Below are 65,956 nucleotides of genomic sequence, written 5' to 3' on the forward strand. Positions count from 1 at the left end.
CTACTGTTCTTATGAATAATTTTTTGCGAATCGGACTGCATGATTTTGATTCACAAAAAAGAACCGCTTTAGTTCAGGATTTGGACTTCACTTGTTGCGTGTGTTTCCTGCTTCGTAATTGGTTAAAAAATGGACTCCGTTATGAAAACCATTCAACTAAACTTTTATTTGTAATGTAAATCCTATATGGCCACTGAGGAATTGAATTAGGCCTATTGATAAATTACAGCATAGCTACTAGGCTACATGAATAATTTGACGTTTAGCCTACACCAAAAACACACAGTTCACGTCACGCTCACGTGCATAACTTGGTACTTGGTACTCGTACTATGCAATTTTACACACTCATCAAAAGTGTGCTTTGTAAGCGAAAGGCAAGCAATTGTTTTTTGTCCCTCAAGGCCGCGAGCACAAGCAGATTGACCTCCAACAGCCGCGTGTCTTTGAAGTCTTCCGCCCATCGACGTGGAGTGAGATCAATTACACAAGAACAACAGTGACAAAGAATACACTGCTTTACGTGGAGAGCCTTTCCCACGATCTGACCAAGAATGGCACAGTCCTCCCAACCCTCTCCAAATGAATACAATTGTGTCAGAGATGGGCTTTATAACCGAGAGCTGGAGGATCTTGAACTCCAAGAGCTGCACAAAGGACAACAAAGATGGAAGAAGGACAGAAAGAAAATTAAAAAGTGCATCACGAAATATTTCAGATGCATGTTTTATGGGTCACTGACTGATGCAATTTTTTTTTTGTCAGCATCTATTATGGTTACTCTATGATAATTGTTAAAAGTAATTTTGGTGTATTTTTTAAGTTGAGGAGGTGTAGAAATACAGATTATAGAAAATTATGAGCAATTAATGAACATTGTAAAAAAAAAATGCTGGGTTGTTTCAACCCAACGTTGGGTCAAATATGGACTAACCCAGCTGTTTGGGTTACATTTTTGAATTAAAGTTTTAACCCAAAAGTTGGGTTAGTCCATATTTGACCCAAAGTTGGGTTGAAACAACCCAGCATTTTTTTTAGAGTGAATGATTGCGTGTTTTGCATTAATGCACTTTTATAGGTTTATATATTAGGCCTATGCTTATTGCTTATTATGAGAATTTGACATTTTTCTAGTACTTGCGACATTACTCTTTGTATCTGCGTAATATGCTAAAATCAGGGTGGTTATTTTTACTGCACTTTTATATTATTGCTCGCTGCATGCTCTTCGTTATTATTCGGAAACCATGCATGTTTGTAGAACTGGCTGCAGAAGGAGTGCTTTTCTTGTGAAAGAGACTGGTTCATTTGTTGTTGGTATTCAGTTCATTCATAAAAAACAGCTCTCAGACCCCCAAAGAAGGTGGAGAAGAGGAATTTCAGACCACTCCCCTGCAGACAGAGCGGCGTCAGGACCGCCAGCGAATGAAACGAATACGATCAATAGCCCCAGCCGCAAATTACTGCCCAAAGTACTACCAAGATCGATTACAGCCAACTTAAAACTTTTGTCAGAACATGGAGACATTTGACTTGAATGTATACATATTGTGCTAAATGCGCTTGCAAGCTCTCCTTTTACAAAATTCAAGAATGGTTAAAAGCTTTTCAATGCTAAAAAAATTCATTAACAATATATATTTTATTAAAAAAAATAAAAAATCCGGAAAAAAATCTGTGGTTATATTGTCCATGTTTAGTATTGTTCATATATAGGGGTTAAAGGTGACGTGGGGCCATAAAGACAAATTATCAGTCTGAGTTGCATCTCCCATCCCCTCCCTTTTGAAGTGACATAGACGTCTGGCCAGCTCCCAGGTCACCTTGGAGAGACAGGGAGGCAATGTGTGTGTGCAAGCTCACACAAACTCCCACCTCACTGAACCTGAGTTCCCTATGAATAGCAGGGTCCACTGGTGTATTCAGTCTCCAGGCTCTCGTATTCTTAATGTAGTCAGATGGAAAAGGAAAGGGTGGCCTGTCTATATGGAAAAGGTCCTCTGTGAACTCATGCTCTAGTTTGGGAAGCAGGTACAATGTGGCGTCACAGGTCAACAGAAGGTGCTGATCCAGGAGAACACTTGGTTCCAGGAGCATGACGTCTGAGTTCAGTGTGGCGCATGCGCCGGTGAGTCTCGTGAAAACCAACGTTTGTTTACAGGATCAAAGGAAGCAAAGTTTACTTACTTTAGCAAAGGAAAACCAGTCTTCTCTTATATCGAAAGGAGTCTCCTCTTATATCGAAATCCTCTGACATTCTTCTTTACAAATCCTCGTTTTGTACTTCTAATTCTTGACCATTGTTTTGTTTTGATCTCTCCCCTGCGCTTCTGCATGCGTCACTTCTGAGCCGCGCATGCGCAAAGCTGACCTCATACGTCATTCCCCCGGAACTGCTTCTGTTACAACAGTGAGCGCAAGCTAGATTCAAGTGATTATTACGTTTTGAATATGGATATTTTTCTTACAAAAACACATTGATTCGCTACAGAAGGCCTTTGTTCACCCCCCGCAGCCGTGTAAGACACTTTTTTTTATGGATGGGCGATTTTTATTTAAGTTCTTTTGGACTGAAGCAATGCAACACCCTCTGAGTGGCATTAAACAGCTTGAAAGATCAAAGACAATTTTTTATATAACTCCAACTGGATTCGTCTGAAAGAAGAAAGTCATATACACCTAGGATGCCTCAGGGGTGAGTAAAACGCAGCCTAATTTTAATTTTTGGGTGAACTAACCCTTTAAATGTGACGCATGCATATTTGTCAGACATAAATAAAAAGTGAAAATGCAGATAAGATTTTTGCACTCAAAAATCGTGGCATAGCATCTATTTGATTTTATACATAAATAAAATCACTCACACATACACACACACACACACAGACAAAGACACACACACACACACACACATGATTTGTTCATCAATCAAGTATTGAACTCATATGAATGTGATAAGGAAAGCTGGGGAGTGAATAATGAACTACCGTACACTTACAAAAAAAAAACATTTTGGGTTCCCAAATGAACCTTTCAGTGAACAGTTCTTAAAAGAACCATGTTTTTTTCTTAGCGTGAAAAATATTTTCATAATCAAAAGAGCCTTTTTCCATTATAAAGTACCTACTGTGTAATGGAAAGTTGAAACCATAGATGCTAATAAAGAACATTTATTTTTAGGAGCGTATGGCTCCAGAACATGTCAAATATAGCCCACAATTTTTGTCAGTTTGAGCTTGAGTTTTGGGTGAACAATTCCTTTAACAAATGACTTGACATATTACCAGTTCAGGCAACAGGTGGAATCAGCCATGACACACTCCCACTGTTCCCGGGACCCTGAGGGCCTGACCCAGACCACCTCCATTTACATGAGAAGTTGTGTTTGTGCACAAACATACCATACAATAGACTGATCTGCACACAAAGGGCCACTCCAGCAGGTGAAAGAACCTCAGGTAAAGCTGATCTGCCATCAGTTAGACATCAGACCATTAGTTCATCTTATCTCCCGATAGCTAGTATCTGCTAAGGCTGTTAACATAACCAAAGTCATGCACAAATAAACGTAGCAAACATTCTAATCACGTTAGCAATCCAGAAATAGACCTTGTGAGCCCATTCAAAACAAATAAGATGGTACATATTGGATATTCTTATAAAAACCTTACCTTAATATGGTTACTGGTTCAACTAATCATGATTGTCCTGTCAAGGAAAAATCTTTATATTAACTGACCAACATGTGTTGTCCTAAAATCTTCGGTCTTGCCACATCTCTGCAAATTTAGCATCATGATCTAATTGAGTGCCATAAAGCGGCCTGTAGTCTGATGGCCCAGAGCAATTGCACTGTGGCTCTTGACCCGGTGGAAAGGTCAGATGTGAATTCTGTATGCGAGACATTCTTCAGTAAAGCAGCCATAAGGGGAGTGCGTGTCATGCTGGTTTGTTGATAAGATAATAAGAGTAGGGTGTTTGAGGACTTTCTATAGGGATGTATCACTATAAACATCTTGAGTTGTTTTGGATGATGATGAGTGAACAATAAGGCTTCATTAATACCAAATAGTACAAATTAATAATTTGGTCTAGAAAAGAATATATATAAAAAATATATGCTATTAAGAAATGGCCAGCCTAAACTATCTGTTATAATAGGAAATTCAAGCATTTTCAAGAGGTTTTTAAACTGTATTTTAAATAAAAAAAAAAAATTAAAAATCGATCAAATGTGTGGAGAATGGATGGATGAAAACAATTAATAAAATGATTTTTTTTTTATTTAAAAATGTTTTCCCAATATTTAAAAAAGCATATTTTTCATTGCACTCAATTAATATTTTATTGCTAAAATAGCAGTAAAGAGAATGTTAACATAAAAAATATATATAATTTTTTAAACATTATTTTTCCTTTCCTAAATCATTCATATTTTTATGTACTCTGACAATGTCATTTTTTTATGTATACACTAAGCAAACTTTAAGAACTTCCATTGCCGTAAAAGCACAGCATGTTGACTTCCTGTGATGGAGGCATTCAGGAAACCAAGTGCAGAAAAACCCACTGACCATCCTACGTATTAAATTTAAAAAAATTTAAAAATCGATCAAATGTATGGAGAATGGATGGATGAAAACAATTAATAAAATGATTTTTTTAAAATTTTAAAATGTTTTCCCAATATTTAAAAAAGCATATTTTTCATTGCACTCAATTAATATTTTATTGCTAAAATAGCAGTAAAGAGAATGTTAACATAAAAAAATATATATAATTTTTTTAACATTATTTTTCCTTTCCTAAATCATTCATATTTTTATGTACTCTGACAATGTCATTTTTTTATGTATACACTAAGCAAACTTTAAGAACTTCCATTGCCGGAAAAGCACAGCATGTTGACTTCCTGTGATGGAGGCATTCAGGAAACCAAGTGCAGAAAAACCCACTGACCATCCTACGTCAGACTTTTACCTCCACATTTTGTTAAGGTCAAAGTGTAACCAACACAAAGGATGTACCTCCCAGGCTGAGATGAAGTGTGAAAACTTTGTTCACTGGTTTTTCTCCACCTTCCTTGCTCTCTCACGACTAGATTAACTAATTAGCTGACTAGTTAAAGAATGTGTACAATCCCAAGATTTTCACCAGTGACTACTGAGCTGAAGTCAAAAGCAGCAGACAGGGAACAATCCATTTCATGCTATTAAGAGCCCTCATCACCGTAAAAACAATCGTTCACCATCTATTATAAAATAATGAAATATTAGCAATGGAAAAAGATGTGGGGGAGGGGGTCCTGCTCCAGTCAAGCAATAGACATGCTAACTTGAGCTTTCTCCTGGTTGCCATCAGAAGGTAGCACCTGAGCTGTCTGTTCCTCTCAATGCCAGCTTTAAATGTGTGTGCTGCAGACAACAGCTGGCAGGCCAAAGGCTCCATCTGCCGGCACAGACGAGAGAAGTTGACAACTAACACTGCCCATTCACTCATTCACTAAAGTTCAGAGGACGCCAAATGAGCACATTCCACTAAAAGCCTCCAGCTCTGCAAAATCCATCCTGACGCTTTATCTCTCAGTGCACCTCACTGTCAAGAGAGACACACAGCAGTCACTGCTTTGTCTCTGAGACATGTTCAGATTTACAGCACACTTTATTACAACTAGTTTTTCTTCAAGAAAATGGGAAATGTTTGACCTTGGGGTTCAAAGGTCTGAGACCAGAGTTTTGCTTTATTACTTATTTAATGCATTTTTTCCATTAAAAATTAAATAATAAATAAATAACACACACACACACACACACACACACACACACACACACACACACACACACACACACACACACACACACACACACACACACACACACACACAGGGGAAGTCGTGGCCTAATGGTTAGAGAGTCACCCAAAGGTTGCAGGTTCGAGTCTGTAGGTGGGGGGAGTGAATGTACAGCGCTCTCTCCCACCTTCAATACCACGACTGAGGTGCCCTTGAGCAAGGCACCGAACCCCCAACTGCTCCCCAGGCGCTGCAACATTTTGGCTGCCCACTGCTCCGGGTGTGTGTTCACGGTGTGTGTGTGTGTGTGTTCACTGCTGTGTGTGTGCACTTTGGATGGGATAAATGCAGAGCACTAATTCCGAGTATGGGTCACCATACTTGGCCACATGTCACGTCAATTTCACTTTCACACACACACACACCACACGTCACAGTAATAAAGAATTTTAACATTTAAATGTTATTTCTATTGCAGTTTACAAAATATTAATATATATATATATAATTGCATATGTGTGTATTTAAATGTGTTTTTAATATATGTTTAATGCAGATCATATATAATAAAATATATTACTTGCATGAATTATACACTTATACACACACACACGGTTATTTAAATCGATTTGTTATAATCTGAAGTCAGTTTTTTTTTTAAACTGAGAAGTCTAAATTGGTGCTGCTGTTGGACTTTGCATATAAAAAAAGTTTAGTACGTTTGAATGTGAACTATTGGAAACTGAAGTAGTTGAGAGTGACCGTTATCGATGGTTGTAAATCAGTGAGTAAATTTCTGTGTTCAACTGTTTATTTACTTCCACACAGTTGTTGTAAAAGAAATTCCTTTTCTCCACACGCTCTTCCGTCATATGGCGACAGCAAATCCCAACTATGTTCTACAGGGGGTTTTGCCAAGTGGAGACACACGTAAAGTTTATGAATAGACCAACTTTTGATCAGTATAGAATCTCTGTTCTTCTATTGGCTGAACACAGTCTAACAGGGTGCAGCAAACCACAACTTTGTGAGATTTTCCTCGAAGGCAAATGTTTTTCCAGCAGAGGAAATATTTTCGGAGACACAACGTCTCTCTGTCACACACACACACATCTATCTATGTACAAATACAAACATGCACGCACAACACACATTCATACACAGTCTCAGTGTAGCCCTGTAAATTCAGCTCTGTTCTTCAGTTAACTCGTTTTCATTAACAAATTTATGGAATGCTGGCCTCTGAGACATGAAGTCTTCAAAAGAGAGCGAATGGCCCACTGCACATTCCTGATCTCCCCAAAAAACAGCTCAAGTGCGGCTTGTCTCACTGAGCAGAACACGTCTGGCCAAGCTTTTGTATAATTATTATACATGCAGTTTTATGACCTGCATTAAGTGAGATCCAACCTGGAACTCTTTTATCACAGCACAAACCAATTAGTTAACTGAATACTCAGATTCAGTACCACTTAAGTTGAACTGATAGCACTTCTAGCATTAATGATGATTACTATAACAAAACAATTTTTGACTTGTCCTTCGTTTTCAAGGTTACCGTGAGGCACTTACAGTGGAACTGAAGGATTTTTTCCTCAATTCTTTGAGGATTTAAAAGCAGAAATGTGAAGCTTGTTATATTATAAAAGTAACCAAGTTAATTAATCTGGTCAAATTTGTGTATAACTTGAGCTTTAAAGCTGTTTAATTCATCAGTTTTAGTAATTTTAGACTTTACGGCCTTATATTGTCATGGCAACAAAGTTGTAAAATTGGATACAACTAAACTAAAAAGGTTAGTAAATGATTTTATCATACTAAAATCATGTTAACATGTAAAATCATGTCATTTGTGTGTCTTTAATATTGAAACAGTGAGTATTTTAATGGTTCTGGATTGGCACTATTCACGTCCATTGTAAGTGCTTCAGTGAAACCCAAATTTTGGCTCTTTTTTATATAAATAAATTGATATATGTATTTATAAAAAATACATTTTTAATATTTTTTTAATAAATAAATCCATTGAAGATTGTTGCATTGTGGGATAGATAAATAACTTTTGTTTAATAACTGGAAAATAAAGTGGATTTTTCTTTTGTAAACATTTTGCCACAAATAATGTCAATTGAGCTGAACTTGTAATGAAACTAGATATTCATTTAAATGAATAAATGAAATATATAAGGGATTTTAAGCATTTAATAATGATCATAAACCTAGAAAATAGTGCTGGATCATCGAAAATATATGTATACTTTTCCTAAACTCTTTATCTAAAATCGTGCGTAACCTGAATTCTTCATTGATCCATTCGAGGGTGCTTTCACACCTGTAGATCGATTGCTTTGTTCCGAAACAGTGATTCAAATTATTACAATGTTGATTTTTAAAATGCACCTACTTGGGAGAAGAGCAATAAATAAAATTCATTATAAAATGAAAAAGTGTGCTTGCAGTGTTCACATGCCCAAACGAACCGAGCTAAGGGGGGAAATGCGCAACCAATGCATAGTTGACAAGGTTTTTCAGGAAGAGTGCTTTCATCATGTCTATTTTCATATAAAAATATGGCATGGAGTTGCTTCAAACAATGGTATAAATCTATTCAAAACATCATTCAATGTTGTGATCAAATTGTGATAATCGTAATTAATAATTGCAATTACAATTTCAAGGGAATAACCGAATGACATTATTCAATTATGAATTTTGTCATAATTGTGCAGTCCTAATAGTTTTGTTACTAAGTGGAAGCAACTGAGCAGCAGTGACATCCTAAAGATTTGGCGTTCGCTCAATGCTCCCCACCGCCCAGGGAGCCAGAGGCAAGTTTACTTGCTTTGGAGAGGAAGAAAAAAAAAAGAGTGAGTAAAAAGCGTGAATGAGGAAAAAAAAGTTTTTGTGAGCTGACAAGTGTTTACATGGTGCTCCTTAGAAACTGAATGTGTGTCGGGACCTGTGTTTGATTTGACAATTTTCTGTTTTAGTCATAGGTTTTGGCTTTTGACAACAATGTATTTTAAATTTAGATAATATTATGTCATGTTATATGCATTAATTTTAATAAATTTTACTATGATGTTTATATACGTTTAAAAATATATTAATATGTGGTTAATTTGAACATGCATAAACACGCACAGCAAGTTACATACCAAGCAACAAGCATAGAGAACAAAACAAAGCTTGATCCTTTGGCTTCTTTTGAATCTATTTTTGTTGCCGTAAAAAAAAACTAAATTAAATAACCAGACAAATTTGATTGGAAACCACAAGAGTCAGCACCCAAATCATGTCATATTGCATGTTATATGGCTTAGACAAGGTATCCAAGCTAACAAAAAGTCTTTTGTTTGCAATTCCATGGACATAAACCAAAGCACTTGAATATGATTTTAAACCCATCATGGTCATCTCACCTGGCATCTTAAGAAGAATTTCATCATATTGCACGGAAATCAATATGTCTCGTCTTTCTGCTTGACTGTTTTTCAATGAAATTGCTTGGTTGAAGGCATGGATTTACTTTTTTAATTCGGAGTTTAAATCAAAGAGCAGTTGTTCTGAGCAGCTTAATTCTCCAGAAGATTTTCCACATTTCTGGGCTGCAGCGCGGAGGGAAATTCCCATGGCTTCCTCCGCAGTTTGGCTAAGTTGTTCCAGTACAGAACCATTTTATTCTCAGGTATGCAAATCGTGAGTGCTTTGTAACCATTCTATATTTAACTCTGGGCTCAAAGATACTGCCTTTCCTCCCGTGGGCTATGGGAGAGAGGGGGCCAGCTAAGAACCTTAATCTTGTCTTTTCCTCCAGATGCAAGTCCTGCACAGGCTAAAACTACAAAGGCACAAATGCCCTCTGTCAGTTTTATGGTGTCAGCTCTTGAATATGCTCTTATAAAAGCTAATTTTTGCTTGACGGCATGAACTGCAGAACTCGGCAAAGAAACAAGAGGCCCAGTGGCCACAATTTCACTCCACTTTCTCCTCAACATAATTGATCCCAGAACCTTCGGATGCCATACTGAACTTCCTTTCTCATAAACACACACCTCTACCTGTTAATTAATCATATGGCTAGCATGTTGCATACATCCTCTACTTAAAGAATAAATTAACTTTAACCACATTTCCCTGTGTCAATATGGTATGGCTCAGTTCCGTCCACTGCAAAACAAAGGCACCTACTGGTTGTTCTCCCAAAAGCCTAAAATGGAGACATCGGATTCATTATTAAACCTCGCTCTCCTACACTACATAATAGCCCGATCCCAAGCTTGTCCGTAAAAGTTACGCTTCTGCATTCATCATCTATTAAAGCTCTCCCAAAGCATTCGCTCAACCCTCGGACAGCTGCGGGGTCATGCACAGGACACATTCACTGGGTTCATCAGGATGTGTGCTCGAGATGCAAACTTAGGCAGTCAAAACAACCTGGCAGATTCAAAACAAACAGGGATAGAAATTACGTTTTCCTGGCTCAAGAGATGCCGGACTTGACTCTTCATTCCAATACAGATGGACACACACATCCCCAATAACAGCACGTACTCCTAAACCAAACACAGGGGTCGTGGTGAGCCTCATCCCCTTGACCAACTTCAAAACACAGAGCTGCTTTTTAGTTTCTTGTCCTGGGAAAAGAATGTCTTACCGAGGCTGGAAATGAACTATTTGAATAGTATAGATCACCGCCGGACACTTCCTGATAGTAATGCTAGGAATAACAAGGCGGCTAGATCCTGGGGTTAATTTATGTTCGGCATGCTGGAGAGGTGGTGTGGTGATTGCCTGGTGGCATTCCAAAGCTGTGATGTCTCACTTGCAGACGCCCAACTCCAGTTGAGCAAAATAGTGCAAGACGACAGTAGAGGGAAACAACCTGCACAATATTCCCAAACAACTTAAAAGATAAACCATTTAGTTTAGTATCAAAATGAGTGCCAATTTGTTTTTGGCTCACTGCAAATGCCTTTTTATTTTCTGACCAAATTATTATTTTTGTGATTGGTACAACCAAGGGCAAAATATATCTGAGCGCATTTGGAACCAATCAGATGAAAGGCGCACTTGGAACAAGCAGGGCCTGGTAGATGCTGAGTGTTGCATTCAAGCTCGAGACGCTGGCCATACTGCATACCCTTGGCCCTTCATGTGGTTTTTGTCAAATTGCATCATTTGGACTGAGGCCACAGGCAGACTCTGTCCCTCAGCCCCCACACTGTTCATTGAAAAAAGTAAATACTTGGCAGAAGTTAACAGAGCTGAAATGAGATCATTGACTTTTCTCCAGGAAAGGAGTCACAACACATCCATCAGACGAATGCCTGATAGAGCTGGCAGAGCTACACTATTCCACAAGTTATTTTTTGACTCTCACTTTAGTGCTTGTCCTCCCTTTATTCTAGGATTCTGCAGTTGGCCTGATTATGACATCCGAAGCATCCCAAATGCAGGGGGAAGGTGATTCTGACTTTAACAAGTCTGAGAGAGCTTGGGATGAAGCAATTCTTTCAGGACAATCAGGAAGTGCCTTCAGGAATCTGATTAGTTGGAAAGGACCTCCAAAGGCATCTCCTAATTCACTCTTGGTCCTTGAGGTGTGTCCAACTGTGGTAAAGGAATGGTGAATTTCAAGGTGAAAACATTTGTATCGAATTGATTCCGGACTTAAAGAAATAGTTCAACCAAAAATGAAAATTCTGTCATCATTTACCCTTAATTTGTTCCAAACACATTTGACCTTTTTCTGTGGAACACAAAAGGAGGTTGCTCATTTCATGCAGTTATAGTTAACTGGAATGAAAGATTTCTATGTTCAAAAAGGATGCAAGTAGACTTGGAATATGGACTTTTAAAATACGTTTATGGTAATTTTGAAAGGTGAAAACTTTAGTCCCCATTATTGCATGGAAACGAGCCATATGGGGGGAACTTTTTCAATGTGTGATTTGTGTGGATATAGAACTTCTTTGCACAGATTGCAGTGGTACTTGGATAGCTAAACATAAACCACTTCCACTGCTTTCCAAGCACATAATTTCACTTTGGTTTGCACAAACGTTCCACAATTTTTGAATATGAAAGTGACTACATGGGTTAAAGGGCCTGAACGTATGATTGGTAAAGGGGCCTGATTTATTATCAAGTTAATTTTTTAAGTCCTCCACAGATTGAAGGAAGTAAGTAAGGAGAAAACTAACATTAATAATTGATAAAGCCTGGTAAATTCAAGGTTTCCTGTGCCTGCAACAATGCTGCGGTCTTAAACAAGCAAGCATTTTCAGGTAAACACAGAGGCAGGTCTGTGCAAAGCCCCTGTAATCCCTCAAAGTCAGCACAGTGCTACAGTTAATGGCAGGCTATGAAGCAACGAAACTGTGAACGAGTGTGTTCAGTCTATATGGAGAGTCTAGTGTTTGTCCCAGGGTTCGAGGGAGGTGTTTATGTGTTGGATGACTTTGTGGATCATGGGTTGTGTGTTTGGGTTGTACGGCTGCTGCCAGGGGATCTTTTGTTTGGTTTAGTGCTTTCATAGAGCAAACTAATGGGGCCAGTGGGACAAGATATAGTATGACTTGCTCGGGGTGACACTTCAGTGGTAGGAAGTGAGGCGGACAGTCTGAACATGAAAGCAGACTAACGGACAAGCTTTATAGTCTGTGCATTAAAGCATTAATGTCTGGGCCAGAAACGAGATGCTTTGGAATTCCAGCTACAAAAGAAAGGCTGAGTAGTCACGCTACCTAACGAGAGTGTCCTGCATGTTCATTTTTGCTCCATAAATTACAAAATTGTTTGACTTGATGATATGGGGTTGAAAGCTGGTTTGAGACACTCCAGCTGCCAGTCCCCCCAAAACCTCAATTTTCCGTAGAAAGCCCCCCTACCACCAGCGTTCCTCAGTCTAAACACACCTGACTTGTAAATATACTTTATTGCACCGGTAACATAAACTCTCTCAGCGACAGGCCCGTTGGACAATTTTTCCCACACTCTCAAGAGTAAGGCCAACCACTCTGTTCTCTAAACAACAGCACTCCAAAGAGGATGGCGAGGCTGACGTAACCTCTCTCAGGCTTGAAGGACTTTCAGCAGCTCACCAGGCAGACCTCTGCAGTTAACCTAAAGAGGACATACAGGGTGTTTAAAATCTTTTCTTTAATCACACTGGTCAATATGAATTAAATTCTATCAAAGTCAATCCATATCTCAGGGGGGAAAAAATCAACTCAGGACAAAAATAGGCACTGCAAGCAGGGAGACACTCCAGCTGCCAGTCCCCCCAAAACCTCAATTTTCCGTAGAAAGCCCCCCTACCACCAGCGTTCCTCAGTCTAAACACACCTGACTTGTAAATATACTTTATTGCACCGGTAACATAAACTCTCTCAGCGACAGGCCCGTTGGACAATTTTTCCCACACTCTCAAGAGTAAGGCCAACCACTCTGTTCTCTAAACAACAGCACTCCAAAGAGGATGGCGAGGCTGACGTAACCTCTCTCAGGCTTGAAGGACTTTCAGCAGCTCACCAGGCAGACCTCTGCAGTTAACCTAAAGAGGACATACAGGGTGTTTAAAATTCCTCCTATGTGGTGATCTGCTGCAACAAAAATGTTGTTAAGATGAGCAAAAAGTTCAGGAAATAGTAAATTTGCTAGATATGCTAATGTAAAATAACATGACAATCTCTATTAATTTTGCATTAAAATGGACTTACCCTCATTTTGTTTCAAACCCGTAGGACTTTCTCCCGTGGAATGCAAAAGGTGAAATTTAGTAGATTTCCAAGATGTCCAAGCAGCTCTTTTGCATACAAAGTTTACACTTTATTTTGAAAGTCTGCTTTAGACATTCTACTAACTATAATAGAAACTTTGAAACTATGTGTAAACTAACTCTCGTTAGAGCATTAGTAGACTGTTAGGTTAGGGTTGGGGTTAGTAGAATAAGTTGAAGTACTTGCAAAGTTACTTACAGTCTATTAGCAGACCATCAAAATAAAGTGTTAGCAGATCTTAAGCAGACAGTCTACTAATACTCTAATGACTGGTAGTTGATATGTAGCTGCAAAGTTACTTATAGTCAGCACAATGTCTAAAGTGGACTATCAAAATAAAGTAATACCTAATCAAAACATAGAGTGACCAGGAGCTGTCAAGCTTGAAGGACAAAGGCAAGGCACCATACACACAAATAGCACACTATATGAATGTCGTCTGAAGCTTTACGATAGCTTTGACTGAGAAACAGACCTAATGTCATTAATTCTTGTGCATCTTGTGACCGACTACAACGTCACAAGTTTGAAGCACATAAATAAATCAATGGATCATTTATAAATATTTAATATAAATCAAATGAAGCAATTAAACTAATTCATATAAAGAAAAAAATACATGTAAAATATGTGAACAAAATTCACAAAGACACATTATTCCTAATATCGCTTTTCTTTAATCACACTGGTCAATATGAATTAAATTCTATCAAAGTCAATCCATATCTCAGAGGGGAAAAAATCAACTCAGGACAAAAATAGGCACTGCAAGCAGGGAGACCAAAAAAGCACCCTTAAAAGTCAGGCTACATTTGTGTTCAGACTAAACATTTGTCATCTGTTCCATTTTATTTCAAAGAATGCTTTGTTCTCCACTCGGTGCTTATTTTACTGCTCACAGGAGCACTTGCATAGAATTTTCCTCAAACTTCTTGACCTCCCTGTATCACATGTCACTTCAAAAAACAACACAGCACTCTGAGAAAGTATACATATATAATTAATTTCCAATCATTGGACAATGGGGTCCAAAAAGTCAGAGACGACTAGTGAAAATGCATATTTCTTTTTTCCATTACAAATTATATGATCAGAAAAAAAACAATCCGAGTTAAAATCTGAATTGAAAAAATCAACAAGAATATGAAAAATATTTGTATTTGGTTTGTCCTTGTTTTGTTTTAATGACACCACGCACTCTGAGAAAGTATACATATATAATTAATTTCCAATCATTGGACAATGGGGTCCAAAAAGTCAGAGACGACTAGTGAAAATGCATATTTCTTTTTTCCATTACAAATTATATGATCAGAAAAAAACAATCCGAGTTAAAATCTGAATTGAAAAAATCAACAAGAATATGAAAAATATTTGTATTTGGTTTGTCCTTGTTTTGTTTTAATGACACCAGGAAGTTTGTGACATGATAATCATGTTCTCCAGTATGATTCAAAAATCACCTTGAGCTTCAATGTAAGAATATCTGACTCTCTGTACAAAGACTGATGTCTGAAATTTACTTGATTAGTTACCTAGTCTTATACATTTTCCCACTACATTGTTTCCTTGTTTTAAAGTTGTTTAAAATTCTGAATCAAAATTTTTTTTTAATTGTTTAAATGAAAAGAAAGAAAAATCCCAGATTTCCAATGTAGTCTCAGACTTTAGTACCTAATTGAAAATGACCACCAAGTGTTCAAAAACAGTTTAGCAGAGCAAATCTCTGAAGCGATGTGAGGTCTTCAAATGACACAAAATTCAAGTGAAGAAGTTGAGGAGCAAACATAAGGCCATTCTAATCTGTTATCTGGACATTGATTTTGCATATTGTGATCCTGAAGGACCCATCATTCAGACGAATGTTGATAAGCATATATTTGTCTGATTGCACGGCTCACTTGATTTGGAATTGATAGTTCAGGAGTGACTTTGGAGTAGCGTGACATCTGACTGGTCTATTTCAAGTCCTATTAAAGTTCTTCATTCTTACTAGAAGGTGGTGATTGACCTGCTCCTCCGGACGCTTCCACCTCCTCAGAAGGACTGTTTTTTGCCCGGAAATTGAGAGAAGCAGAGTTTATGCAGTAGCGTTTCTTTGTTGGTCGAGGTCCATCATCAAAAAAGTGGCCCAGGTGAGCACCACACTACAAATAGAAAAATAATAATAAATAAAATTCAAGACATTGTCTTCATAGCAGGGTATAAAAAGGGTGTAAATCTGGTTTTGTACCTGACTGCAGGTTGTCTCCACTCTGTGCATCCCGTACGAAAAGTCATCAGTTAGTGTTATAGAGTCCTTATTGATCAAATCAAAAAAGGACGGCCATCCTGCAAAAGCAGTACAACATTGAGGGTTAAGTGAATCTACCTGTGATCCACAAGCCTACAAACCCTTCATTCTGGTGTGTGTTTCCATCTCGTGCTGTGCAAGTTTAAGGGGTTTGTTCTCTTCCTGGCCTGTCCTGGTGTTGAAGCTCATTCTGAGTGAAACCCTCACATTTTCTTGCTGCTCTATCCTTGTCTTTCACTCCAGAGCAATGTAATCTAATCAATCGAACCTTAATACAACACATTGCATTTGCTTACAATGCAAAGCACATTGAGTTTGTTAGGATTATTTGGAAAAGAACAACAGAGAATGTAAGAAAAGCTTGGTCCTTTGGTTTGCTAAATGGTGAGAAAATAAGTTTAGAGTTTGCTGATGCAAAATTCACCACCATGATTTTTGGGTGTTTGGTTTCTGGCAAAACCTGATATATGGGGTCATCCATACCCTACTGCATGGCTGGCACGTGAGATCATGAAGTGAAACAAACCTCACTGAAAATGGTCAGCGTTATCGACAGAGTTACAGGCTGTCTCACAATCCCGTTTCTTTCACCTGGAAAATTTCTACCCAGTAACAGGGGTGCAAGTGGAAAGAATGGCTGCTCTGGCTCATGGGTGGTCCTGCTCATGGCTCTCTGGGTAGGTGGAACGTCTGGAGGAGAGGAACCTTGGGAGCTTACTACTACACAGCCTCTGCTGACATATTTGTTTAGGTTTTTGACAAAAACCCAGACTAACTTTAAAGTACTACCTCCTGATTACTGGTAGAGGGATATATATTAAAGTAGATGCTGCAAAGCAAAATTAATGAGTAGTACAAGACTATTGGCAGTGCAGGGTACAACACATCCAATTATTATTATAAACATTACAGATGAAGTTCTGCAACACCAGAACTGCAATGCTAATTCTACATTTTTAAATCTAGAAAAAAAAAAAGAAAAAAAAAAAAGATTTCTAGAGCATTTAGAGAATATTATAAAATATTTCTGAATATATTACTTATGGAAAAACACTACAGTTTAAAAGTTTGGGGTCAGAATTTTTTTCAGCACATTACATTGATCAAAGCTTTTTACAAACTTTCTATTCATCACAGAATGCTGAAAAACAATATATAATATTTTCCATAAAAACAACCAGCTGCACAACAGTTTTCAACGTTTATAATAAGAAATGCATCAATTCAGCATATTAGAAAATGTTCTAATGGAGCATGTGATTTCTGGAGTAATTATGCTGAAAATTTTGCTTTCCCACCAAAGGAATTAATTACATTTTTAAATAAATAAATGGTTATTTTAAATTATAATAGTATTTCACAATATCACAGTTTTTTAATGATTATTTAAATGCAGTCTTAGAGAGTATAAAATACTTCTTTTTTTTAATCTCAAGAACTTTTTACCAGTACAAAGCAAATGATCTGTATTGAATGGTAGATTATGCGTGTTAAAATATAATAAAAACCTAATTATGTCATTTTACTTTGTCCATCAATTTAAGATTTTTTAAGGACCCGCAAATACCCTGTTCTAAATAATAATGGAAAATTAACGGAAAGAGTTGTTTGAGGGCCAGTGTGGGAGATTTGGCAACCAAGGTTCCTGGTTACCAACTATCTTGGGAACTCTATCTGATTTTACATTTCATAATGACATCAGATCATGCCTCAGGAAGCAGGAGTCGGTTCACTGCTGTGATACTACTACTGTGTGGTGAGAAACAGAAGTCAGTCAATCAATCGTCCACCTGCTCATTCTATACTTTCTCTCCACAACCCCTCAAACACCCAGAGCCGATCCTCCCTATACGCAAAGTTAAAAACACACTGACCTGCGGAGGAGACACTATTCCCCAAGCGCTTTCTGTGTGTGCGATTCGAGGCGATGTGAAACAGACAAATATAGGCTACTTTGGGCTTTGGGTGTGCACCTAAACGGGCAAATACACACAAAATATGTCAAAATGTCTGTCTTGGTGAATTTTCATTTAAACACAGTCAGTTATGTCTTAAGTGAACATAAACAGTTTGAATTGTAATCAGTGCTGCTGTCTGTCATTAATATTAATCAAACAACAAAAGAAAAAGATAATTATTCACTGCTCTTCAATGAATATTGTTCATCATAACTTTGTTATGAATCAATTTATATTTGATTTATATGGTGAAGTCTATGCAGTGCTTTATTTTTTACATTTGATTACTTTAATCAATTTCTGAATAGTAGGCTATTATAGGCTAAATTGTTAATTTTATTTGTATATTTTTTATTCTATTGTATTTGTCCTATCATTTGTCATTTTCTTCATATTTTTGTATTATTGACTGTTTCAACTCACTGTTGTTTGTTGACATTGAAACTGCTCTGAAAGAACAGGTTAAGGGGTTGGGATTTTTATTAATGCACAGACAGGCGCCCCCTGACAAAGTTTTGCTTAGGGCCCCTAGAAGTCTAGGATCGGCACTGCGAACACCCCTAAATCGCCATCTATACTGACCCCCTCTCTCTTAGGGAGGAGATGCTTGGCCGCAACTACAAAGCCACGAAATTCCACTCAGACACAGGAAGCTCTTGGGGGAATACAGAAATCCTATGACTCAGACCAGGAGAATCCTGGCGGATCGCCGCGGAGCTTATCTAATGGAGCTTTATCGCCAGGGCGAGCGGCCCAGTGAATGGAGCAGTGTAGCGTCATTCTAACAGGCTGCAGCGTTGCCTGCATGCAATGCAGCCCATTTGGCTCCCATCTCTATGTCAAAGACAAAAAAGATTTTTCAACACGGGCCCAGATGTTTCTCATTTCGGCCTGATTTCTGTAAAGAATTCTTGCATACACATTATACTGTGTTCGGAGAGCGAATAAAAATAGCACGAGTAACACTGCAGAAGTATGTGATTTGGAGCTCAGATCTGTAAGGGATTAACAATCCGTTGCTGAGATATATTATAATTACATTGTATACACTCAGCACCAACTCAACATTCACTTAGTTGGAGCTGATGAGAGTCTTTTTATGCTTGAAACAAAACATTGAATATACATCTTAAAAGTATACCATTGCAACTACAAAAGCCATATTAGAAGCCAGATGGGAAGCACTTTCAGGAAACTTCCAATTCATAACACCTATGATCTGCATTTAATGCTTATTTGCACACCTGCATTAAAATCAAAGTGACTATACTTTATTAATAACACATTCTTGCATTCAAAAACTGATAGATGAATTGCAAGATGCATTTAAAAAAAGCTGAACTATGTATAAATGCAACATTTATTGTTAAAGACACTGAAAAACAGTGAGGAGCAACACAAAAACAACTTTGTCATGTCTAGTCAGTTGTTGTTGGCCAATATAACGTATCTTCATTTGACTTTTCTCAGCAAATATTGTTTTAAGGGATTATTTGTGATTGTCATTTTTTGTAAGCCATTAAAACAACATTAATTCAAACAAAAAAACTCTGCATACTGTTTCTCTGTGAGAAATACATTAATTCTACAGAGTTGTTCTCTAATTGTGAAGGAAGAACGTTTGATGTGCACAAATTAAGAACTGTGGTGTTGTAACTCATATATAAAGGAGCATGTGAGCTTTCATGCCCCACACTAGCAGCCTATTAGACGGCTGACTGGATTCACATTCATCCTTGCAATCAACCATAAAGGAGGTTGAGAAGGTCAAACTCTCCCTTATTGAGCTGGACAAGAGAAGAATAAGGAGCAATGAGCCTTATCTATATATTTTTTTCTCTCTTTGAGAAAAAATTAGGCTCAAGCCCCGTTCACACCAAGAACGATAACTATAAAGATAACGATATTAGTGTATCGTCTGTTTATTCTAATGCTTCTGGCGCTTAAATTCTTGAGCTCGTTACAGCAGGATGGATTCTGATTGGCTGTCAGTGTTTTATCATTCATCAGCTGGAAAAAAAATCGTTTTGAAAGTGATCACAATGATATCGTTCCTCTGTATCGTTATCGTTGTGGTGTGGACTATGCTGTTCTTTAATATTGAGAACGATTTATAGAACTATATCTTTATCGTTATCTTTATAGTTATCGTGCTTGGTGTGAACGGACCTTTAGTCTTGTAACATTATGTACACCATTGTCAAAAGGAAATCAAGCATTTTTACAAAAATAAACTCATTTGTCTCATTATCTCATTATCTATTTTGATTTGTATTATATGTGAGTGCAGAACCATACCTGATCCAGAGTCAAACTTCTTATCAGACCTGCAAGGACAGTAAGGCGTCAATAACAAAATGTTGACTATCAAATGAAGATGTATCACAAAAAACCCTTTGATTTCTAAATCAAAAATAAAGATTAAATACAGTAGGCATGGTAAAGATGGCTCATTATGGACACTCACGTGAAAAGAGGGGCACCGCAAACGACACATTGGTAGGTTCCTTCCCCTTTATTATCTGTATATTTTCCCGTGAAAGCACTAGGGATGAAAACACCACAAACTGTGACTTTATACCTTAAAATGATCAACTATGTATACTGTTAGCTTAATAAAAGATAATGGTCAGCTCAATAAAAGTTAATCAATAAATGCTAATCCATATTACTGCTTATTTCAAAGTGCATCTCGGTTTCCCATGCTCTGTGTTTGTTTATACAAAAAAACTAAACTGTAAATGGCAGCAATTGATTGAGCATTTCTAATCTAGATAAGTTGAGGAGGATTTGTGTTTGAACGGAGTAACAGGCATCAGAATGCACCTTTCAGGTTCCCTGCTCTCTTCTCACAGGCTAAGGGCATTTTTCACATTCCTACTGCCAATGGCCCGATAAATACTATCCCCACGTGTGTTTTACCACTGAGCAACGGAGGGAAAGAGGGGAAGTGTCATTGTTTTCTCTTCTGTGCTACATCCTCCTTCTACTCAACATCTATCTCGTGGCCTTGGGTCATTCAGGAGAGAATGTTTCTATCAGCCAAGCATAAATAAATCTGTACAGAGAATGTTCAGTCTATTGACATTTCACAGTCACATTTGACTAGACGCTTGAAAAAAAAAAAATCCAAATTCACTTTCTTATTGCCACTGTTTGGACACATCTACTCGTTCTTTTTTATTTTTCACCTTTTCAAATATAAAGCTGTTGGAATATAATTTAATTATTTAGAAAATAAAATGTAACCTTGTTGGCTGCTTTTGCTTCACAATCCAGTTCAAAGGAATCCCCTTACAAAAACAATTACTTAATTAAAAATATTTTATAAATCATTATAAATTAATTAACATTTATTATATTAAATTAGATAATTATTAATGTTAGTATTACATTTATAATGCATGATAGACTATTTATTAATTTTGTTTTTAAACATGGTATTGTTTTTAATGTTTTTTTTTTTAAGTTTCGCAAAGAAAATGACAATATATAATATATACTCTATATGTATGATTTGGATAAATATAGTAATTTAATAATTTATGAACAATTTATATTTATCTATAAATCTATTAAGTTAATGACAAACTAATTCATTCAAGTGTGTCCAAACTTTTGATTGAAAGTGTATTTTAAGGTGTCTTTTAGTTAGGGTGGGTCACCCACCTCTCTGTGCCCTTTTCCTGAGTAACATGGTACTGCATTGGGGTCAGTCGCTTCCTCAGCTCCTCCTCGGGGAACGTCTTGGGCCATGTCTTCTTTCTTCGGCACGTTCCTACAGGAGAGACAAGTAAGGTAAGGCAAACGTTTAAGTGTTTATAATTACAAAATAAAAGCAGTGCTAAACCTCCAGCATTATTAAAAAACAAACAACTGACACTCTAATCTAGGTTTCTATGTGACTACTTCCAAGCAGGAGTCAGGACTTTTGTCTGGTTACTTTGGTTGCAAATGATTTGGTTTGGCCGATAACAAAGGATGTCTACTTAAATTCCTGACTTGACTCTTGCCTGGAAAAATCACAGTCACACACACACACACACACAATCCAAACGCTCCGTCAGTGATGTGCTACAGCCAAAGTATTACACCGAGGTAAATTGAATTTTCCCTGCATAACATACGTGGTGAGTTATGACATTCTAGATGAGCGCTCATGTTGGCTGTTCATACAGAAGGCAACGATCTTGACTGCTACACTTGGCCCCTAACTTTACAACAATGCTGACCTCTAGAGGTCAACCTGTGGAGAGAGGAATTGTCACCAGAAGGACTTTCAAACTTAATTAATTAAATAGTGATACAACTTGCACTGATAATAAACTCAATAAAACACCAGCCTGGGGGAAAAAATTTATATAACAAATGAGCCTGAAATTCTGGCAACTGTAAGGTCCTCAGAAGAAGCCCTGTAGCCATGTTTTTAAAAGGGGCCAGATGTCCATCTGTATGCCATTTAGTCCCTCAGACACGCAGCAGTTTTAAATTACATACAATTCTACTGCAATTTCCCATTACAGAGTGTTTTCTCCCTCCTTTCCACCTTTTTTTCAGCTAATAACGATTTTTTTTCACTCGTGTTCCTGTGGGGTCTGTCCTGCTCCTGTATTGTTTGGCCAGTTTTACAGCTTGTGTTCTGGTGAGAGCAGGTCTCCCTTCACTTAGACTATGTGGAGAATTCCTCTCGACAAGATTGAAACCATGTGAATGGAGGAAATAATGGGGTCTTTAAAGGTCCCTCTGGTGAATGGGCTCCATTGATGGGCCCTGCTCTGTCCAGCGAGTACAAAGTTACTTCTGACAAACATGGGGAAGAGGGGAGGAGACTGCAAAGAGGAGGGGGTCGCCTCTCTGCAGGACTCTCCCGTATTCCTTTCGACTCCGTGAGAGTGGTCTTCTGGATCCTATTAGTGAGACACAGAGAGCGAATTCCTATTTTTTTTTGCATGGAGGGCTCTGAGCACTATTTATACTGTGAGAGAGAGGGAGGGGGAAAGGGGAAAAAAGTGTTTTATTTCTTGGTTTGTCTAGAAAAGCCTCTAAAGAGGCATTTAAAGAAATTCAGGAATTCGTTCTGTCACCCCCTGCAAATGATTTAGTTTTGGTGCACCGAGAGGTCATGCTACAAATCAGCACGTGGTTCCAACATCCCTCCTCTATAACCTCAAGTGAAAGTTATTTCCTAATTGGAAGCAAGATTTGTTTTTAGCACGGGCCTTTTGCTTCACACCAAAAATATCACGTCTTCCCCCAGATATTTTTCACACTTCTTCTCACCGATTCTCAACTCATCGCTTTCAAACTTTTTGATAGTGCTTGCAAGGCAGCGCTATAGTAATATTACTCTAACATTCTGGTTAGGTTTTGTTTTAAACACTTGTACTTTCACAGTACCAATGTTCCTGTCGCATAGTAGTCTCTATACAGGTAATTACATGATTTTTGGTTTACTACACTATTTCTTTCAATAATGGGAAATTCTAAAATGGTTATGTAAGAAATTGGGAAATATAATATAAACCTTAAAAAAAATTTAAATGTCAATAATGTCAGCCTTATTACGCATACTACTTTTTAAAAGTTTATACATTTTAAGAAATTTTATAATAATTTTTAGCTGACATTGATAAAATGTTTAGCACTTAAAATTCACCTAACTGTAATGATGTCATCATAATAGCATCATATTTGCATACTGACTTGCAACCTTTCTTCTTACACCAATTCAATCATATAACTGTGTTAATTATCATTTAGTGAAAGCAGCATTTTATTTACACACTTTAACATTACTCTCGTTACTTTCAAGCACTCTTATTTCATTCAGGACATGCAAATACTTTTGTGTTTTATTATTTACAACATTTACCAGATACAACTGGTCAAAAATCCCTCAGAAGAGCACACCCTGTTTCAAATGTGAGTGTCATCTAAAGTCCTAAAATTAAAAATTCAAATACAAATGCAATCATTAGTAGAAATTAAGATAATGTTAAAGCTTGACTGATCATGCAGGCTTAAAAGAAGGTAAAACAGTGAGTTAGGCATTATTCCACGAGCAACTGAAGAGCTAAACGGAGGAAAAAAAGAACAAAGCAAAAGGTGACATTTCAGGGCAAGGGGTCATCAAATGCAGAAAAACCAACTTAAGCATCAGGGGGAACCTGATATCTGGAAGCCTACTATTTAGGAAATTATCTAAAATGTTACCAGAAGTATTACATATTCACCTGTTGAGCTGTCCATGCATTTATGTGAAGACAGTCAAAGTACAGAATACATTGTCCACTGATAAAGCTCAATGTCAGGCTGCCTTTAGATAAATCCAAAGTTGGTTTCTCCACAAGTTTCATCAATCAAACACTTATCATCAAGCAAACACACACCCCTTGCCAAACGCTCACACACGCGTGTGCGCACATATGAAAGCATCGAGGAAGCAAAGCACACTGCACACACACACAGCATCCAGGTGACCTGAGGGGAGCCCGCAGGCCTTGAGTTTTACAGGTTGGCCTTGGCTGACCAGATGCAGTAGATTGAACCCGGACATGGCTACGGCCGATGCTGCTGGGAGAACAGAAACAGCGGCGAGACAGGAGCCGCCTGCTAAAACACCCTCCTACCACTCAGGCTAAAAAATAATAAAGACAAACATAGGCGAGGAGGGAGAGGAAGGAGAAAAAAAAACACAACATAGGTCAACACAGATGTCAGTCACAGAGATGGACACTTAGAGCAGCCTATCACGGGACGGCTGATACTTCTCATGCAGGGAAAGACTGATTAACGTCACTGTGTAAAGAGAGAGAGGTGAACGGGAATGATAAAGATGCAACAACATATTACACACAATTCAACTGAAAACCTCGTACACTTAAGACATATTTACTTACATAAATAACCATTTAATGTACATCACAAGGTATAATATTAAAAAGCTTAATATAAAAGAGTGCCATATTGATTTTTAGTTTTACTAAAGGCTTTTAAATATTATACCTCACAGGGGGGCTAAAAAAATGTTTAGCCAAAGACCTTAAAGCTGCCATTATTCACTTATTTATTTTTGATTGCTGACAGTCTAATACATATGGAATCCCATTTCTGATTTCAGATAAAACTTAAAAAAAAATAAAAAAGTAATTGCACTTTTTTTCCTTGCAATTGTGAGTTTATCTCACAATTTTTACTTTCCTTCTCAGAATTGTAAGTTAACATCTCGCAATTCAGATTTTTTTTGGTCAGAATTAAGAAAACAATGCAATTTTGAGTTTATATCTCGCAATTCTAACTTCTTATCTCACAATTCTGATTGATTGCAAGAAAAAAAGTCTGAACTGTAAAATATAAACTCAATAAAGTCAAAATTGTGAGTTGCAATTACCCTTTTTATTTTCCATTTCAGGCTTCCATAAATACATATTAAGCAGTGAAGTGAAAAATTATTATTTGACGTTTATGAGAAGTGATTAAAAGGTCAGAGAACTTCATTAGTGAATCCAACATATATTTTATGTCAAGTTTATGAGCTGGATTATTAGTTTTAGAATTCAGAGCCTCGAGAAGACAGAAAAAAAAGCACAGAAGCATTTTGCATAGAAGACAGATAAAAAGCTGCCAACACCGAACTTATCAGCGGTTTCTATGGCTGTAGCACGTCAGTTGTGTGTCTGTGGGCCATAAAGAGAAACCTAAACCTGTAATTCATTTGATCCTAATACACATTAGCAATCCTAATGCTAATATCAACTGTACTACACAGAACGACACGACAATCAAGTCTGCTTCTCATTTATTTAAACTTCTCATTTAAATATCGCACATTATATATCCTAACCACATTGGTTACAGTACCTAGTGTAGTGGGTGGAATCAGTGCTAGGAGCGGTCTTGCGGACTTATGGGAATGAATGCATTGGAGCAGGGCCATGGATGCGTGCGGGGCCATGGATCGGAGAAGACGGGCAGCCATCCTGGCCTACGGCAAACTCGAGCGCACGCTGAAAAAAGCAGGAAGGTTTTTAAGACCTTCTCCAAACCTTCTTGTAACTATAAAGATAAAGACCTATGAAAAAGGTAGCTTTAAAAATGTTAGAGCCCCAAACTTGTGGGAAATTACAGCTGAACTACAGGAGCAATAACAGGCAAAGCTACAGAGCGCTGCTGAATGAGAGGATGAAGCTGCGGTTTATAAGGAATGAGGTCCATCTAGTGGTCGTGCAGGTGCGTGGGAAAAAGAGAGAGATCTTTTCATTTACTGCAACAAGGAGACAGAACAGTACAAATGACAAATTATTATCAGAAAGAGCTTGATTTGAACATTTTTCCATTAAGCACTCATTCTTACTGTGTAGAAAAAATATTTTAATATATGCATTATACGTGGCATCTTCCACCAAACAAGCTCTGCTCTCATGTCACATTTTGAGCCACTTTTTTTTTCTTTTAATCAGCTATCTCATATTGATTTTTAGTAGATGTGAAGACAGTTCTCCTCAAAAGCGTAACCACAGGTGTAGTTCATCACATTAACTATGAACATATTCCACGTTTGACCAGAAATTGTCTAAATACATTTTGTCTTAATCTTGAACAATATACCTATTTTTTTTACCATTTAAAAAAAATTAGTGTGTCACATTTTACTTGAAAATGATCCACGTGTCTTTAAAATAAATGCAACTTGGTTTGATATTCTGATTATTTTGGCCTCATTTTCACTAAATGTCTGCTCTGTAAAAGGGTGTCTCAAATAATCAGATAACATCCAATACATATTTATAATAAATCCAAATATATATATTTATTTTTAAAAATAAAATAAACTAAAGAAATACATTCACAATATATCATTTAAAACTAAAACATTTGAAAAATTAAAGGAAAAATAATGAAAACATTTTGATATATAAAAAATATTTTATATTAAAATATTTCATTTATAATTCGATATTATTATTATGCAGCAATTTTGTAAATATTACGCCACTGACCAAAATAAAGCAACCATGATTATGTTGTATCTAAATTCAGAATTGTTATAGTAAATGAATGCAACAGCATTGGCACTCAAGTGACTCTTCACTTGACTGGCCTGTCTGGCATGGTTTTAACACATGATCAGATACAGTCACAAGCAAGGCCACATTTTAAAAATACCCAGCAATCACTTGCAGAGAGAACTATAAATAGAGCTCAATTACAGCTCTGCAGAATCACACCATAGGGTCTGTGACCGTCTACAGCTTGATGTTGGCATCTTTTGCATTCCAGAAAGTTCTCTTTAAATGATTTCAACACTTGATCCGGTTTCCTCCAATCTTACTGCTTGTGTATTTGATCAATTCGTTTATTTTACTGTTAAGCTGTACTGATGAATATTTTCAAACCCACTGCAAAGAGAAACCAGAGGGTCAGTACCGTGACTCACAAATAAAATTTCATCTATATTATTACATTAAACATCCATCGGATGACTGAACATTCTGACAGGCATTTAGAAGTTCATTAGATAGGTGTCAGTACTTTAGAAGGCAATTAAATAAACATGACATAAAATATTAAAGTCTCTGAATGGTCTGCACTTACAAAATAGTACCATAGAGCGTACTTGCAAGTACATTGGAATCTCATGGTAATACTGTGGTGTGTATATCATTGTATCATAGTAGTACCATAGTCATTTTTTTGTAAGGGTGTGGTTTGCATAAACAAAACGTTACGTAATAATGCCTTGCTGCTACGACATCACGTGTGGGAGGATACATAGTATATACATAGTATACAGTATACAAGTGTAGTATACAAGTGTACCTGATATGCTTTTTACAGAAAACTAGAACAATTTCCTGTGGCTATTTACGAAATATTTTGTTATAATAAATTAGAAGCATAAAAACAAATAAACAGATGAAACAAACGCATAAATATGTCATACATTTCAACTGCGTCCATTTTAAACTGACAGTAAAGTAAAACGGTGTTGTGTTACACATTTAACGCGTAGTCATAGAGACCCTGTTGCCTACATTAAAGTCACTTAAAAAGTGCGTAACAAAAAATATAAACATATAACAAGCAGTTACACGTACCAGAGAGCAGAAATAGCGTTAAAACCCAGTAGAACAGCAGACTAGAGAGAGAAGGGGGGACGCGGTGAGAGCAGTGCATTTGTCAAACAGCGACACGACCGTGTTCTTCTTAGGTAATGACAAGTGCATTCTGGGAAATTCCTCTCGCCGGCCAGACGAGCTCCAAATATGAGCAATGCGTAATTTGCGCGCATAGCTACTCAGCGCGAAGCAGTTTGTGCGCTTTGGTAAGCTAATTACGCCATTAGACTGTACCAAAATATAGGTTATGGTTAATTTGATTATTTGCGTAATGTTTCATGTTGTTATCGGGTCTAAACAGACGTACGAGAACCTCGGCAGACTTCGCTTAGCAAGTCTTCATCACATCCTACTTCTTTCGGAATAAAGCTGCCAGTACCTTCTGGTCCGGTCTGAGATCAGCCAACTGGTGAAATGCGAGAAGCTGGGCCTTTATTAAGAGATAATACTATTAAATAAACTATACTTAAAAAAAAAAAAGATTAAACATTAAAACAATTTAATCATAGAACGGGAGGTGTATTAATCATACTTGTGTTCATTTTTATAAAGATGGTCGTATTCCATATTTTAAATGCTTTCTGATTCAAAATTAATCTATTATAATTTACCATTGAAGGATTAGCAATATATTAAATCTTCAACTCTACATTAGTAGGCTATGGTAATTTTAGTGGTGCTATTTGTTTTACTTTAACTTTATTATTAATATGATGATTATTATTGTATTAGGTACTTCTACATCTACAATTTAACTAAAAGAACAAACCCTTTTTCAGGTCAAGGATCCTTTTAGATTGGTTAGAAACTGGGAATAAAGCAGACGATTAAATGTAACTATTTAAAGTGAATATGAAGTCGAAAAATGGGTGTATTTTGAATAGCTTCAACTTTTTCCCTCTGATTACTAAATTTAATAGAAATAACTGTTGTTGTTCCACAATAGGACTGAAATGTCCAGTTTTGCATCTGAAAAGTGCAATACTTATACATTTTGTCCTTAAGTTATATTTACTAATATAGAAATTATACATTTTCAAAACATATTTCATAACAGATACAAACATATCTCATGGTTCTTGTGATTAATCTCCAAGACTAAAAACAAAGTCTTAAGACCACACCATTATGTTTTCAATTGCAATACTAACATGTTCACCTAGATATCTGGAGTGGGCAACTACCGTTAACTTCTCTTAGAAATGTTCTCAACAATTAAAAGATCAACTTTATCTCAAAAGCTATTTCCAACGTTTTATATAAATGTAGGTGCCAGTCATTCTGGAAAAGCAAAGTTAAAGTGTGCTCATGTAGATTATGTAATGAATCTCAACAAGGAAGGAGATAAACATAAGTAATAAACAAGTACATTTTATTTACCTCATATCCACCCGAACTGCATCTAAACAAAGGCTGATAAATCTTTCTGTGATCCAAAATAGACATGACCGCAGCATGACATGCTCTGTTTATGAATGTTTCCAGATACAAATTAGAATCAGATCGCCATATCAGGCTGCGCAAGCTAGCACAAGTGTGTATAAGAAAGTCAAAAAACAACTTCCATCAAAAACGTCTCCTTTGGAAATTTAGTAGGGTCGGGGACAGATTAAAAACAGCAACAGGATGGCATTTAAAATCGGCCAAGAGATGGGTCAGGGAAAAAAAAAAAAGAACATACAACTGCACCAATTATAATGGGAAAAGTATAACTTTTAAAATATAAACGAAAACAACAGTAAATAATTATATACTTGAATATAATCAGGCTGTGACAATTACGACTAGTGTTCAGAAACATGGCATTGAAGGGGAACACAATTGTTCATTTCTCTCACAAAGCCATGTAGACCCTCCAACATGACACATCTCTAAATGCAGCAGTGTAGTTATTCTGTTGGCAAGAAACAAATGAGAGCTTATGACAATTTCAATTTCAAACAGATGATTTCAACCACCACCATTCAATGAGATATTTACAGCACCCCTTTCTTAGAGTGTGTGCATGCTGTTCTTGGACTAAACTACAAAAAAAAAAAAAAAAGGCGACAAAACAATAAAGGGAATACATCAGCTTAAACATCATCTGGGAAATAAACATCCACAATATGAGATACAATTCAAAGCTTAAATATAGGCATACTTTAACCAGCACATGCAGCTATGTATAGCCCAACAGAGCTCCTTGGAATTAAGGAGGGGAGTTAGTTACATAAAAAATAAGCAGAGGCCGGAAAACTCTCATTCGTGTTGTAAGATTTAAAGTTGGAAGCCATTTTTGTCATCGACTCGGTCAAAGAAAATACATAAGAAACTTGTGTCCACTTGCACCAAATATGAGAAGGACAGAGACTGCGTCATCCACCTCTCCTAAAAGTTCTCACCGGACCGAGCAACTCTCTCTCCACCGGTTTCATGCCAGTGTGTGCATCTCCCTTGCTTTCCTTGATACCGAAGGACAGGAAAAAAGAAAAAACACGGCAGCTCACAGGTTTAAACACCATTGTTTGCATATGGCTGACAAAACTGATTGGGCGTCCCAGGTGGCCCAACTGTAGAAGCTCCTGAATGCGGTTCTCTCTGGTAAGGAGGACGCAGGAAAAAGGAGCAGAGGGCAGAGAGGATGGTGGTGGCCGTTAGCATGTCCCTCAAGAGAAACCCAGTGAGCTGGACGTGCTGGATCGCTGGTTCAGGCGAGACATGCTGTTCATGCTGGAGCTGGAGGGCTTGAGGGGCGTGTTGCAGCCCAGGGCTTGTGGGAAACGCTGGTGGTAGCGATCCAGGCGTAGGTACTTGACCGTCACCAGCTTACCTGTAGAAAAGGCAAGTTGGGTTGAAACAGATTGAAAAGGGCAGTTCTTATGATTAGTCTAATGCAATATTCGTTTACCATCAAACCAGGAGCCATGAAGCGCTTTGAAGGCTTTCCCAGAATGCTCTGCTGAAAGGCACTTCACATAAACGCAGCCCTAGATGAGAACAAAAGCATACAGCAAATCGACCCATTAGTTAAATGCTTCTAGGAATATTACTGTTAAATTCAACAACAACAACAAAGTTAAATTCTAAGCCAACATCATATCCTTTGTGAACAAGGCAATACCAGAATGCACACAAATTAATAATAAAATAAAAAAATCGAGATGAGGTAAAAAAAAAAAAAAGAATAAAATAAATACAGTTCTGTGTAATTAAAAAAAAATAGATATTTTACCCATTATTTGTTTGTCCCATTTAAATTTTGCTAATATTAATATCTAGTACACATTAGCTTAACATCACGATTCATGCTAACATCAAACTTAATTCAAATAAATTGTGAGTAAAGTCAATTTGCACGATAAGCTTAGTGGAAAACTATCCAATATGGTGAAAAATAATGTTCAGAGTACTTAAAGATAGACTATTTTGGCCAATATAAAGATTTGCCAATAATAAATGTGTCCCATTTATGCTTCTTACAATATCTAGCGTTTGTAAGCTTAGCAACATGCTAACATGAAATCATTGGGATCAATAGATCAGATCAAATCAAAACAATTCATGAGGCATACAAAATTGAGTTAAATTCTAAGCCAACATCATATCCTTTGTGAACAAGGCAATACCAGAATGCACACAAATTAATAATAATAAAAAAAATCGAGATGAGGTAAAAAAAAAGAAAAGAAAAGAAAAAAGAATAAAATAAACACAGTTCTGTGTAATTTTAAAAAATAGATATTTTACCCATTATTTGTTTGTCCCATTTAAATTTTGCTAATATTAATATCTAGTACACATTAGCTTAACATCACGATTCATGCTAACATCAAACTTAATTCAAATAAATTGTGAGTAAAGTCAATTTGCACGATAAGCTTAGTGGAAAACTATCCAATATGGTGAAAAATAATGTTCAGAGTACTTAAAGATAGACTATTTTGGCCAATATAAAGATTTGCCAATAATAAATGTGTCCCATTTATGCTTCTTACAATATCTAGCGTTTGTAAGCTTAGCAACATGCTAACATGAAATCATTGGGATCAATAGATCAGATCAAATCAAAACAATTCATGAGGCATACAAAATTGTTTTGCTAATAACAACACCACACATTTAAAATCGACTGTTCTATGCATTTTATGCTTTTAACAATATCACACTGTTAGCTTAGCAATACGCTAACATCATACTCCATTGGAATAAACTGAGTCAAGTCAATTCGTGTGGTGTGATGAGTTGTTGCATGTTGTTCTAGTGTGTTACAAACTGGCCATTTATGAGGGTCCATGATGGCTGGGATGCTGCCTTTGAAGGCAGCAGGCAACTCATTAGCTTTTGGACAAGAGCTTATAAGCCCAGGTTGTCTATTTTGTAATGAACCACACAGGATTCTCACCTCTCTTGAGTTTTTGTCAACAGCTATATGAACGATTCCATCGTTATCACTGCACTTCTCCAAAATGGCTTCTTGAATGGCGAGGTGCCAGTTTTCCCCCACTTCCCTGTTCAAGAGGGAAATACGGAGTAGTTAAGATTACTTTTTTCAAAAAGACTAATATCAGGCAAACCTACATAATATTATGCAAGTAAATACATTTTACTTGAACCACCAATTCAATGTGAGGTCACATGCAAAAGTCCTTGAGAGACTTACATTACAGGATCAAACATGTTGCGAATCTTCAAGCATGGCGTTAAGCTGTTTGGTGGCGAATTTCTTCGGTCCAACGGAAATGCTGAAGAACAAAACCAGCCATTTTAGGTTTGAAAACATACTCTACATGTCCAAAAGAATGTGGACACAATGCATAACAATGTGTTGAAAGTTTCTTATGATCATGTGTGATTCTGAAAAAGTAAAAAGGCGTAAGTGTGGCCTTAAAATTAGGGCTATGCGATATGGACAAAAAAAAAAAAAACCTATCGCGATTTCTTTGATCAATTTTGCGATTTCGATTTTAATCACGATTTTGACACATACAGACATGCTTTACAGTCATAAATGCATTCAGTGTGAATTTGAAACATATTTCCAAAAGAAAACCAATTAGAGCTTTATCAAGAAGCTGTAACATGTCTCTAGAACAGAGAGACATTTTTTTGTCATGCATTGGTCATAGAGCTCAGATGTTGAACTAGATTTGTTGCGCCAAGTTCACACGTACTCCGTCTGCAGTGCGTATACAGCCTATGTGTATGCGGTGCAGAAGCAGCACAGACTCATTTTGCTTTCGCACAGGACGCGTTTGCAGTCCGCTCCTGATCCACAAACCACAACATTTATCCAATATTTTGATTTCAAATCCAAACGTTGTTTCTGAAAATGCTTTTTTAGCATTGTGATTCTCTTTCATCACAGTACAGTAATACAATCTTTCATAGACATTCACGTTTAAACTCAATAAATATAACTTTGTTTAACCACCACCACGAGTGCCATCTAGTATTGCCTTGTTTATCTAAAAGTGCACTTTTCCTTGTTTTAAATCTAGCCAAACAGCCATGTGTTGACTGTGAAACAGTAGACTTTAATTATATGTATTTATGGTGTAATTACTAAATTTCCGTGTCAATCCATGTAAATTTTTACCGCGAATAATGCGCTGTCACTTTAATTCAGCGTATGCAGCACAGCAGAAATAGACTCCGTGCAGAAACGATCGCAGCATGACTGCTGCAGACGCACCGCTCCTGGAGCGCACTGCTGGACCGCAATCGCGTGCAGTGTGAACGCTCTGATCCGTTAACATGGGCGCGGAAAAAATACGCACCACAGACGGAGTGTGTGAACCTGGCGTTACGTTTGTATGCCCGCCCCGGTCTGTTCTGTTCTCGTGCTCCATTTAGGCACGCTGCATTCTGATTGGTTCGGATAGCGTACTGCGGGAGGTCGGGGCGCGGAAAATCATGCTGTAAAGCGATTTAGAAATCGCGCATGCTCAAATCACGATTTTATGACGATTTCGATTAATTGCACAGCCCTACTTAAAATGCAGATGGCTGAGTCCACATGGAGAAACTGTTACCTTGGCCTTGCCACACTTTGGAGGGCATGCTGGACATCTTATCAGGTGACATTGAGGGCTGAAGCCACCGCCACACCATGAAGTCCGCCCCTCCAATCCTCTGTGTTTCTGTCCGAATACGGGACTCATTAGCTGAGAGGAATGCGACGGCTCTGTCCCACACTTTCTTCATCTTCTTTCTGAGAGAATGACAAACATACTATTCAGGACTCACATACACTGGATTGGGAAAGAGGGTGTTTCATACAAGAATGCAACCTGAATTAAAACCAAATTCGCACTGCAAAGACACAATACCTGTCTTGAGGCTGGACGAGAGAGTCACGGACATGAGGGATGGGCAAATACCGCTGCAAGTCCTTATTCTCCTGACAGGCTTCATTGTGGCTTCTCATTACATCTGTAAAAGCACAAGGCAGGGTATTTAAGATGCTTTACACCTGCACTGTGTAATTTTTGTGCTAAAAATATAGCCTAACGATGAGACGGTCTCACCGATGATTCTCTCCACCATGTCATACATCTGTCTAGTTTCCTCCTCTTCTTTGCGCCATCTGTATTTCATGTAATACACCAAACCCAAAACTACACCGATGCCTACAGAGAAATGTAGAAGAGGTTAGTGAAAAGATTTAGATCTTTCCTGTGTCGAAAGCGCCAACTTCTACAGAAAGCAGAAGCCAACCTGCAAGGATGAAGAGAACTCTGTGGATCACAGCGAAGAAGGCGCGTCTGAGGCGGCAGAAGAAGGACATGCGGGGGTGGATGGACTCCAGCCGTGAGATTTCCCATATGTCCTTTATGGGTTGAGCAGGGTCGGCACCAATCAACCTGCCAAGAAAACAACACACGACCAATAAACACAGGAAAACAGCACTCACACAGAGAGATACTAAAGGTATGAAAGTTAGACCTTGATATATCTACACAAATAGATAGATAGAAAAACTAGATAAATAGATAGGATGACTGGCCAATAGATAGATGATTTAAGACACTTTGATGGATGAACAGCAGGTACCTTATACCGACAAAATCTTTGGTTTTCATAATCCACTCTAAAGACGTTTCAATCAAGTTTTCATAGGCTTCATTTTGGAGCTTGAAAGAGAAAGATGCTTTATTACATTGTGCATTTTCATGTTAGCAGAGACACTATTTTCCAAATTATACAATGAAATGCGTGACCCTGGACCACAAAACCAGTCATAAGGGTCAATTTTTACACAATTTGAAGAAAATCGCCTTTAATGTTGTCCAAATTAAGTTGTCCAAATTAAGTCCTTAGCAATGATGTTGCTCATCAATACTAATCAAAAATTAAGTTTTGATAAATTAAAATTTTACGGTAGGAAATTTACAACATATCTTCATGGAACATGATCTTTACTTAATATCCTAATGATTTTTGGCATAAAAGAAAAATCGCATTTTGACCCATACAATGTTTTTTTGGCTATTTTAAAAATATACCCCAGCGACTTAAGAGGTTTTGTGGTCCAGCGTCACATATGACAAAAGGTCTGTGTTAATTAAAAAAAACAAAAAAAAAAACTAAGTAATTTGACTCAAATGAACAGACCATGGAGAACAAACACTTTAAGCAAAACAAACCTTGAGGTACGTAGAGACATCACTGAAAGCGACACTTCTGTTTAAAGGATTTTTAAGGTCTCCACAATCATGTTCTCCTGAAAGGCAATCAAAAGGTTGCACATTTTATTGCTGCATATATTAAAACGCATATATAGTGTAACTAAATAACTGTATGCTCACCTGCAACATTGGCCAGGTGCTCGTGAAGAGACAGTAGAAGTTTAAGGATGAGGTCTCTGTCTTTGACATCCTGTTCAATCAATGCAAGTAATTGTAGTGAGTGCATGTTTAAGGACGGTACAACCACCAATATCTTTTTGGTGGAAAAGGGAATTTGCTTGACTAAAAGTTTAAAATATGGGACACAGATGAGCAGATACTTACATAATGCTGATCAAAGTCGGGTCCAAACGGGTGATGCACGACTGAAAAAGAAAGAAAAGTAAGTCGACCAATGGCATTATCCAGCACTAGACAATATTATAATGTTATGGCCTCACAGTATTTCCCAACTATGCTGTGGAGGAGGGCTGCTCATCGTCTCACACTTGAGGGTGTGACAACGAGTGAGAGCTTCTCGTCGTCTCACACTTGAGTCATTGTCTGAACATTGTGTTTCTGTCCTTGCTCTGGCCAAGGCCCAGATTTAGCACAGCAACTGCCCTGCATGTCTCAATCATAGACTGCATTAGTCTGGCTTATTAAACGTGAGCTGTCTGATGTTGCAAACCATTCAATACATCAACCTCTGAGAGGAAGCCATATACTCTGGCAAAACAACAGCTTTTAAATTTCAAGACCAAGTTTGACCTAGATTTCAGGTGATGAGATCCCATTTTTCTGGTTCTGTGGTTGAGCTATAGATGCGAGTGGCCTAAACCTCCTTAACCATGGTAAAACCATTAAAATACATGGCCTCAAGTGGCCTACAGACCTTAGTCAGGGTGGCACCGTATTTAATTTTTGACAGGAATGAAAGGCTGTTAGATATAGATGTATAGTGTGTTCAGTGGACAATACTGTTGTTTAACAACATACAGATTGTTAAGCTGATGAAACATCTTTTATGAAACAAATTTCAGTGGCGAAAACTCCATAAAACAGTTTTAAAAGTTGCGAATTGTGAAAACTGTGAGATCTAGGACCTTTATACAGTGCATGCCATTGTAAAGACTAAGTCTTTCCCTCACGACGTCTAATCTGACTAAGGTCTATTTATTTTATAACGGCAATTAACAATAAAATAAAGGATATAATCATCATAACTATCTTCTTTATAATGCACAGTGCACAACATTTGAATAAGTAGCACTTGTTTCTCTGATAAACTTCTAAAATATTAGACACATCATAGGACTAAACTTAAATTGGCTATTTTCAGAATTGGATACTTGCATGCATACATACATATAAGCATACTACACAATGATACACATTTCAAATAGTACTATGCTACATTGTTGCCACATGGCCTTGTTACACTGCAGTTAATTCAGCAAGTAGCATCCAGCATCACTTTTGTTCTAAGAAACAAAAGTGAATATTTGGCATTTTTTGTCAGCCTGATCAAATAATAAGTCAGGATGCTATTGAAGACTTGAAGTCATCATACTGGAAGATCAAATCAAACGCATTGCTTTGTGGAATATAGTATTGGATGTTCTAAGACATATTTCATGCATACAAACAATTTTAATACTGTGCATATGTACTGCACACAGCAGAAAAAGTAGTTCAGTAGTAGTTTGATAGTATGTATAATAGTAGCTTGACAGCATGTTGTTCAAAATAACTTAAACCACACAAGATGCAAACTACAACCTGAACAAGTAAAAAAAAAAAATTGGTACACATACTGTATATATCACACTCAAAGTGAGAATTAGGCATTTAGCCAGCCAGAGAGAAGTCAGTCAATCTAGCTGGCCGCAAGCTCCCAGAGTCCCCTGAGAGACAGACAATTAGGCCGCTTTAGCTCGTCTGTGACCTAGATGTCTGCAGCACGCTCTCCAGTCAATGCTCCCTCCCTGAGAGACCAGCCACGCCACAAATATACATAGTAATTCATCAGTCGGCTTCCTCTTAAGAGCTGTCTCTGCCTCCAGAGCACTTTACTCTGATGGTACTCAGCTATTTAAACTGAGTGGCATTGCATGCACATCCAAGATCAGACTTTCTCTCATCTGGGAAAATGCATCAAAAGATTAATGCTGGCTATCACATTATGACCATAAATGATGTCAACATGTCAAAATGTAATTGTCCTCATTTGTAAGTCGCTTTGGATAAAAGCGTCTGCTAAATGACTAAATGTAAATGTAAAATGTGGGGACTACCAGACTAGCCATGATTATGATCAAATAACAGACACTCAGAGGGTTCCCACACTTTTCAGGAGTGAATTTCCATGACTTTTCCATCACCTTTACAGACATTTGTAATTGTTGGATAAGGAGTTTTTAAAATTTCTCCATTTAATTTATTTTAAATAATCATTTGAAGCACAAAAATTACAACAAAATTATCATTGCAATTATTCAAAATAATGTTTAAAGAAGAACTTAAATTCTCAAAAAACACACGAATCATTTAGATCAATATTTTAACTAGTCTGAAGTGCATATCAGGTACATTATGGGTTGCAGACTAGTTTTAGTATTTAGCCAATCAAAATTTTTAGTGCAGGGCATAACCGAAAACATTTATATTAATGCATATGCATTCACATTTATTCTGAAAATTTAGCACAAACTCACTTCTAGTAAGAAAATGGAACAGAGAACTAAAAAAAACTTGAAGATAAGTAGGGGTGCTCCGATTGATCGGCTACCAATCACTATCGGCCGATAATCACGTTGGGATGATTGATCGGCGGTCTCTAAAAAGGCCGATCTCAAAAAAACGATCTCAAGCTGATGATGCTGCCGCGAGAAGGTTTGGCACGACATGCAGCGGCACAGTCTCAGTCTCTGTCCAGCGCGGGTGAAATAATTATAATGCTGAAGGTGAGGTATTCACCTTCATATTTCTTCATCAAATAACTTATAAAGTAATTTGAAAACCTTGTGTGAGACGTAATTTCACAGACAGTGCGAGTGAATCATCGCGCGCTCTCTCTCTTTCCCTCTCAAAATACGCAAATTGCTTTGAATAACCACATCGCGTCTGCACGCTGCACAGTTGACACAGGAATTGTCACTTGCACAATCGAGGCAGTGTCACATCGTCACTAAAGTTTATAAATTGCATTACTTTTTAATTCTTGCCAGTGTTTAACCATTCAGCGCGCTCTCCTGGAGACTGTGCGATCATGCACACTCGCAGCGTACACACATAATGGCAGGTTCACATTACTCCATTTGCAGTGCATATGTGGTGCGTATTTTTTCAGCACTCATGTTAACGGATTAATAAAAGCATGCACACGGTTGCGGCCTGGTGTACTGTCTAAATTTGCACCCTGCCAGATTATGCACCCCCTAGTATTGGTAGGTTTAGGTTTAGGTGTGGGGGAGGGGTTGGGATTAGGCAATCCGGTAGCGACTTCAACGAGGGGGTGCATAATCTGGCAGGGGTGCAGAATTCGGCACAACACCGGCAGCGCGTTCCAGGAGCAGTCTGCAGCAGTGCAGAGATAGTTTCCGCACAGAGTATGTTTGCTGCGCTGCAAGCGCTGAATTAAAGGGGTCCTATTATGCTTTTTCACTTTTTCAACTTTAGTTAGTCTGTAATGTTGCTGTTTGAGCATAAAAAGATCTGTGAAGTTACAAAGCTCAAAGTCCACTTCAAAAGGAGATATTTTATTTAACAGAAATCGGTTTTCAAAAACTACAACGAATGACTCGTTTGGACTACAACGCATACTTTCCGAGATTTGTGATATCACAAATATCGACGAATGGGACGAGACCTGGTTGAGCTGCACTAGAGAAGGCAACGAGTGTTATCACTATGTCGGACACACGCTAGCTTTCCCAAGGCAGACGAACTTAGAGTGGTTACAATAATCCGGGTTTAAAATCATGCTCAAATTGATTTGATTTTGAGCAATATTTACACTGAAGCTAGCAGGCGGCTATGGTAAGGGGTACGACATTTCCTGACCAGGCGCCGAGTGCTGCCAATCACAACACACACTGGCCCAGCTAACCAATCACAGCACATTTCGTATTTCAGAAGGCGGGCCTTCATTTGATACAGGAACTATTCGATCCGTTCATGCCAGACTGGAGAGAGAGGCATTGTAATAATGCAAAATATGTGAAAAATAATGTGTTTTGCGAACAACTTAGTATGAGAGCCTGTTCTAGAACACCCCCAAAACAAAATCAAGACTTTGTAAAAGAGCATAATAGGACCCCTTTAAAGTAACAGTGCATTGTTTGCAGTAAATATGAACATGGATTGACACGAAAATGTAGTAATTACACCATAAATGCATATTATTAAAGTCTACCGTGTTTCACCGTCAACACATACGGCTTTTTGGCTAGGTTTAAAGGGAAAGAGCACTTTTACATAAACAAGGCAATAATAGATGGCACTCGTGGAGGTAAAACAAAGTTCTTTATGAACCGCAGGATTGCTTGTAATAAAGATTTAAATGCAAAAGGAAAGGCAGTAGCTGACTATTTCTGTCAACGGCAAGTTCGTGATGACATAAGAAAAGTTGTTTAAATGTTTTGCCACTTGCTTGAGCAACTTAATATATACATCTAGAAGTAAATGCAAAAATTGAATAATTTGTTGCATATATTTATTGTGTTTAAACATGTCTGTGAAAGATTGTATTACTGTACAGTGTAAAAACGAATTGCAATGCTTAAAAAACATTTGTGACGATGTTTGGATTTGAAATCAAAATAATGGATAAATGTTGTGTTTGTGGTAAACAGCCGCGGATCAGCAGCGGACTCCTCTCACAAGTGTCACCTAAGAGGGGAATTCCCCCCATTTTCAAAAATGAAATTCAGGCCCTGAATAAATGTCTAAAAATCCTGATTGGAGTATCATTATAAATAGTTATAAATTACAAAAAAAGGCTTTAAAAAGATCGGTATCGGTGATCGGCAGATACTGCTTTCTGTGATCGGTGATCACAGAAAAATCCTGATTGGAGCACCCCTAAAGATAAGGCTCCTTAGACACAAATATGGTGAGCACTGAGACCTTGGATAATAATTTGACAAAGTTCATCAGACATCTAGTTGAAAAATTTAAGGTGAAGGTGCGATCAGCTACCTGAAATCCACCAGGGCTGGAACAGTCATTTGACATAGCATGGAGCACACACATATTTCTAATGCAAATACCTCTGTCTGTCCCATAAAAAGTGCCAGCGGCATAGTCCATTTCCTGTCTAAGAAGGTGCGAATAGACTGGGGTGATAACTGCTGTGTGAATTAGTCACGTTTGACTCATGGAGTGCATAAACAATTAGAAAATCTTTGAGGAACTTCCTAAAGAATTAAACGTGTAATTTTATAAAACACATGCTCTGTGATTTTGCTTAGTAAATCAATACAAGTTCATTTGACAATTGCCATATATAACACATACTAAATCGCAGTGTATAGACAATCTTTTAAGGGACGCAACACTAGTGCAACTACAACAACATTTTTGAAAACATTATTGACCTGACATATTTTAAACCTCGGTTAAATAATGGAAATTAATGTGAGGGTTCACAGACTACTGGAACGATACAGAGGCAGTTCATCACACCATAGTAATACCAAAGTATTCTTTGAAGTGTAAATATAATATAATAGCAACATAATAATATCAAAGAACCATGGTAAGTCCAAAACATTCACTGTATTGCCATATTCTTGCACGCAGCTTCACAGTAATACCACGTTTTATGTTCCACAGTATTCCTGGGAACTGGGTGGAAGTACTACATTAATACCATGCCATACTATTTATGAGACAATCATTCAGCAGCATTATATATCTCAAAGCACCACATTATAAATGCACCATGGCAACACCACTGGACATATACCATGGTAATGCCACTTTTTGTAAATGTGTCATGGTATTACAACGGTTTTTGATAAACGGTAAATATCACTGTATATGAAGATTATAAACATCAGCATTCGGTACCATAGTATTATAATCTGATGCATCACTGTACCATAGTACGGCCATGTTTTCAAAGGATGATGGTGATATTATGTTTTTGGACATGTACCACAGTAATACCTTTTTTGTATGTTCCATGGTAGCACCATTGTACTCTTTTTGGAAACTGGGTGGAAGTAATACATTCATCCGCTATGGTATTTATGTGGTATTCACTTAGCAGAATCAAATACCATCAATTAACCATGGTAATATCATGTTTTTTGGACAAAGCACTAAGACTTTTTGAAATATTTTGGACAAGGTACCATATAAATATCATATTATATGAATATGGTACTCATCAACATTCAGTACTATTATATACACATACTAAATAATAAAACAGCAATGCTTTTAAACTGCCCCAAAATGTTGCTTAGGAATACAGACAGCTGACTACGTTTTGAGACACATGCCACTTTCAGCACTTCATACTTACTGACTGCATCCCCGTCGGAGGTGCTGGAGCCCCTCATCCGCAGGTACATGAGGCCCAGCAGGACGAAGAACAGGCAGGCGGCTGTCAGGAGGAACATGGACAGGTAGTGAGCGCTGAAGCCGCCGGTGGCGGACACCTCCTCCCGTTTAAACTGCTGCAGGAGCTCGTCCTCCGGGACCGTGGTGTGCTGCTTGGGCTTGAGGGCTGAGGCATGGCTGTAGGAGTTGTTGGAAACGGTGTGGTTCGAGTGGTTCGCTCGGTATGTAGCTGTGTATGAGGGAAAGCGCGGTCTGAGCCCGATACTGAACCGACTGCTGCTGCTGCTGCAGGGGGGCTCGCCGTCTCCGTTGTCGAGGTGGTTCTTATTAAAAGAACCGGACAGGCTGCTGCTGCTGCTGTTGTTATCCCCGTCAATCCCGGAGAGCTTCGGATAGCTGCGGCTCACGTAGCTTCCGCTGAACACTCTCGGTTCTTTCTCATCGTCGTGCCTGCGATCCCCGACCATATTTAGACTGAAGTCGGGGGTATCACGCGCGCCGAGCGCCGTCTTCTCCAAGCTCCAGACGCTCCGGTACGAGGAAGAGGAGGCCGGTGGACTGTGTCTGCAAGTCAGACGGCGTTCGCGGGGACGCTCTCGTTCACCCTCCTCTTCCTCCTCCTCGTCTGAATCAGAGTAATCCCTGGCTAACTTACTACTGTTAGACTCATAAAATGCCTTATTCCCGTTCAAAGCCCGACTGTCTGTTTCCGTTTCCTCCAAATCGTTCGGTTTACCTCGGTCTGCCCACCACGGAGACCCAGAAATGCTTTTCCTGTCCGCGGATAACCCGAGGGAGGCGGCGGCGGCGGCGGGTGTTCCCGCAGGCCTGATTTTGGGTGTCTGCTGCGCGGATCCTCGGTCTCTCCTGCTGCTGCCGTGATTCGGGCCTCCTTTCTTCTGCGGCGCCTCCACGTCCGACTCGTCCGAGCTGAAGCCCAGCACGAACTTTCCGGCTCTGCGCTTTCCGCTCCTGCTGGCGCTCAGACGCGTGACGTCACTGCCCGGTGGCCTGGCGCTGAATCCCGGAGCTCGCGCCGCGGCGTTGCTGTTACTAGCGCCGCTACTGCCGTTGCTGTTGATACTCCCGCTGCTGCTGCTGCGTCCTTTTCCGCTCCGGGAGCTCCGCGGCTGTGGCTGCTCCTCCCGCAGCTTTTTCAGTTTCTTCAAGTACACGGGCCGCGTGCTCTCCGTCACCGGGCCCGGAGTGAAGCCGAGCCGTTTTAATTCAGACACAAGCTCCTCATCCGTCAACTGTGCAGACGCCATCTTTGCACGAAAAACCGCACACAGCCAGACACGGCGGAAGTGACGTAGAAGTAAGCGGACAGACGGCCAACTCGAAAGGAATGGGAAACGTTTATTTTTATTTTTTTAATTAATGCCAAGGTATCAAAAATGTATGTACGAAATCTTGTTTTATACAAGAAGACACAATACATATAATAAATAAATATTATATATCTATCTCTCACTCTCTCTCTCTCTCTATAAAACATTTTTGTAAAGTCTTATCTTTAATGCACCCCCACATTTATTTTTCTTCCTTTCTTTTTTTTTTTTTTACATACTTTTCCTCTCATAAAGGAGTTCCGATGTTTGATATATGGGACATAACTTTTATAATCATCATCATCCATTTGATATTATTTTAATATAATAATAAGAATAAGAATAATCAGAATCAGAATCAGAAAGAGCTTTATTGCCAAGTATGTTTGCACATACAGCTCTCTCTCTCTCTCTATATATAAACATTTTTGTAAAGTCTTATCTTTAATGCACCCCCACATTTATTTTTCTTCCTTTCTTTTCTTTTTTTTTACATACTTTTCCTCTCATAAAGGAGTTCCGATGTTTGATATATGGGACATAACTTTTATAATCATCATCATCCATTTTATATTATAGTATAAGGTTATTGCACATACTGAGAAATAAGAAAATGTAATAAAATAATTTATTTAATAAATATTATTATTGTTGTTGTTGTTAATAATTGAAACCCAAATTTAAATGAAAATCAGAAAATATATTGATTAACAATCAATTTTTGATTGTTAGTAGTTTTAGAAATGATAATGATCTGTTTAATTCAATTACTATACAAGCATATCACACCTGGTTAGCATGAATTCAAGTTAAGATGAATTAAAAATATGAATGAAAATCCATCTTTAATTCAATTTCCGAAAGGTTTGTGTCAAATATATGACTTAAGAAGCCTTTATCTCCATGTACAACCGTACAGGGAATTTCACTAAGTGATGGTGTCGACATACATTTAAAGAAATGCAAAAATACAAATAAAGAGTTCAACCAAAAGAAGCCTTTTTAATGATGGAAGAAAACATTTCATTATCACGCTGTTACACTTCAAAACATGAATCAGCTTGTATGCACAACGACTATTTTAATTGTATTAAAACCCCGCCACCTCGTGGCGAAATCTGTGAACTGCAGCTCCCGCTGCGTACAAGTAGCTCGCGAAACAGTCCGCGCGAATCATTCTGTCAATTGAAGACTCACTCGAGACACATTTAGTGCACGGGATTGCAGCGAGAGGGGAGAGCTAGCACTCCTAATTCACTTTAAATAAATCAAGGGATGGCTTTCAGGACGTCTGCTGTTCAACTGCACCTTAAAACGTGCTTTCTTCTGCTTTTAGGGGGTCTGATGGAAGCTGCCCAAGAGCAAGGAAGCATGTACATGTGGATTGATGCCAATCAAGCAAGAATATTAATTGGTAATAGTGTTTAACGTGGTTTCTGTACTGGGTCAATGGCAAGTTAATGCTATTAGAGCCCAAGTGTAAACCAAGCCAGTGCATAACTTAACTTTTTTTTCAAGCTATGAGAGGCTCAATGTTTTATCCAACAGGTTTTGAGGAGGATATTTTAATTGTCTCCGAGGGCAAAATGGCCCCATTCACACACGACTTCAGGAAAGCACAGCAGCGAATGCCAGCAATACCTGTCAACATCCACCACGTGAACTTCACCTGGCAAGCCACTGATCAGGTAACGTTTCTGTCAAACTTATGTATTCTTTATCTGGCTTGATCTTAGCCAGGAACACATTACATATTTTATTTTCTTGATGCCGACGTATTCAATCTAAACATCCTTAAAACAAACATATTTCAGCTACTCGATAAGCAGAATTATTGAATTAAGTTTATTTTTAAGTGTACGTGGAGTTTTCAGGTTAGCATGTTCGTCTAAATAAGCTGTTTTACAGTTATGCAGAAGATAACTCAGAAATACATGAACAGATGTGAAATATGCTGTTGATAATATATATTTATTATTGGCATATTTCTTAGTATTTGTTTACCTATAGCATATCTGAACACCATTTAGACTAAACAAGACCCTACATTTAAATTATTGTAACATTAAAAAATAAATACATTTTCTGAGTTAAGAATAATAATGGATGCAATAATATTTACAATAATATATATTTTATCAATAATTTTCCGAAATATTTTATTTGAAAACTAAAAAAAAAAAAAAATGAATTAATAAACTATGTTTGCACTTTGATATTGTAAACCGAATCTGTGTCGTACATTGGCCTAATTTGAAAGGGAAAGGTCATTTCAATTCTTGTGGTATTTTGCATGTTGGTGTTGTAAAGCTTCACACGGATCAAAGCGCGGGGAGCCTGCAGTGCCATTAGTGCCAAACATCTGGGTCGTCATGAGTACACTTTGCGTTGTTATTGCTTGTTGGTCCTCTTTGTAATTCGTTATGGTTTTGGCAGAAACAGTGGCAATTTTTTTTCACAGAAGGTCCCAAATAGCCAGTATCTGGCATCCATTACAAATTACATGACTAAAATCAGAAAGCAAATCTTTCAGATCTCAGAGGAAATCTTTAAAAAAAACTTTTTGGTTCTCAGGATTCCCGGTTGGTATGACCGGGTTTAAGCATTATAAGGCATAGTAATAAAAGTAACATAATAAAAATAATAATGAATAGTAATAACTGTACTTTTATTTGTATTAAGCTGACAACATTTCTAGCTGCTAACGTCATTTTTTGATTCAATTCAGATTTATTTTTGGCACTTTTTAACGTAAATATTTTTCCAAAGCTGTTTTACCAGCCCCGGTTCGCAAATAAATGTGACAACAGCAAGGAGAAAAGATAAAAAACTTTTAAAAGTCAATGTGAACATATTTTGTAATATCATGAATTACTCACATCATGCGTATGCACCCATATAATGGGAATTACATTTTTTTTTTCATTACAAAAAATGTAATTTTATTAAACTGCCAACAGAAACTAGATCTGTGATGCTCTTACACGCACCACGGCTTCATTCACAACTTTTGGGGGGAATGTACAGGAATCTCTTTACAAATGATCTATCTTTGCACACCGGGATCATAATCCGTGAATGGCATCTTGACATGACGAAAGAGCAGCAAGAGGGAGAAATTAAAATAGCAAGGGGAGGGATACGGAGGAAAACGAGAAGGGCCCACTCTGTCCTGGCCCCTGTTAGCTTCAAAGACTGCCGCTGAGGCTTTAGAACAAAGGTCTCCGGCATTAAAGGCTGGCGGCGAGAGTTATCTGTGTTGGTTATTAGCATTCAACTGTAGGATTAGCTAAGCTCTCCACACAGCTTGTGTACTTTTGCCTTCATCAAACGCTGCCCAGCTTTTACACTCCGAAATCTAGAGACCAGAAAAAAAGAAAGGGGAAAAAAGAACCGTCTCCCTCGCTTTCATCTGTACTTTTATTTGTATTAAGCTGACAACATTTCTAGCTGCTAACGTCATTTTTTGATTCAATTCAGATTTATTTTTGGCACTTTTTAACGTAAATATTTTTCCAAAGCAGTTTTACCAGCCCCGGTTCGCAAATAAATGTGACAACAGCAAGGAGAAAAGATAAAAAACTTTTAAAAGTCAATGTGAACATATTTTGTAATATCATGAATTACTCACATCATGCGTATGCACCCATATAATGGGAATTACATTTTTTTTTTTCATTACAAAAAATGTAATTTTATTAAACTGCCAACAGAAACTAGATCTGTGATGCTCTTACACGCACCACGGCTTCATTCACAACTTTTGGGGGGAATGTACAGGAATCTCTTTACAAATGATCTATCTTTGCACACCGGGATCATAATCCGTGAATGGCATCTTGACATGACGAAAGAGCAGCAAGAGGGAGAAATTAAAATAGCAAGGGGAGGGATACGGAGGAAAACGAGAAGGGCCCACTCTGTCCTGGCCCCTGTTAGCTTCAAAGACTGCCGCTGAGGCTTTAGAACAAAGGTCTCCGGCATTAAAGGCTGGCGGCGAGAGTTATCTGTGTTGGTTATTAGCATTCAACTGTAGGATTAGCTAAGCTCTCCACACAGCTTGTGTACTTTTGCCTTCATCAAACGCTGCCCAGCTTTTACACTCCGAAATCTAGAGACCAGAAAAAAAGAAAGGGGAAAAAAGAACCGTCTCCCTCGCTTTCATCTCCTTTTGGGACAGTTTTGTTTGGCCTCGCCATCACGGCTGTCCTCACAAGTGTGTAATTCTCAAAAGGTTGAGGTCATTAGTTAGAGAGCGAAGCTGCGCTTCTTTCGGAGGAAATTGATAGTCTTGCAAACTTAAGGATACCCGGAAACCTTCTTTTTACTCTTTACAGATCTATATGTGCTCCTGTCATGAACCACATTCAACCTTTTTTGTGCTATTGTCCCAAACGCCCCACTTTATGCAAATCAAATCTACTTCTTTGAAGATTAAAACAAAGTTAACCTTTGTTTATCTTCTTTTAATTCAGGCAGAGTACTTCTATGAGTTTCAGACTCTGCGTTCATTGGATAAAGACATTATGGATGACCCTACCGTCAATGTTCCTCTCTTAGGATCAGTGCCACACAAAGCCTCTGGTACGCTTTTATTCTTTTTAATTATTTCACTATTGTTGTGGCTTATATTTTGCCTCTTAAAGGGATATTTCACCCAAAAATGAAAATTCTGTCATTTACTCGCCCTGCACTTGTTCCAAACCTGTGTGAGCTTCTTTCTTCTGTTGAACACAAAAGAAGATATTTTGAAGAATGTTGGAAACCAAACAGTTGACGGTAGCCATTGACTTCCATAGTATTTTTTTTCCATACTATGAAAGTCAATGGCTACCGTCAACTCTTTGATCACCAACGATATCTTCTTTTGTGCTCAACAAAAGAAAGAAACTCACACAGGTTTGGAACAACTTGAGGGCAAGGAAATGATGACAGAATTTTCATTTTTGGGTGAACTATCCTTTTAACAAATGTTTTGATAATAAACTGGTGGAATACTGGAATAATCATGATGTGTAATTGATATATTCACATAATTATCTACTTAGATTCTTAAAATCACATCTATGAGATGATTATTATAACCCATGTAACCTGTGGCACATCGATGCTTAAGGTTAAGTAATCAAAAGGGCTTTTGTGTACTCAGTGGTCCAGGTGGGCTTCCCATGCAGAGGCGACCAGGATGGTGTGGCAGCATTTGAGGTGACCATCCTGGTGATGGATGCTGGAGGAAACATCATTCTGAGGACGCCACACAACGCTATCTTCTTTAAAACGTGCCAGAGAGGTGAGTTTTCAAACTTGGTAGTCCAACCATGGATGCTGATGCTGAATGACTGTGTGGTTTAAAAGAGAATGTTATGGACATGTAAAACTCTGGATCAGGCATTGAAACATTGCAGACTAAAAGTCTTCATCTGCTCTAGAAGAAACAATTGAGATATTAAAAGGATCTTATTTATCTTTCTTAGGGAGCACAAATGAGCATGTTTTGTCTCCTCTTTAAGAGTAGTTGGTAAGAGAGAGAGAAGCAGAGATCATGGTACGGGTGACTCTCACTCTCAAAGCCATCGCTGGCTCATGAGGTCATGTGAATCCTGCCAGCTGCAGCCTTTTAGAATGAGCGTGTTATGTTTTTCTCTGATCCCCCTTCCCTTCTCTCGCACACACTAACCTCACGGTGTTGCATTCCCCTACACACCCTTCTACACCCCTCTCCATTCGGCGTGTAGACTTCACAGATCAAATGGTCCATCTGTCTGAAGCCACCCCGCAGGGAGGAAGCAAAGTGTTTCCTAGTGACAGCTGAGGGTGCCTTAATGACTAGTGCTCACAACTTGATTTTTTATAAGTCTGGCTGCTTGAATTTCACCCACAGGACAAAATGACGTTGACATAGTTGATATAGCTTAACACCTTCAAGTTGATCCTCTTTTTAAGGAGCATTTTTAAGAATGTCGAACAATAGTTTTGTGTTTCATAAACATGGCATAAACGAAAACTGCATTGAGTGAACCTTAAAACCAATAATTATTCTGACATTATTTACACACCTTAATGTCATTCCATACTTGTATGGCTTGACAAATACACAAAAGGAGACGTTTAACAGGATGTCCAAGCTTCTCTTTTCCATATAATGAGAATGAATGGGGACTAAGAGCATTAAAAGTGGTCCATATGACTTTCCAAGCATTTTTGAAGAACAGACCCAAATTTAAGACGTTTTTCTCTGAAAATATATCTTGACATTTTCTTCTGAAAGTGACGTGACATTTGGCCAAGTATGGTGACCCATACTCAGAATTAGTGCTCTGCATTTATCCCATCCAAAGTGCACACACACAGCAGTGAACACACACCGTGAACACACACCCGGAGCAGTGGGCAGCCATTTCTTTTGCTGCGGCGCCCGGGGAGCAGTTGGGGGTTTCGGTGCCTTGCTCAAGGGCACCTCAGTCGTGGTATTGAAGGTGGGAGAAAGAGCGCTGTACATTCACCCCCCCCCCCTACAATCCCTGCCGGTACGAGACTCGAACCCGCAACCTTTGGGTTACGAGTCCGACTCTCTAACCTTTAGGCCACGACTTCCCCTTCCCCTTTCATGATATGGAAAAGCGCAGCTTGGACATTGTGAGAAAGAAAGTCAAATGATATGAGGGGTGAGTAAATGACAGAATTTCAAGTACACTAAACTAAATGGTCTTTAAAGACAGTTGTGAATTATATTGAAACATATCTGCAACAGCATATACGGGGCCACATTGCATTTGACAAAGTTGTTGACATTCTGGTTTCACCTCAAAGCCTTTTTTTCTCCTTGCTGGTGTCAGTTCATTTGAAGGAAGTACTGTTATTGAATTCACTGCTCTTTCAACTTCTCTCAGAATCTGATGTCCTTGAAGTGGCATAGGAAGGGAGTAAGTTATGAAGTGTTTGGTGAAGTCAAAAAAAAAAGAAAGGAAATGTTGTCACCATTAATGTCTCCTCTTTCTGAAGCAAAGTGCCCTGGTGGTTGTCGCAATGGAGGCTACTGCAATGAAAGGCAGGTCTGCGAGTGTCAGGATGGCTTTTACGGTGTTCACTGTGAGAAAGGTAACCATATTTATATAGGGCCACCATAAAGACAAATAAAAACAAAGTTACTGATGTACAAAGTTAGTATGTAGTATGTTACTGACTTAAACTGCATTGTGAATAAAATAAAATTAAAGAATAAAAAAAGTTTAAAAATTAAAACTAATTATTTATATTAAATGAAATACTGTAATGCTACATTATATATTTAATCATTATAATTTAAATATAACATTTATATTAATTTAAATCTTTGAGGTTTTATCAATAGTTTTGGTCTTACTGGATCTCGGAAGTGTCCCATAAAGATCTCATATCATACCTGGAGCCACATAAATCCAGATGTGAGCATGTAAAACCTTGTCATAAAGTCTCCATTACAAAAGCCAGATAGGTAAAAAAATAAGAGAAGTGTAAAACTCTTTTCTCAGAAAGACAAGCCTCCTTTGGAAACAAACGAGTGCATATAGTTTATTATGATGATGATTATACTCAACCTCAGGGCATCACTTCCCAAAATGCCTTGTGCAAATTACAAAGCGTGGTTAAGCCCGCTATGTACTAGTTTAGATTATGGAATGGAGCATACATGTATTCTAGAAGGTTTCTTGTCTGAAAAAATATGAATTACCCAGCAGGTTGGGAGGCACAAACATGTGTTTTTCATCTATTTACAACTCTAAAGAGTGGTTTACCAAAAAAAGGCTTCCATTAGACGCTGAAAATGTTTTCAATATCCTCATTGTAGCTGTGTTTGTACCTAAACCGCTTCCACAAAACACCTTTCATCCAATACAGCTTTTGGCAGATTTGTTTTTGCCTGAGTCGCTGCCAAAACCACAAAGATTTGTGCTTCGCATATCAAGAAAACCTTGCGGCCTAAACTATCCTTCCATTCTTCAACAACAATAGCTGTGTGAAGTTTAATATGTGTAGTTTTAACTTAAAATTAACACTTAACTAGAATATATTTACCTTATTGTCAGTTTGACCCTGGAAAAATGTATTTTTATTTTGCATTAAGACCATTTGAATCATGTGGGATGAGCTGCTATAAGTAAAGTATATATTCTGGTGTATTAGATATAATACTTAAACTAACATTTTTTTCAGCCCTCTGTTCCCCAAGATGTGTGAACGGTGGCCTGTGTATGAGCCCAGGTGTGTGTATATGTCCTCCGGGCTACTTTGGACCCAGCTGTGAGAGAGGTTAGTTTCCTACCTGTTATGTCGTATCAAACATGCAGTTATTGTGCTATATTGTGCCACCATTCATTAAACCATAAATCAAAACCAACAGGACAAGAAACTTGAACTTGACTAAAACATGCTATAAAAGAATACATATAATACACAAAAATACACATGAGAGCTTACCTATTAATAAATGGCTTAACATGACTAATTAACCAAAACCGAGACAGGAAGTAGCCTGGAAATTCTGATCATTGTCTCTACATTTTTTTTTTACAGCTGTTCCTAAATGATTTAGACCAAAAGGTCAAAACCATGAAACGTGATCTATACAAAACCGTTACATATATAAATAAAAGCACAAATTGTTTGTGCGTCATTTCTCTTTGTAGTTTGTGACGTGTTCATTGACTTTGCGTTGGTTTTCTACATTAACAGCTAACTGCAGCACTACCTGTTTGAATGGAGGGACGTGTTTCCATCCTGGCAAATGCATCTGTGCCGTCGGCTTTGAAGGGAGCCGCTGTGAGCTCAGTGAGTTCAGCTACATGTACCTTCATCATCACTGTGAAAGGAACAAACTACAGTCAGACCACAATAACAGAACAAATTAACAGTGATCTAAACAAAATCAAGCCAGTTTGCAAGGAAAACAATTAAAATGGGGTTTTAGGGGGAAAAAGTTGTTAAATAAGAACTGCAACTACTAAACTACCGATAGTCTTTGTGTAGTAATGTTCAAAAGTAGCATTCAAAAGTTTGGGGTCAGTACTATTTATTTATTTATTAATAAAATGGTTTTATTGAACAAGAATGCATTAAATTGATCAAAAATGACAGTAAAGGCAATTATGATATATATATATATATATAGGACTGGCTCGTAGTGGCTGAAATTCTGCACCAAGGCTGAATTTCGGGAAAGAGACTTCAGATACAGTACTAGGGACCACTTAGGCCTATATAAAAGCATCTAAAAAGCAGCATGTCATGGGACCTTTAAAAAAAATTATATATATATAAATATAATTTTCATTTCAAATAAATGCTGTTCTTTTCAACTTCCTATTTGTCAAAGAATCCTGAAAAACATGCATTACTGTTTCCACAAAAGATATTAAACAGCACAACTGTTTTTAACATTGAAGATAATAAGAAATGCATTTTTGAGCACCAAATCAGCGCATTAGAATGATTTCTGAAGGATCATGTGACACTGAAGACTAGAGTAATGATGCTGAAAATTCAGCTTTGCATCATAGGAATACATTCAATTTTAAAATTGAAAACAACACATTTGATTTTGCTCATAACTCAAAAACTAACATTCAAAAAAAAAAAAAAAAAAACCTATTAGAAATTCCTGAACCTATGACTCAAAAATGCCAACTTTTTAGGACTACTAACTAAATAGCTCTATTAACTTCTAACGTAGAGTATTAACTGGCTGTTACATTATTATGATCATCTTTCAAAGGGAAAGCCGTGTTGTTGTTCTTAGATTGTAATAGGCTCACTTCCACAAATTGCCCTCAGAGCAGTTCTCCAAGTAAACTTCTTAAGTGAAGTGTGATCTCACATTAGTGTTTAATGGGCCGGCACCTACATGGGCAAACACAGGATGTAATGCAGTTGTGTTGTCACCCTAATCACTAATAACAACCTCATGAGCTCACATGCACTCAAACAGTGTGGCATTTTATCTCTGGCCATTCACAGAAAGCTTTTTCTTCCTTTTTTTAAATTAAATGCAAGTATTGAGATAAATGCCATTTAGGACTTGCTCACTGAGGGTTGCTTTGGTAATAATTATATATACATACTTCCTTGGCTTCAGAGGTCTGTAGTGTATGTCGTTGATGTTTAAACAATTCCTTTTTGACCCTGAATTTCATCCTTTCCTGTTCAAAGGCAGGAAGTATTGCAGTATTCAGAGGCGTTTGGTCTGAAAAGGGAGGGAAGAGAAAATATTGAAGGAACATCTCTGTAACATTTTAATAGCATTAAGCCAGTTGTTGCCGACTGATCCACTGCAGTATCGTGTTCTCTGTCAAAACGGGCTATGACATGAACGCCCAGAGTCCCGTTAAGGTCATGTTATGCAAAGACGTCCCCCTCTTTGTCTGGTTTCATGGGTATGGATTTCACTGATTTGTCAAGAAACAAAGAAGCCGCTGAAATTCAGTTGGTCTTGATCAAATATGCAGGTGTAAGAGGATCCGAGAGTGTTTGGGAAGGGTCTGTCTGCCTGTGTGACCCTGCTTTTGTTTTTCAAAAGCATTGAATTTCCTTTTTTATGTCTCATTTAATTTACAATGCTTTTCTGAACATCATCATTTTGTCTCATTTTCAGTAAAAATATCTAAACATCCTTAAAGCAAGATCAATTATTACTGTAGTTTGACAAGAAAAATAGCTTAAAAGCCCCAAAGGCAAAAATAATAAAATAAGCTTGATGCTGCATAAAACCCCAATGGCAAATAAATACATTAAATAAATGTCTAACTTCTGTGTACACTGAAAAATGTACATTGTATATTTTATATAAATATTTTTATATAAATATAACATGCAATGTAATATTAATATATAATGTTTAAATAAAAAAATATATATATTCGATTTCTGTTCAGAATGATGTTCATAATATTTTTCTCTTATATTCAGTAAAAAATATCTGAACATCCCTAAAGCAAGATCGGTTACTGTAGCTTGACAAGCGAAATTTAAAAAAAAAAAAAAGTATAATAAAAAATAAAATAAAATAATGAAAAGCTTGATACTGAAATCCCCAATAAATAAATAAATTATTTATTTATAAATAAAACAATTATTTTAATAATTTATTTATAAATAAAACAATAACTGTGTGCTTAAAAAATATTAATTCAAATTTTATATTTTATACAAAAAATTATATAAAAATAATTATTTTATTAGATTTTAAAAATAATGAAACAAAATAAAGGTGATGCTGCATAAAACTCCAATGGGGTAAATAAATAAATATATATGTGTTTGTGTGTGTTAAATAAATATATACGTGTTTGTGTGTGTTAAATATATAACATGTATGTATGGAACCTGAATGGAGAAATTAATAATAAACAAGAGCTATAGTTCTTTGACAAGATAATCTTGGCACAACAATATAAGGTACTAATAGAACATGTGTAAGTTCAGATAATAATTTTGAAATGGCAGTTAGCGAAGAAAAAACATTCTCTTTTGCAGTCGGTTATGTTGTTTTGTGCATTTTGGGATTGCAACTAATGCATTTTGCGATTGTTGTCTGCAGGTAAATGTCGACAGCCGTGCAGAAATGGGGGCAAATGCACGGGGAGAAACAAATGCAAGTGCAGCAAAGGCTACCATGGCGATCTGTGCTCCAAAGGTGAGATTAACTCGACTTGGCAGAAGAACTGTGGACGTGTTTGATCAAAAACACATGTTCACCCCAGCATCGCTCTATGCATTTTGCTTGCACACAATAAACACACTGGAAAATGAACCGGCGGTGCTTGATTGCACCTTAAAATTTCCACTCGGGCTGCAGGCTTGCTGAACAGCACAGGATACGTTTCTAAGACTAAACACTGCGTCTCTGTGTATGGCTGAATGTGTATGTGTATACGTGTGTGCAGCTGTCTGCGAGCCCAGCTGTGGAGCACACGGGACCTGTGTGGAGCCCAACAGGTGCCAGTGCAGGGACGGCTGGCATGGGCGTCACTGCAATAAGAGTAAGACAACATCCTTTTTCCCAAGGCCAATATACTAATTGCCACCTGGAAATGGATTAGAGCAAGAAATCTGCTGTAATGCCAGGGTATTACCATGGATATTTAGACATGTTACCATAATAATACCATAGTTTTTTGTACAGATGATATTCATGGTAGTACCTTGGAGTGCTTGCAATTGAAAACAAATTAAATGAAAACAGCTTTGTTAACAAAACCAATTAATAAAATAAAGTAAAAACTAAAGATTATTGGGAAACACTGGGAAAATATTAAAATGATTTCTGGGAAAAACTAAACTAAAACACATTTTCATGACCCCAGAACTAAGTAATATAAACAATAACATTTATATAAATAGATCAAATATTTTTAAATTAATGGTACTTTATAAAACCTGAAACCTGTACAACTCACCTGCTGAAAATGCCACTAGATAGCAATAACGTTTGCAATAGTCGGTGCTGAGAAATGTAAACTTTTTGAATTATACCAGTGAATTCATTTACTTTTGTAACCCTAAAAATACTAAAACAAAAATTAAATAGGCTGAAACTACAAGATGTAGAATAACTTTGTGTAAACAAAAACTAAATTTAATTGAAAATAAAAATATTTAAAATTTAAAATAAGAACCTTGGTGCCATGCATAAGTCATTGTCTCAATTAAATATGTAATTTTTTATTAATTATTTTAATATTTGATTTTTTTTATATACCGCCACAGTATGGTTTTGTAAGGCCAGTTATCTTACACCATGCATTTAATTTATAGTAACATTCAAGCACTGGTTAAGCAAAATAAGTCTTATTAAACAGTTTTATATCAAATTTACCACAATTTGCACCATTTGAACTAAAACCCTGTCAAAAAAATACTTGTTTTGTAGTACAACCAAGTGTCTTATTTGTGTTTTTAATCATTATTTTTATGTTTTATTACTTAATATGGATCATGGCATTGCCACCCTGTTATCGTAAGGCCAGTTACCTATCTTACCCTAATGGTTGAGCAAAATAAACCATTTTTAACTAACTATTTCTCCATACTTTCCCTAGACAAGGGTCAGTTTAGTAGTATTGAACTGTTTTATACCAAATATACCATAGAACTAATTTAAACTCTAACCCTTGCAAAAATGGCTTGGTTCTCAATCATAAATGCTGCTGCACATGTCTGACTGCTCTCTTCCTCCAGGATTTCGTGGAGTAGTCTCCAACAGCCAGCAGGTCTCTGGTTCCAAGCACAAGTCACAGCCTGTGGCAGCGAAGGACACAAAGGAAGTGCCTGAATCCAGTCAGCGCTCTGAAACCAACTATGTGGTTTAAGCCTCCAAATTTGGAGCCAATGGCCCCTCCATTTCAACATCGCCTTCTCTGGAACAAAGCTTTTATCCTCCTCTTCTGATCCTCATCGGGACACTCCCAAGCTGGACTGCTGCTTTTTCAGAGCGAGCCTTGTTTTTGTAGTACAGTCACAGTGTCTTATTTTACCACACTAGCGCCTTTGATATAACTCCCACAGCCACCCTTCATCGAGCTTCTGTCCTGCATCAACCGAGATGGGAGTGAGTCACATGCTTGTGATGTTTGTGCGGTTTAGCTTCAGAAGTGGCGCTGAATCAATGGGAGAAGTGTACGTTACGATCCGAGAACTTCCAGGTGCGGATCCGGCTTTTCTTAGGATGGTAATTGCTGTGTTTGGCTTGTGCTCGTGGTTCGTCTGATTTAGTAAACATATTGTCGTCATTATTGTCACTAACATTCTTCTCACTTATGTAGTAGCTTATCCGGCAAGTACTTGTATAAGTAATATGTATCCTGTTTATGCTATGTAAAATTTAAATCTATAGATATATATTTAGATATGGGTAGACAGTCTTAAGTTTATGCTTAAAGTTTTCATACGTATGTATAACAATGCACTAAGCTGCTTGTGATGTCATAAACAAAGCCAAAAATTGCTTAATTTTTCACGTGACTTCATTACAGAAATAAAATGTGTTTTCATGGAGCCTGTGAAGATGAAGTGTTCATATTTTAACTGTTGAAGGGTCAGTTCTGTCTTTATTAACTCACTCTCATGTTGTTCCAAATCTTTTTGACTAACTTTCTTCTGTGGGACACAAATGAACTCGGACTAAGTCTGTCAAGCTCCAAAAAGTACACAAAAGGACCATAAAAGCATAAAAATGGTACATACGACTCTGTCCTAGCTCTCCTTGGTGTGTTCATAAGAACAAATGCATTCATTTGAATTGGTTCTTTTTGTTGGATAATCCAGTTTTTCAAAACGGAGACGTTCGCAAACTGAATGTATTTGGTTCTTCTGTTGAACTCACTGTCGAGTTGACATTTTACTGAAGGCGGTTATCAGTGCGTAACATCTTAGATTTGGGCCTTTTCCTCACCCAAAACCATCTAATAGCTATAGTAGGGTTGAAATATTGCACAGACGTCACATGGAGTACTATTATGATAACTTAATGGTGCTTTTGAGTTGTTTTTGAAGCTTGAAAGCAGACTGGCATGAGGTAAATAATAAGTGACTTTTTTCCTTAAAGTCTTCAAAATATGAAAGCAAACTCCAGACAAAGTCACTATTAAAGGTGCACTAAGCGATTTTTGAAAAACGTTGACCACTGTGTCGGACCGAGTCCCAAAACACACTCGCTGCCAATCAGGGGCATGACTAGTAATGATAGGGAGAAGAGAGCGCTCAGTGAGTGCACAGGCACAGGACGGATATTAGCAGATCGAATAGTGAGAGATGAAAAAAGGGGGGGGGGGATTTTGGAGGAACAAAACATTAAAAAGAAGGGTTATGATCAGGCAAGAGTTAGGACCCACGTAATGATCAGAGCAGCTTTCCAGCGGTGGAGAAACTCAAGGAGCGGAAGGGAATCGGACACAGATTGCTTTGTTTCTCCTTAATAGGTGAGTTATGTTGATTTTGCTTTTACACAACTTTTCGGTGTTGGCACTTGCGTGAATATGCTGCGGCGGCAGGCATAATAGATTCCGCCATCGTCGCTGCCAGGATTGTGTACGTACCTACGTGTGGGGCGGAGTTATCAAAATAGGGGTGAGGTCCTGTTGGGCAGGGTTGCCAGGTTTTCACAAGAAAACCCGCCGAATCGCTAGTGAGAAAAAAGTGTTTATTACATTTGACAAATGGATATTTATCTTACAAAAATGCATGGATTCGCTACAGGAGGCCTTTATTCACCCCCCTGGAGCCGTGTGAGGGACGTTTTATTACGGATGCACGCACTTTATTTCACATCTTCTGAACTGTTTACCCCCATTGAAAGGCTTGGAGGGGCCAGGACAATATTTAATATAACTCCAATTGGATTCGTTTGAAAGAAGAAAGTCACATACACCTAGGATGCTTTGAGGGTGAGTAAAACTCAGAGGGAAAACGGCGGACTTGGCAACATGTGCTGTTGGGGTATGGGCGTGTTTGTTTTGGTGCTTTCAAATATCATCATCGTTTGGCAAAAATCGCTTAGTGCACTTTTAATTGGAAAGGGCTAAAGCTCAGAGAGTAAATACTACTGTTCAAAAGTTTGAGGATGGTAAGATTAAAAAAAAAAAATGTATCTTATGTTCACCAATGCTGCATTTATTTGATAAAAAATACAATAAAATCAGGAATAGTGAGAAATATTATTATAGTTTAAAATACTGTTTCGTATTTTAATATGACATTTATTCCTGTGATGCAAAGCTGAATTTTCAGTAGCCATTACTCCAGTCATTACTGTCACATGATCTTTCAGAAATCATTCTAATATGTTGATTTGGTGCTCAAGATACATTTCATATTGTTATCAATGTTTAAAACAGCTGTGCTGCTTAATATTTTTATATTTGTGATGAATAAATGGTTCAAAAGAACAGCATTTATTTGAAATAGAAATCTTTGTAATATTACAAATGTCTTTACTGTACTTTTAATCAATTTAATGCATCCTTACTGATTAAAAGTGTTAATTTCTTTTAAAAAAATCTTACTGACCTCACAGTTTTTGAACAGTAGTGCATATATACATATATATTCACTTTCTTTTAAATTAGTTAAAAGTTATTGCATCATTTGTTCCACAGGTTTTCTAAGCCTATAAGGGAGGATTGTAAAAAATAAAGTGGGCCAAGTTTTACAGGCCGGTCTTGCGGCTTCTGTACAATTGTGGGGTGACTACACTGTGGTGGGTCTCACTCCGTGTGCGCTGGCAGGCAAAGTTGCTTGTTGCTGTCCTGAGCAAAATGAGTGATGCTTTCTGAAAAAATTCCAAGCATTCACATATTTGAGTTGATAGAATGGGTGCAGATGTTTACCATCTCCACCATCATTAGACAAATTGTCAGATGTTGGTTTGGCAAAAGTCACGTCATGCAACTGGAATGTTGCTGTTTACTTACCAAATACATAAAGCCTTGTGCAACAGCCACCTGGAAGAGCACTCATCCTTTGAGCTTTATTCTCTCAAAAAGCAATCTTTGGTTTTCAAGGTTGAAAAGGTTTGGAGAATTGGAGGATTCTGAGGCTTGTCTATAAATTCTGTCTTGGTAAAGAAGAATGATGGCAATGTGCATGCAATCATACACACATATGCAGGCTAGGAGGATCATTTACACTTTATGCCAATTAACCTCTACAGGGGGCGCCGATCGATCAGCCGTGCTTCCCGCCGCTGTCCAGAGGAAGCTGGTATGGTGGCCAGAGAGGACAGGTGAAAATAAACAGCTGGTTGGGTGATTATTTGCACTGTTCCACATCACATAGCAGCTTGGCCCACCATGATTGCCCTCCGGTGCCCATGGGAGCCATGCGAATTTGCCCTGTCAGGTCACCTTTCATGGAGGAAATACAACAATAACAAAAACACTATGTGGAATGCCAAAAATGTAGCAGGCAAATTAAATGGCGGTAACCATGGAAACAGAGTCATTTTGTGCCAGTGAATTTTACAGACATCTGGTAACTTGCGTTAAGCAGGTGCAGTCTGGGTACGAACAGGTATGGTTCCATTTATATCTGCCTTTGGGCGATGGAGCGGGTACATCAGAAAGATTCGTACATTCCTCTTCTGTAAAAAAAGGTTATGAACGATAAAAACACTGTCAGCCAATCAGAATCAACCAAAGACTTTAAAGGGGTCATCGGATGCCCTTTTCCACAAGTTGATATGATTCTTTAGGGTCTTAATGAAAAGTCTGTTTGGTTAAAATTTCTCAATGGTAGTGTAAAAAAACACCTTTTTACACTGTCAAAAACAGCTCTTTTCAGAGAAAGCCGTTTTGTAGCATTTTCCTTTAAATGTTAATGAACTCTGCTGACACCGCCCCTCTCTTCCGAGCTGCTCTCAGAGAGACTGTTTACTTTAGCCGCATTCATCGTTAAACTTGCTAATTAGCACATTATTAGGAAAGGCAATTTGCAAAGATTCATTAAAAAAAACCTCATACTCACTTCTTCTGTAGGTGAAGCTGGATCACGAATGATTCGCATTTAGACATAGACGCATTTAGGTAGATCGGGGGTGCATTCCCTTCAAAAACAAACGTAATCCACTGTGAGTTCAGCGGCTCAGATGTCGGGAGTAAATGACGACTGCTATGTTCATTATTACATCCAACAACAGAACACCTCATTTGCTTAGGAGTCATTCTTGTCTACATCTTCTCCGGCGGTGAAACAATGGTGGACTGATGACAGCTCACTCAGTCTCAGTCTGTGCTGAAACGCTACTGTCAATCAAACAATCATGGGAGGGGCTTGTTATGTGACGTCACACAGACAGGCATCTGAGATCGGCTCGATTTGAGAAAGGGGTAAAGATTTTAGTAGATAAAAAAAAAAACACTGGGTGGATTTTTATCATTATTGTGTGGTTGTGTACACACACTGCCAACACACATTTCAGTTCAAACTACTTGTAAAAGTACATGTAGCATCCGATGACCCCTTTAAAGAGCATGAGCATTTAGGGCAAATGACATCAAAAGCAGCATGTCCTTATAATAAAAAGAAAGGTTTCATTCATTGTTGCGGGCGCTAAAAAAAGTGATCGTTCTTGGTGTGAACGGGCCTTAACTATATATAGTATAAACTAATAATGAATTCTAATTCTATGAGAATACGGAAGGCCATATCACCATACATACATATACGTAGATCGACATTCAACCTCTCCAGACACGTCAGTGCGTCAACGTGCTGTCACTCACAGTAAAAATAACAATAAAAATCACAGTAAAATCATAAAACTGAATATTACAGGTTTTTAAACTATGGTAAGATGGTTGCAGATACACAGTCAATTTGCTCTCTAGTATTCACGGACCAGCTTTAATAGTTCCAATATGGTGGATGGGTAACATATAGCGGCCCATAGAAACAGCCGCTGATGAGGATCTGTGTGTATATATCTATGGTCACTCAGTAAAAATCAATGAGTTTTCCAAGATGCCACAACACTGCACAGTTGTGAACAACAACAAGGTTGTAAAAACTGCTGAGATTTACAAACCTGAAGAAATGGGATAACCTTTTACAGGTGAGAATGTGTTTTTATATGTATTAACTCAATGTTACAAGTTTTCTAACTTTTTAATGTTGTATACGCTAATGCCTTTGTCTTGTTGTAATGTGTTAATCTAGCAAAATCATCTGCTGAAATCTATTGCAGATAGAGATATTTATACATACATGTGTATAACTATGGTTGCAGAAGCAAAGTCAACATGCTCTTAAGTGTTCACAGGCCGTTTTTAAATGGCAGACTTCCAGAGGCGGACAGTAGTGAAGTATTTTTTACATTACTCAAGTAAATTTTAAAAGTATCTGTAGTTTATCAGAGTGCTTTTCTTTGGAAAACTTTACTTCACTACATTCCAAAGCATAATGTCATTCTTTTTACTGCACTTCATTTCATAAATAAAAGTTGTTGTTTGTTTTACCATTAATATTTAAGAATATTAAAAATGTAGTACTTTCTTGTACTCGAGTAAATCTTTGAATTACTTTTACTGGAGTAAAAGTAAGAAAGTAATAGATTCGGCGTGTGACAACAATATCACAAATATGAAATAATAATAGCAGGGACTGGAGCAATTGTCAGAATAGAAGGAATAATGGATGGGGCAAAATACCGTCAAATTCTGGAGGAAAATCTGCTGCCCTCTGCCAGAAAGTTGTCAGTGGGAAGAAGGTTTTCCTTCTAACATGACAATGAGCCAAAGCACACAGCAAAACTGAGCACACAGTGGTTGAAGGAGGAAAAAGGTGAATGTCCTTGCATGGCCTAGTCAGAGCCGGAATTAATATTTAAGAATATTAAAAATTTAGTACTTTCTTGTACTCGAGTAAATCTTTGAATTACTTTTACTGGAGTAAAAGTAAGAAAGTAATAGATTCGGCGAGACGGCTTACATATAGCGGCCCATAGAAACCGCTGTTAATGAGGCATCTATGCAAAACCATAATTAAAGGGATTTGAACAAACCTGAAACAAGTGCCTGGAATTTACACCACAGAGCTTCACAGGAGGAAATTTGACCCCGCCAAATGACAGCACATCTTCTGTTTATGTTATCAATGTAAGAAGGATGTGAAGATGTTGTTAAAGCCCTGCAAGGAGAAGCAGAAGCCATTAGTATGGTGGGGTAGTATAAGTCTGTTTATGCCAGTCAGGAAAAATCCCATGTGGTGTGGAGGAGAAAGACAGAACCAACAAAAGCAACAAGTGCATTATGCCCATTGTGGCGAAAGCTTCTTGTCATTGTCCCCGGCAAAAGAGATGCAATGAAAGCAGTACATCAAAGGGTGAGCGGGAGAATGGGCTGTATGAGCCAAGAGATTTAGATCTGCTCTGCACCTCATACATAATCACCCCGCCGGAAAATACAGTAGGCTTACAGGTAGAGGTCGAGAACACTGTAGTGCGGTCACTGGGAATGGGCAATGACTCTTAATGCAACTGTGATCTGCTGTGGTCATTTTGATTGGCTCAGCATGAAAAGAGCTTTCCTGGAGCATTTCAGTCCTTGGTAGAGCAACTGAAGCAAACCACTGTCAGAAGATCTCCGGGATAAAGTTGTGGACACACAAGTCAGGAGATGTATACAAAAACATTTCAAAGGCTTTATCGATGCCTACAAGCACAGTGAAGTCTATTATTAAAAAGGTATTTGGTACTACACAGACCCTCCCTGGATCAGGACGTTGCTCCAAACTGGATAAAAGAGCCAGAAGGAAGCTGGTCAGAGAGGCGACCAAGAGGCCTACAGCAACTCTAAAGCAGTTACAGGAATTTATGACAAAGAGTGGTCATTGTGAGCATGTGACAACAATATCACAAATATGAAATAATAATAGCAGGGACTGGAGCAATTGTCAGAATAGAAGGAATAATGGATGGGGCAAAATACCGTCAAATTCTTGAGGAAAATCTGCTGCCCTCTGCCAGAAAGTTGTCAGTGGGAAGAAGGTTTTCCGTCCAACATGACAATGAGCCAAAGCACACAGCAAAACTGAGCACACAGTGGTTGAAGGAGGAAAAAGGTGAATGTCCTTGCATGGCCTAGTCAGAGCCGGACTTAAACCCCATTGAAAATCTGTGGAATGACTTAAAGACTGCAGTCCACAAACAGTCACCATCAAATTGAACTGAACTTGAGCAGTTCTGCAAAGAAGAGTGGGCAAATATTACAAAGTCTAGATGTGCAAAGTTAGTAGAGACAAATCCCAACAGACTAAAGGCTGTAATTAAAGCAAAAGGTGGTTCAACAAAATACTGACACAAGGGGGTGTTCCTTTTTCCAGCTCAGTGATTCTGTTTTTTTATTTTTTTCTAACATGTTGGTGTTATATCTTTCACTTAGATGTTATAAGCTGCACTGAGTAAATACAGCTGAATAAAACAAAAACTGTGTCTGTCTTCATTTCAGGCTGCAAAGCAACAAAAAGTGATTTTTTTAAATACCCACTATATATATATATATATACATACATACAGTCATGGCCAAAAATATCAGCACCCTTGGTAAATATGATCAAAGAAGGCTGTGAAATTGTTAATCTGCATTGTTAATCCTTTTGATCTTTTATTTTTGTCTCTAATACACATTGGCCACAATTAACGGCCCCCTTTTATTCAATACTTTTTTAAACCTCCATTTGCCAGTTTAACAGCTCTAAATGTTCTCCTATAATGCCTGATGAGGTTAGAGAACACCTGACAAGAGATCAGAGACCATTCCTTCATCCAGAATCACTCCAGACCCTTTAGATTCCCAGCTCCATGATGGTGCCTCTTCTCTTCAGTTCACCCCACTCACTTTCTATAGGGTTCAGGTCAGGGAACTGGAATGGCCATAGCAGAAGCTTGGTTTTGTGCTCAGTGACCCATTTTTGTGTTGTTTTTGAGGTTTGTGTTTGGATTATTGTACGGTTGGAAGATCCAAACATGGCCCATTATAAGAATTCTAACAGAGTCAGTCACATATAGATTTTTTTATCTGTTGGTATTTGATAGAATCCATAATGCCATGTGTCTAAACAAGATGTCCAGGACCTCCAGCAGAAATATAGGCCATGAATGGGAATATACTTCAGAGATATTTTACTCATAAGAATTTCTAGGGGTGCCAATAATTGTGTCCGTGTATTTGAGAAAAATATTTATTTCATGATGATATTTCCCCCCCATTTTAAATTCTTATTATCCAATAAAAGGTTAGATTTTTGTGAATTTTTTTAATAAAAGATCAAAAGGATTAACAATGCAGATTAATTTTCACAGCCTTCTTTGAACATATTTACCAAGGGTGCCGATATTTTTGGCCATGACTGTATATATATATATATATATGTGTGTGTGTGTGTGTGTGTGTGTATAAACAATTAAATATAAGATTTTTGTATTCAAATTTGATTTTGCTAAAAACATTTCTATAATTTTTCCGTTACTTTTTAAGACTTTGCATGACTTTCCAGGTCTGGAATTCAGTATTTCCCCTATTACATCCAGATTTTCCTTGGAAATCCTGAAACCGTTAATTCTGAGACAGACCCTTTGTTTCTTTTCAATTTCATGCCCAAATACTTTCATTTTTTAAACATGGATGAATCTGTTGTTTAATATTGTATAAATGGGGTTCTCTATAAACGTGTGTGGCAGAACTTATATTGTTAACAATAAAACAGCAAACAGCGCAAATAGGCGAAAAACTCTAAATGAAAACACCTCTGAATCCTTTAGAGAGAATGCCAAACCACCCACTCCATCAAACTAAACCTGCCAAGAAACATCAGACAGAAACCTGCTGTGCCACCTTCTTATAATATGGTGAAATGCTATAAATAAAGGCTATGAAAATTATACAGGAATTACAAAAAAAAAAAAAAAAAAAAAAAGGGAGGAAAAAGCAATAAC

At 37.7% G+C, this 65,956-nt stretch overlaps 3 protein-coding genes across 7 annotated transcripts; 1 reads left to right on the forward strand and 2 right to left on the reverse strand.

Annotated features, from left to right (window-relative positions):
* Positions 1–15,188: 15,188 nt before the first annotated feature.
* Positions 15,189–28,051, reverse strand: LOC107561995 (methionine-R-sulfoxide reductase B3, mitochondrial-like). 5 transcript variants are annotated; one of them, XM_016247643.1, is made up of 7 exons: positions 27,924–28,002; positions 25,687–25,832; positions 21,496–21,604; positions 20,294–20,371; positions 20,125–20,153; positions 15,809–15,906; positions 15,189–15,722 (listed from the first exon to the last, which is right to left on the reverse strand). In XM_016247643.1, the coding sequence occupies exons 2-7, from the start codon at positions 25,802–25,804 to the stop codon at positions 15,549–15,551; spliced, it is 606 nt and encodes a 201-aa protein (XP_016103129.1). In that variant the 5' UTR covers positions 25,805–25,832; positions 27,924–28,002; the 3' UTR covers positions 15,189–15,548. The 5 variants fall into 5 exon arrangements, with proteins under 5 accessions (XP_016103129.1, XP_016104546.1, XP_016102407.1 ...); XM_016249060.1 differs by lacking the exon at positions 25,687–25,832 and adding an exon at positions 24,307–24,463 and having other exon boundaries at positions 27,924–28,001; XM_016246921.1 differs by having other exon boundaries at positions 25,687–25,897; positions 27,924–27,997.
* A 1,248-nt stretch (positions 28,052–29,299) lies between these two features.
* Positions 29,300–43,488, reverse strand: lemd3 (LEM domain containing 3). The gene is made up of 13 exons (XM_016245849.1): positions 42,129–43,488; positions 35,939–35,979; positions 35,735–35,804; positions 35,573–35,649; positions 34,980–35,059; positions 34,644–34,789; positions 34,454–34,555; positions 34,256–34,358; positions 33,959–34,137; positions 32,587–32,668; positions 32,329–32,434; positions 30,835–30,913; positions 29,300–30,756 (listed from the first exon to the last, which is right to left on the reverse strand). The coding sequence occupies exons 1-13, from the start codon at positions 43,432–43,434 to the stop codon at positions 30,593–30,595; spliced, it is 2,535 nt and encodes an 844-aa protein (XP_016101335.1). The 5' UTR covers positions 43,435–43,488; the 3' UTR covers positions 29,300–30,592.
* Positions 43,489–44,745: 1,257 nt separating this feature from the next.
* On the forward strand, positions 44,746–57,303 carry wif1 (wnt inhibitory factor 1). Its single transcript, XM_016285118.1, has 10 exons — positions 44,746–44,911; positions 45,046–45,185; positions 47,973–48,081; positions 48,647–48,787; positions 50,500–50,595; positions 51,691–51,786; positions 52,210–52,305; positions 55,070–55,165; positions 55,416–55,511; positions 56,710–57,303. The coding sequence occupies exons 1-10, from the start codon at positions 44,773–44,775 to the stop codon at positions 56,838–56,840; spliced, it is 1,140 nt and encodes a 379-aa protein (XP_016140604.1). The 5' UTR covers positions 44,746–44,772; the 3' UTR covers positions 56,841–57,303.
* The last annotated feature ends 8,653 nt before the right edge of the window (positions 57,304–65,956 follow it).

The sequence above is a fragment of the Sinocyclocheilus grahami genome, unplaced genomic scaffold (genome assembly GCF_001515645.1).
Source record: "Sinocyclocheilus grahami isolate Dianchi unplaced genomic scaffold, SAMN03320097.WGS_v1.1 scaffold1.1, whole genome shotgun sequence".
NCBI classification, from domain to species: Eukaryota; Metazoa; Chordata; class Actinopteri; order Cypriniformes; family Cyprinidae; genus Sinocyclocheilus; species Sinocyclocheilus grahami.

Coding starts and splice junctions, on each gene's coding strand:
- LOC107561995 (XM_016247643.1), bottom strand. CDS start 25,804: ATGGCTGCCCGTCTTCTCCGATCCATGGCCCCGCACGCATCCATGGCC. Junction 21,605..25,686: donor GATTCCACCCACTACACTAG/GTACTGTAACCA, acceptor TCTCTCCTGTAG/GAACGTGCCGAAGAAAGAAG. Junction 15,907..20,124: donor GAAGTTTGACTCTGGATCAG/GTATGGTTCTGC, acceptor CTGCTTTTGCAG/GATGGCCGTCCTTTTTTGAT.
- lemd3 (XM_016245849.1), bottom strand. CDS start 43,434: ATGGCGTCTGCACAGTTGACGGATGAGGAGCTTGTGTCTGAATTAAAA. Junction 35,650..35,734: donor GCACCTGGCCAATGTTGCAG/GTGAGCATACAG, acceptor ATTGCCTTTCAG/GAGAACATGATTGTGGAGAC. Junction 34,556..34,643: donor AGTTCTCTTCATCCTTGCAG/GTTGGCTTCTGC, acceptor ATTTCTCTGTAG/GCATCGGTGTAGTTTTGGGT.
- wif1 (XM_016285118.1), top strand. CDS start 44,773: ATGGCTTTCAGGACGTCTGCTGTTCAACTGCACCTTAAAACGTGCTTT. Junction 48,082..48,646: donor AGTGCCACACAAAGCCTCTG/GTACGCTTTTAT, acceptor TTGTGTACTCAG/TGGTCCAGGTGGGCTTCCCA. Junction 51,787..52,209: donor TGGACCCAGCTGTGAGAGAG/GTTAGTTTCCTA, acceptor CTACATTAACAG/CTAACTGCAGCACTACCTGT.